The following is a 60,948-nucleotide window of genomic DNA, read 5'->3' on the forward strand; positions in this document are numbered from 1 at the left end:
GTGCATTATATGCAAAAATATAATTCAGCACAATTCAGTACAAATATAAGAAATTGGCTACTAATTTATGTTTCCATAGTAACACAGATAAACAAGAAAATCTATGATGGTGAGGACAGTCAATTATAAAAAATAGATAACAATGTAATAACAGATGAAGAAAGAACTCAATTTTATAAATGAATATTTTAAAATTAATGACCCATATTCAAAAAATCCATACTGCATACTAAATCTTCCTAGTGGAAAAACATTTACTTATTCCATGGGGGTTAGAAAAACTACTTTCAGTAAAATAATCTTGGATTATGAATACATCTTTATAATTATAGAAGAGATGGAACCAAAGTATTACGATAACCATTAACTGAACCATTTAATGACAGAACTTTTGATGATCATTTAGGAGAAAGAGATAAATAAAGCATGTTTGGGGTTTTTATAACAAAAGGGTTAGGATGACATATGAAAGTACAATATTAGAGGTATTTCTACTGATTGTTATCTTGTGTAATATTACTTAAAACATAAGATAATGTACAATTGTATATATAACTGTATGTATATAATATATAAGCTAAAATGAGGTACAAATGTTTCAAAGAAGTGATGTTAAAAGATTTTCTGTTATTCCTGAGACACATCAAATGAGGTACGGATATGCTATTACCTGATTTATATAGTTTATAACTTACAGAGGAGGTGGAGGGTTTTATTCAATATGTTATGTTTATCCATGATCTATTCTAAGTTAGATGTATATTGTAAGGGGGTGTATGGAATACTCCAATGATCTATTCTGTGTAGGGAATACTACAATGATCTATTCTGAGTTACATGTATAGTGTAAGGGGGTGTAGGGAGCACTCCATTAGACAATGATCTATTCTGAGTTACATGTATATTGTAAGGGGGTGTAGGGAATACTCCAATGAGACAGCAACCCAAACAAAACAAAATTACAACTACTCATTTACCAAGCTGTAAAGATGATCTTTGTAGTCCAACACTTGGTCACTTTTTAGTCAGAAGAAATAAATATAGATATCTTTCACAATTTAACTGCAGTGATCAATGGTGATAGTTTTTAAGAGCGTAAAAATGTCATTTCCCCCTTTTTTCCATTTTAATGTTATATGTATATCTACATATCTATTTGTCAGTGATTACAAAAATTAGTGTTTATTGTTTAAAAATAAACAAAATATGACTAGGTTTTTTATGAATATGAAAAAATTCTAGATAGAAAATGTCCATGAAGCTATAGACGCACTTGATTTCACAAAATGTGGGGAAATGAAAATTCCTACGAAGGTAAATTAAAATTTATAATAAATGCAAACAATTGACTTCCAAACATAATATTTGAAAGCATAAGAGGTACTTATTCTATAATGTACATTTTATAACAACAAACAATTTGACTGTTCTCAAAAGCATAGATTTTCTTTTTTTATCGCTTTCAGCGAGCCCAACACAAATGTTTTGAACAACCATTAAGGTCTCACAGACCTATATGTGTATAACAAACTATGAACTCATAGTTTGGAACAAAAATAACATCAAAAATTTGTAACTGTGTTACTATATTGCCTTTCTTGTATGGTGTTGTGCATTAGGACATTCTTTGCTAGGCAAAAATCTATGAAAATGATATGCTGCCTGAGAAATTAACGTAATATGGATTTACAGAAATAAACAACCGGTAAATAACATAACTTCTTTAAAGTCTACAAGTAACAAAAAAAATTGCCTTTTAAAAATTGTCTTTCACATCTTTGTAATGATAATATAAAATATTTCAAACTATTATAGTTCTATAATTTTAAAAATCTAGTTAATTATTTTTAGATAAGGAATTAATATAACTTCTTTCATAAAATATTTCCAAACAAATTAAAACTAAATGTGTTAACATGGTAAAATCAATCTTATTATCATTACAGACCAGACTGAAAAACAATTTTCAAAAGGCTTAAAAGTAATATAAACAACTTAAGCTAATATATATATATACATCATAGCATATGAGGTAATCAGGTTTTAAAACCAGCTTTTAAGCATATTTGCCTATTAAGCCTACAATAATAATACAATACCCGTTTTATCCAACGTCAGAGACAAAAAATAAACAGTTAATAATATACATATCATACAAACAAAAGACAAAATCACAAAGTAGCACACATAATTTCTTTTAAAGATTCATTTGTCTTAATAATAATCAACAAGTGATATTTTTTTAGAATTACTGAGTTGGTGAGTTGATTTGTACAAATTATGTAGTGTAGTTTTCTTCAGACAGATCAACAAATATTTCAAAAAAATCATAAAGTCCCATTTGTTTTCATTACACAATTTTTCTGAATTTCTTTGTCCTCAAATATAAAAGTAATAAAAAGTAGTATGAATATTGCATTAAAAAATTACTTAAATCTAGTATTGCCATTGTACATTTCATGAATATCTCTAACAATTTTGACGCATGTTTTTTAACCACACTTACCAAATATTTTTTGTTTGAGTAAATGCAACATGTACATGTACTGTTATCAATTTTAAATATTCTGAATCTAAAAGGTCAAATATATTCATGATATTTGAAATGATTTGCTAGTATTTAGGAGGATAAAATATTATTGATTTAAAACAAATCTTTTCAAAAATGTCTATCAAAACCATGTAAAGGAGAAAATTAACAAAAAAAATCTTTTTTAAAAAATTGCATGCATTTGATATACTGTCCATAATTTGTATTTTGTCCATGTTAATTAAAAATCTGCCAACATTTATAAATAAATGTACAGATAAAATTAATGCCACCTTTAAAGGCTGTTATTTGGAAATTGAAAGAAGAGTTTTTGGAAAACTCTTGTACATACAAATGAGTAACAAACAATGAAAGGAGAAGGATATCATATACCCTAACAATAAATGTAAAGATATACTATCTTTCTCATCATCACAAACAATGCTTTTCAAGAACATGCAAAAATAGTCAAATACAAGCACATATTTTTTTAACAAGCACCGGAAATGCAATATCAATTAAAAAAAACCAAACAAACACATATTCCATTCTAAAAGCTAGATTATTATATATATATACTACACTAATATTTATAACAAAAATCTTAAACATTTTCCAGTGAATAAAATACTTCAAACCAATCAAACAGTTCTCATCAATCATTCATCAAATTTTCTCACTTATAAAAGTGATAAAAGCATGTTTATAAAATAACCCCTTCACCATACAGTACATGTATATTTGTTTTCAAATTAAAAAAAACTCAAATCTCTTCAAATGTATCTTTTTAAGTGACTTTAAATAAAATTTCATGATTTAAATTGTGTTTCAATTATATGAACCCCAAAAAATTGAAGAAACATTTCTATTTATCAAAACTACAAAGTCAAAATCTAATGTGGCCAAACATTGTAAACAACTCTCTGACCCAGATGATCTCATTTAGTGACCAGGTCATGTGAGTGTTTTTATGACTATTAAATACCAAGAGAAGGCCCAAAATGACCTATCACATGGGAATGTCCAGCTTAATATGCATGTCCAATTCAAGCTGGAGGGCAAAGGAAAATGTTATGTCAAAAATCTGGCAAAGATAACAGTAAACAACAGGATATCCACATTACCATGGGAAATTAATTAATTCCAAGCCTAAAAATTAACAATAAGCCATTGAGGTTACTAAAGGTGAAACAAATACATTGCTCTATTTAAATAAGTAATAATAGATTATATAATTATATTTTTATCAGTGTATTGTATTTTGTTAATTAATTTAAGATAGAAATCAAATATAAGAAATGTAAAGAATGTATTTAAAGAACAATATTTTAATATTCCTAATCTGCAATGGCTGCTTAAGCTGGCACTCCCAAAGATATACATGTACAAGACATTTAACCCCCTTTCATTATTACAAAATTTGTACCAAAAAATCTTTATGTCGTAGGTCCTTTACTGACTAAACATCTGATGGTCATATGAGGAAAAAAAACACTAACGTTATACTAACTAGGAAATATTCAGCTTTCTTTTTTTCTACAATTTGTAGGATAGACTGCACTAACAAATGTTATATATGTATTTCTAGAATACAAGTTCAATTCCCCATTTAACTTAAAACAATCTCACTACACACTGATAAATCTTTTAAAAAAATATTGCTGAACTAAAATCAATACCATTTAGTCTACAAAATATTCAACATTTCGAAATACAATTTCACTAAAAACTATATGCCAAAGGATCGATCAATCATATACATTTATGCAAGAAAGAAATACCAATTAATAATAAGTTCATGTCTAAAAAAAATAGCAAACTCTTTCTCATACAACCTACATATAACACATTCTCAAAACTTGCATCCTTACCATGCAGATTTTTTATTGAAAAAAGGCTCAAGAAAACTACCAGCAAGTTTTTGTAATACCCCAGTGATAACAAGTAAAAATCTAATACATAAAGTAAAATTCCTGAATGGTACATATTAACAAATTTTCAATAAGTTTTAAATTATGGGCAAGATTGTATATCAATATATTATATCATTTTTATTTACTGACCAAATTCCCTGCTTGGATTAACATGAAATGTTTGATCAGCATAGATATATAGTCATGGTCATGTTTCCCTTAGCAACTAATATAAACAATAATTTTAAGGAATATCATGCACAATGCTTTACAGAGGTAGCTTTTTCTGGCCTTTATTTTTTCCTAAAATTACCCACTTGTTTTGTCTTAGTCTTTTCATGATACATATTGTTTTAAAAACGTTTTATATCTTGGTTACCTAATGGAAAATATATATGTTTTGTTAATTCAATTTGTTATCCATATAGAATTTATAATTTTATTTTAGAAGTTTTTAAGTTACATGTTAAAACGGTTGTATTTTTTAATAGGGATTTTTTTTACTGTTACGTACATGTACAACATTTGTTGTACAAAGTAAAATGAAACAAAATTTGTATGAAAGGTTTTTTTGAAGACTATTTATTAAAGAAATTTAAAATACATACATGATCTATAATGCAGATTGATTCGTGTATTTTTAAGAAAACAAAAACATTTTAAATTTGTTGCAGTACATACTTGTTAGTATCACTTATGTGACCTATTGAAGAAAACTGAAAAAGTATGTATATCTTAATCTCCTACTTTTAACTTTTTCTTTAAATAAAAATTGAATGATTTTTTCTAATCATTAAAATCTGACAATACATTGTAGGTGTCATATTCCAACAATTGCATGTAGTAAATTTTTTGGTACTGGTTTTTCATGGTCTTTCATACACCCAAGACACTAGACACTGATATCTAGAATATCTGTATATAAGCCTTAATCTCTCAAAAATAACATGCATGAATGCTGAAAACACAACTAATTCCCTGAGCTTTGTGCCTTTGGCATGTGAAAATAAACCTGAGTCTATCACTTTTAGCGACAATAATAATGACAATAAAGAAAAAAAAAGACAAAGCTTTACTCTGAGTATAAAACAATCAAGTTCAGACTTCAAGCTAACTCAGTTAACATAAGCAAAACAATCTGACTTATACAAGTGCTGCAAAATGCTTTTAGCATTCACATTCATGCAAATTTAACAACGAGCCAGTCATCATATTCCTATTACCAAGCATTTTTATATCAAGCGCGAGTATGGTAGAGTGTACAAGAGTCAAAGTATGCAGTTTCTGAAACTGTTTTCTTTTCCTGAACCATGAACTTGATTGCTAAAATTCTCTTATTCAATAACATTGAATGGTGCCTACCCTTATAGGGAAAAAGCAAGCAAGAAATAACAATATTCAAAATAACTGTACACGATTGTTTCCAAAATCAACAACAACAAGAAGCCCCTCTGGGGTTAAACAAATACCTGAAGGCCTATCCATTTGACCTGGACCTGTACCGGGTGTTCCAAACTTGCACATAAAGTTGCCATTTGGCTGAAATACTTGAATGCGATGATTCCTGGAATCTGTGACTATAATGTTACCCTCTTGATCTACAATTACTCCCTGAGGACGCAAGAACTGTCCATTACCAGAACCTTCTGTTCCAAGAAATCTTGCTGTTTGAAAGTCAGGGTGTATCACAAGTAAACGATGGTTGTTAAAATCAGTAACAACCATGTGTCCTTCATTATTAAAGCATACACCTCTTGGAGAATCAAAGTGTTTCCATAAGGATCCTTCAAATCCATATTTGTTTAAGAATTGTCCTTCGGCACTAAATAATTGTACACGATGGTTTCGTGTATCTGAAACTAATATTTTTCCTTCAGAATTTAGTGCAACATCCCATGGATAGTTGAATTGGCCATTTTTGTTTCCTTTTTCACCAAATTTTATAAGAAAATTGCCATCAATAGTGAATTTTTGGATCCTATGGTTGTCCTTATCTGCAACCACAACATTTCCCTGTGAATCACAAGCAACACCTGCTGGTCGATCAAATTGCCCAGGCCTTGTTCCTGCAGATCCAAACCGATGATGAAAGGTGCCGTCGGGGTTAAACACCTGAACTCTATTGTTGCTTCGGTCTGCAACAATTATGTAATTATCCTTATGACAACATACTCCCCATGGACGACAAAACTTGCCCTCCTCTTCTCCTTCTCCTCCAAACTGAAGAAAAAGCTGTCCAACTGTCATATAGTTTCGACCACTTCTTACTTGCACAACAAAGGGACTATCTGCAATATGCTTGCCACGAATTGTTATAGAAATGATATGTTTTCCTTCCATTTGTGGACGATACGATATGGTATATGTTCCATTCTGACGATCAAGAACTTCAGTCCTATACAAAGCACCTTCAGGACTTTGTATTATACATTCAACAGGATCTCCACCTATCATTCTTGGCTCTCCATGGTGGTCTTTGGCATGAATCATGCACATTGCAACCTTCCCTTTTAATGCTTTTTTCAAGCCATCACCTGTTGCTATGCAGTTCGGTGCATATGCACTGCTGCTTATTATTCCCATTTTGCTGATAGCGTTGTATAAAGCAGCATCAGGAGGTGTAAACACAATGTTATCATCCTCATGAGGTTGTAAATGACCTCGGAGTTTGCGCACATTTTGCATTTCATTCACAATTATCTCCCTTGCATTGATTGAGTCCATATCAGTACCCGTATTCAGCATGTTTTCAACATGATCAACAGTTTGCATAAGAGATGAAAGACCTTGCTTTAAATCGTCAATTTGAAGATGCAATGATTTTCCCTTAACCTGTCTAACCTTTTCTACATGTCTGAGTAAATCACGTTCTCTTTCCTCCAATGCAATCATATGGCGTCGAGTTGTTGCACGGACTTCATTTGCTACTGCCTGGGATCTTACTTCAGTATGTTCAGCCATATTTTGCGAATTTTCAATACCTTCTTCCAATGCTTTAATACTCAGTTTTGCATCAGTAAGAAGTCGCACGGTGATGGCTTTTGAATTTTCAACAGCATCATGGAGGTAGATACGATTATGTCCAATATGATCAACCATGGTGCATTCACGACATATTGCAACTGAACAGGTATCACAGAAAAAACAAAGAATTTCATGTTCATGTCTTGGGCAACTGTTTGATAAAGAATCTGGAAGCTGTATGTTATGTGGGAGTGAAGGTGAACTTAAGGGAGCAGCAAGTGAACTATAATGTGGTCTACTACGGTTCATTAACAGACGTTCAATATAATGATCTTTAGTCAATCGCACACGTTGATGTGCCATCACACAGTTATCACACAAATATTCATTACAATTTTTACACACAGCTGTTGCTTTACTGCCTTCCTCACACGAACTACACCATCTTGTCCCCGTGATAGGCCTCTCTCCATTAGTTTCGTAGTCTTCGTTTTGTACCATTGCCTCAAATAAATTCGAAACAAACAAATTTGAAGGAAGATTATCAATACCTTCAGGTCCCAGTGATACACTTTGTTGACATGTTGGGCACTGAAGTACACCTTGATCTTGTCCTTGATCCCTATTGATAGCCTGTTCCAAACATCGCCTGCAAAATGAGTGAAGGCAGGGCAAGATTCGTGGATCGTCAATTCTATTGAGGCAAACAGGGCACGCCAACTGCTCCCCGACTGACTCCGAATATGCGGCCATTGGGCGAGGTAGTTCATGAGCCTGATGAGGTAGATTGGTTTGGAAAACCGAGGTGTTTGTGATCCTACATGGCGATTTGTCTTGCTCACAAAACGAGGTCGACTATTATGGACACTTGGTAACCTTCCAAATATGTGTTTTAGTCATTCATTCTCACACGGATCCCATTACATGTAAAAGTTTATAGTAATAAATGTTGTTATGTTATAATTGCGATAAGGTAAACTTACAATCGACTCAGTTTTGAAATATACGCAATAACTTCATATCTTGTAAAAGTTCCGTTCGCCCTGTGCAAGACGCCATTTTCTCCCTCATCAATAGGGGGCGTGTTTAAACAAATTTTTCTGCGGTCAATGTGCCACATTCAACCAATCAAAATCAATACATAAATACGGAACTATTTCATTCATATATTTTTACAAACAAGCATACGATGACCTTTGGTAACCAGGTCAACCTGACATATTATTCCAGATGCCATCGAAATGATTGATAGGTTAAAAAAAATTTAAAACAAATTAATCAATACAGAATGTTCTTCCGTAAAAGACATTTTCTTATCGAATGCAAACAAAACTTAATGATCATGAATTGAGGAATGGCCGTAATTCGGTATTTACAGAGACATATAATAAATGTATTATATGTCTCTGGTATTTATAACCATAGAGGCACAAGTGGTCAGATGTATCTTTTAGTTTCCAGATTACATGTATATCGGATACAAATTGAGGGCGATAGTCCAAATGGATGTATCTTCGCCAAGATATTATTGTCAATGCAGAATGCTGGAAGGGGGTCTTTCTGCGATTTTATCACGTCATTGAAAAGCATTATAAATGCAGGGTATCCAATTTCATTTTGAGTGACGACATGCTCTTTTTCTAATATGCGAGAAATATTTGCACTGGGAATTACACAACAACCAAGCAATCAATAAATTTTTTAATTTTGTTATTTTATGTGTAAGCTTACAGTTGAATAATTTGTGAATCATTATCCTTATGAGAGTTTGGATTGGGTCCCCAATTCCTAAATTCTTTAAATTTGGAGCAAGTTTCTCTACTTTTTAAAAATAATGCTGTAAAATTCTCACGAAACTGATTTTTACTACATAAATAATTCAAGTGTCTAAACATATATCTTATGAGGAATATTGTAATATTAAGAAAGATTGAGATGTAATTTTCATTCTATCATATGTCAATTTATTCTGTAACACATTAAAATGCAATAGATCTTAACCATTCAGTTTTTATGATTTTGAGCCAATAAATATTTGTCTTTTGTCTCTTGTTTCAGTTTGTAAATGTTTTATTTCTTAATTCTGTGCATCGTAAATTTCTGCTGTGATGATTGTCAATATTATGTCCCTGATTTCTGACTATTATATTACCTAATTCTTTTATTTCCCACAGTTATTCTTTATATCGTGGCTTTGCACCCTATTATTGCTTAAATTTATTTAAGAATTTTTTTTATTCATTATTATTTGAGGCATTTAATCTCTGTTATAAACCAAATCCTTCAAACTTTAGATCACTGTTCATGCATATATAGCTGGTTTGATGTTTGAAAAATATCTTTAAAAAAAAAATCGAAGATCGAAGATTTTTTTTTCAATAACCGCCAGCATATCCGTCGAATACTGAATTATATACTATGACGAAATAAAGATATTAATTCTTTGTCATATTATACTAAAAAGCAATACAATGGACACTCGTGTAAAACAAAAATGAATTTCTTCTTATAATAACCAAATTTAATCGAGAGCATATATATATTACTTATACCGGTCAAGTAATGTAATGTGCAATTTAAGTCAATCAGTTTTTTATTATCAAATTGCTTGGACTTCGTCTGTCTGTATGGTAGTAAAACAGGGGCTATGCTAAAGAGGGATGTATAAATATATGCAGCCATGTCCTGTAAAAATGGGGACGTAAATTCAATACTTCATGAAGGGAGGGTATCAGGATACAATTTCTGTACGGAAAACAATACTTGAAACAACTCTTACAGAGATATGTAAGCGGTCCTGATCTAATCTATTGGAAATACATGTAAATTTACTCTGCTCATACATTTGACGAGTATGCAAGTAAAGCCGATAGATTGGAATATAATAATCAGATTGATAGCGCACCCTACACTTATGGTTGGAAATTTTTTACTAGGAGTTGCTTGATATAAGTAAACCAAGTTTTAACCAACTACCTTTATTTATTTTTGTCATTGGAATTGTCTGTTTAGCATTCCTATGTGAGTAATAATTTTTGACCTCCGATTCCTTCGATTTGATGAGTTAAGACTTTTCGACTGATTTTTATAGTGTATTCCTATGTTATGCTGTTACACCACTATCCCAGGAAGGATTGGGCGCTCACTTACATGTTTAATCCCGCCACATTCTTCATATGTACCTGTCCCAAGTCAGGAGCTTTTAGTTCAAAGGTTGTTCGTTGTTGGTCCACGTCTCTCATATTTGTTTTTCGTAGATTATGGCCGTTAGTATTCTCTATTGAATTATTTTATATTCGGAGCCTTTTATATATATATTTATATAACCAACTATACCGTCCCTGTGGGTTTTTTCTCATTGTTGAAGTCCGTACGATTGCCTATAATTGCTTACATCTACTTTTTTGAACTTTGATATATAATTGTCTTATCGGCAATCATACCATATCTCTTTATTTTTATATATGAAAACGAAGTATTTTTAAGACTTAAACACGTGAAGAGGTATTATGAAAAAGAAAAAAAAGTAAAATTAAGCTAAGGTCAAACGCCTTCACATGAGGGATTTGGAACCTTAGCTTCATTATAATTTTAATGTTATCAACAATTTTTTTTAAAACATTTCTTATCGAATCTCTGTCAACTGCGTTGATGATACCCATCTACTGAGATGATGATACCTGTCTACTGAGGTGATGATACATGCCCACTGAGTTGATGATACCTGTCTACTGCGTTAATGATATCTGCCTACTGAGTTGATGATACATGCCTACTGAGTTGATGATACCTGTCTACTGCGTTAATGATACCTGCCTACTGAGTTGATGATACTTGTCTACTGCGTTGATGATACATGCCTACTTAGTTGATGATACTGGTATACTGCGTTGATGATACCTGTCTACTGAGTCGATGATACTTGTTTATTGAGTTGATGGCACCTGCCTACTGAGTTGATAATACCTGCCTACTGAGTTGATGATACCTGCCTACTGAGTTGATGATACTTGTATACTGCGTTGATAGTACCTGCCTACTGAGTTGATGATACCTGCCTACTGAGTTGATGGTACCTGCCTACAAAGTTGATGATACATGCCTACTGAGTTGATGGTACCTGTCTACTGAGTTGATGGTACCTGTCTACTGAGTTGATGATACTTGTCTACTCTGTTGATAATACTTATCTTCAGAGTTGAAGATACCTGTCTACTGAGTTGACGATACATGCCTACTGAGTTAATGAATTGATGATACCTGTCTACTGAATTAATGAAACCTGCCTACTGAGTTGATGATACTTGTCTACTGTGTTGATGGTACCTGTCTACTGCGTTTATGAATTGATGATACCTGTCTACTGAGTTGATGTTACATGTCTATTGAGTTCATGATAGCTGCCTACTGAGTTGATGTTACCTGTCTACTGAGTTGATGATACCTGCCTACTTAGTTGATAATATCTGTCTACTGAGTTGATGACGCATGCCTTCTGAGTTGGTGATACCTGCCTTCTTAGTTGATGATACATGTACCTGCCTACTGAGTTGATGATACCTGTCTACTGAGTTGGTAATACCTGTCTGATGTCATCATACCTGTCTACGGAGTACATGATATCCGTCTACTGAGTTAATGACACCCATCTGCTGAGTTGATGATACCCGTCTACCGAGTTAATGATACCTGCCTACTGAGTTGATGATACCTGTGTACTGAGTTGATGATACCCGTCTACTGAGATGATGATACCTGTCTACTGAGGTGATGATACATGCCCACTTAATTGTTGATACCTGTCTACTGCGTTAATGATACCTGCCTACTGAGTTGATGATACCTGCTTACTGAGTTGATGGTACCTGCCTACATAGTTGAAGATACATGCCTACTGAGTTGATGATACATGTCTACTGAGTTGATGATACTTGTCTACTGAGTTGATGATACCTGTCTACTGAGTTGATGATACCTGCCTACTACTGAGTTGATGATACATGCCTACTGAGTTGATGATACCTGTCTACTGCGTTAATGATACCTGCCTACTGAGTTGATGGTACCTGCCTACAGAATTGATGATACATGCCTACTGAGTTGATGATACCTGTCTTCTGCGTTAATGATACCCGTCTACTGAGTTGATGATACTTGTCTACTGCGTTGATGATACTGGTATACTGCGTTGATGATACCTGTCTACTGAATTGATGATACTTGTCTATTGAGTTGATGGTACCTGCCTATTGAGTTGATGGTACCTGCCTACTGAGTTGATGATACCTGCCTACAGAGTTAATGATACATGCCTACTGAGTTGAAAATATTTACCAACTGAGTTAATGATGCCTGCTTACTTAGTTGGTGATACCTGCCTACTGAGTTGATAATACTTGCTACCGAGTTAATGATGCCTGCTTACTTAGTTGGTGATACCTGCCTACTGAGTTGATAATACTTGCTACCGAGTTAATGATACCTGCCTACTGAGTTGATGAAACCTGTAATAGCTATCTGCTGAGTTAATTGTTTATTATTTTATGTTTTAATACACATCCGCATTCATTTTCTATATAGGGATTACTATAACATTATACTTATTTATTAAATTAAACTCCAGGTGGTGAACCAACGCCTGTATAACTCTGTATTGCTACTTTCACTTTTCATTGTTTCTCTCACCATGACGACGTCAAATTTCACCACTTTGAGTACTTCAGGGATTAGTTTCTGTATAAAAATTGTCCTGATGAAGAAACATGTAGACCATAGCAAATAAAATTGCAGACCATTCGAAGTGTTGTTGTCAATTTTGGGTATTATTTATTAAATGGTTAACTCCAAACTATACTACTATGTGTCAATACTTTTATTTTGGCATCATGCCTTTTTTGCCTGTCCATGACTTTAAAACACTAAATCCCTTGGATGTGTTTTAGTTGATTTGAGTCTCTGATGCATGATAATGCATGTACTCTCAAATCGTAATTTCGTGGTTTTTTTTACCTGCTCATACTGTTTGTAATGCATTTGTGTTATTTACTGTTTAATTATTTATATGTCTTCTCAATATTTTCTATTCTTTGATAAGTTTTTTGTATGACGATAAATTTTCACTTCTGTTATCTTACTATGAACATCAAAAATTATGTATTTTTGTACTCCATTGTATTACATGTACTACACAATTATTTTTTTATTTACCAGTGCAAGTTATTTTCTTTGGAGACATTTTGTCCAAAGTTATGGTTGTGTTTCTTATATGGATTAACATCTACCCCCTTGTTTTATTAATGTTGTATTTACATTGCGTCAAAAATCAAACTTATTTGTTCAGTGTATGTTCACTTTTTGTTGTTAATGTCGTTTGAATGAGTAAAGCCATTCAAATTGATATTTTATAGTGTGTCTTTCTATTTTGTGAAGTTTCACTTTTGTTTCAGGTTGGGTGGAGGTTTTAACCTGCAGCATTTGTTTGCATCTGTCCTAGGTTCAGTGGTTGTTGTTTATTGATGTGGTTCATAAGTGCTTCTCTTTTCTACATTTTTTTCTTTCTCTCCATCTGTTCTTTATAAAAATATTCAAAATTTTGTTTTACATTTCTTATTTTTGTTCATCAACATGTCAACTGTTTGCAAAGAACCTTCATATGTACGTATATAGCAATTCTAGTTTCAATTGGATTAATTCTTATTAAATATTGGAAAATTTGACTATCTGCCCCCTGATCTAATGGACTTTTCAGTGGGACAAAAATAACAACACAAGTACCTTTTAACGCTGCTTTTTTCATATTTTTTCACAATACATGTAGTTCATCTTTTTATAAAGAGACAAACTACCAGCAATTGAAGTTCCAACAGTGTTTTAATGTCAAATTTTACCTCCCCAGGCAGCCGTTTTGCACTCACTTAGCATTCTGAGGTGTTGTTTAAATTGATTCAGCTGTATTTCACAAATATCTCAATCCTCTTCATCATAATGGGCTACTTAAAAATTTAAATACCAAATTATAAGAATGAAAGTTTTCCCCATCTTCTTTATTTCAGTAGGACCTAGGTCAGGGGTCATGATTTAAAAAGATTTTGTTCAAAGCAATGCAATAAGACTTCATATCAAAGGCAGAAAGGCAGTCATTATTCTATTTATTACTATAATCATCAATAAAGAGTAACTGTCCAGGCTCTGTAGGATACGAGTTTCTGATGAAAATGAGTCTTGCAACAAATAAACAATGAAGGTCATTACTTCACTAAGACAAATTGCACCATTTATTCCTTCTGGAACTTGTATAATTGTTTTTCTATGATTTAATTATCCTAGTTAATTTCATGGAACACTTGTATCTGGTCTAGGTGTACCAGATTTATACGTCATTTTGTTTTCACGATTTGGGGTCACATGTCCAAAATGGTCTTTAATCACAATTTGTGCCAACTTTCTTCTTCCTGTAAAAGAAAACAATTCATAGTATGTATTAATTGATATGTTAAAGGGCATAAAAAAAATCAAATGCATGTACTGAAGATTTATCATTATTCATAGAAACCTCATGTTTATAGGTTTTGTGGGTAGAGGTTAGCCATAAATTTCAATATTCAACAGAATGCATCACTACTTAAGGCAAATATAGAAAATCTTATAAAACACATATCTAGCAATTCATACATTACATAAGTAACTGAAAGCGACAAAAGTTAGTCCCTACAAATATTTTTTTCTTCTGAAAAATAAAAAAAGTTATATATTGTAATAACAGTTGTATTTAGAGTTATCTTCCCATGTACCCTCAAAACCAAAAGCATGACATAGGCTAAATTCTCAGGAGTTACTGTGAATTTCAAATTATGTACAGGTATTCACACTTGACAAAACTGCAATTGTTTGCTGCTTTGATGGAATTCAACCCCCCTGCTAACAGGTGTCCTTTTAAAAGTGATGTAGTATTATTAACCCAACACTATATTGATATAACTTCATTACAGTCTTTTTATTTGTAGATGGAATCATGATAGCCTTGGACAAAATTACATCATTACATGTACTATGAAAAACAAATTATTAACTGATATTTTTGTGAACAACTATAGAGGTTGTAAACCAACAACAATTCAGGAATGTATAACAAAGTTTGAACATTCTTTTACATGATCTAATGGTGGCAGGTTTCTTGGTAATAATCACATTCTTTATTACATACAACCCTTTATAAACACAAATCTGTGAAGATGTGGTATTTTTCAGGTGGAAATGAAAAATTCATATCACAGCTATGTGTTTATTTTTATGTAGACTCACTTTCGATCAGATCTTAATATCATTTTTATATGTAGACTCACCTTCAATCAGATCTAAATATAATTTTAAGAAATACATCTGTGCTGGCAGTGGTGTCCCCATGTAGTTTGAACTCTGTAAAAAAACATATCGGAGAACTTTTAATTAGGCAAAGAATTTAAAAAGGTATATTTATAAAAAGTGCAAGTAAAGATCAAATAGAACTGTAAACTAAAGTTCCTATCTCCTTGTTCTGCATTGGAGACACCCTTAAAGATTATTTCAAATGTGACTACCAGTAATATTCACACAAGTACATATTTTAATGAATGTAAATACAAGAGGCTGTCACAACGACAGCAAACCGGATTTATTAACATTTATTTGTATCCTGCCAATATCACAAGAACCATAACTGATGAACGGTGAAAGTGAAAATTGTCAATATCAAATTTGACCTCCATTTTGTCATCAGTATCAACATATTAAAATTTGAAAAGCTTCTGTTGAATGGTTCATGAGTAAATGCACGGACACAACTGGAAAAGCTATTTTTCAATCTTTCAAGAACCATAACTCCTGAACGGTAAAAGTCAAAATCGTCATTATTGAACTTGACCTCCATTTTGTCATCAGTAACAACATATTAAAATTTGAAAAGCTTTGGTTGAACAGTTCATGAGTAAATGCACGCACACGACTGGAAAAGCCATTTTTCAATCTTTCAAGAACCATAACTCCTGAACGGTAAAAGTCAAAATCGTCATTATTGAACTTGACCTCCATTTTGTCATCAGTAACAACATATTAAAATTTGGGAAGCTTTGGTTGAACAGTTCATGCGTAAATGCACGGACACGACTGGAAATGCCATTTTTCAATCTTTCAAGAACCATAACTCCTGAACGGTAAAAGTCAAAATCGTCATTATTGAACTTGACCTTCATTTCGTTGTCTGTAACAACATATTAAAATTTGAAAAGCTTTGGTTGAACGGTTCATGAGTAAATGCACGGACAACATTTGGTTGCCGGCCGCCCGACTGGCCGCCCGCCATACATCCCCAAATCAATAACCGACATTTTTGTCACAAAAATCCGGTTAAAAATTGAGAATGGAAATAGGGAATGTGCCAAAGAGACAACAACCCGATCATAGAAAAAAACAACAGCAGGAGGTCACCAACAGGTCTTCAATGTAGCGAGAAATTCCCGCACCCTGAGGCGTCCTTCAGCTGGCCCCTAAACAAATATATACTAGTTCAGTGATAATGAACGCCATACTAATTTCCAAATTGTACACTAGAAACTAAAATTAAAATAATACAAGACTAACAAAGGCTAGAGGCTCCTGACTTGGGACAGGCGCCAAAATGCGGCGGGGTTAAACATGTTTGTGAGATCTCAACCCTCCCCTTATACCTCTAGCCAATGTAGAAAAGTAAACGCATAACAATACGCACATTAAAATTCAGTTCAAGTGAAGTCCGAGTCTGATGTCAGAAGATGTAACCAAAGAAAATAAACAAAATGACAAAACATCTTTTGCATTTAAATAATTCATGTCTGTCATGTTCTTGCCCCTATGAGGAACTAATTTGATCACTTTTAGTTGCACTTAATTAATTGAACCAAAATTTCTAAAATAAAACTAATAAATAATACAATCATAACAGAAAAGAGTTGTTAAAAAAGTATAATAACAAAAATACCAGACAGTCTTTTATCAAAAGCTCAAACATATCAAAAGAATGGAAAACAACTGTTGTATTCCTGACTTGGTGCAGACATTTTCTTAAATAGAAATTGGTGGATTAAATCTGGTTCAATATCAAAATAAACCTTTAACTTGTATGAGTCGCATAAAATTCAATTATATTGACAACAAATCTCCCCTCAGCTGCTAATAAGGGGTAGTCTTTTGGTCATATACATGTTCTAGCACTTGCAAATTTACATTCTTTATCTGTATTAAATCATTTATTAGTTAATTATATCAGAGATAAAGCAGTTGCTAAATAAAACCCTGGCTTTAGGTTTGTTTGATAATATTTGTATTCATGAATCATCTTAGTTTTGAAGTCAAAATCTGGAATTCCATAGACAAGATCCTTAATGTGAGAGAAACATTTGTCATTGTGCTATTATGTGGCTGTGGTTTTTTATCTGTTGCTGACAGGTGTTCATGCTCATTATTTGTACTTGTATTAACAATGTCATTTTCATTTTTTTTTAAATTGAAATATCTTTTTTTCATTTTTAAAACAAATAAAAGAGATGAATATCATACCTCTACAAGATTGGCCATGGCTTTATCATACTCTCCTCTGATAGCATGGGCTGTGGCAAGGTTATACTGCATTATAGCCTTAGCTCTAGTCAAGTCACGAGGTGACCAGGGATAAAATGAACCTGAAAAAACAAAGCAAATATACTACCAGTAAGTTATGTTACCATTTGCAGCCCAGAAGATTTTATGATATGATCAAGCTACACTAAGTTATCTTTTTTTAATCTCATGTGGAGACTCGCATGGAGAAGTGGTAAGATTTTTAATGGGAATTCTGTTTTTCTCACAATGCCTGAAACAAAACAGCACTATGATGTGCAAAACAACAATAAGGATATGACCGTCTGCATTTAAAAGAATCTCCATACATTAACGTCTTCGTCGGATTTTTTATTTATAATCGAAATTCAATCTCTTGCTGGTCCAAGGACACAGTTATCATCCTTTGGTTTTCGTTGTCTACGAATATAGTCCCTAGTGTAAACAGTGTATAACTTGCGCATGTTTTATTTGATACACTTTCCCAATTTATTTCTTGATATTAAATGCATGAAATATTAAGTAGGGGAATGTAATTACATGTTAAAAAAATTTGGGTGCCGAATCTTAATGTTGAGTAGTGATTTGGTCCAGTTCAAAAAGGTCAAATTTTATCACGTCTGAAGCTGTCAAACTGAATTTTACACCCCTTAACACAGAATTGTCAATATTTTGAGTTAGAGCTGGATGAAGTTTCTATAATTTTGATATTATTTGTCTCGCTGGTAGTACACTACACTGTAAAGATCTTTTTGAGAAAGAGCAGGTGAAATTTTTTTAATTTGAATTTATTGTCTAAAAGAAATGCACTGCAAAATAACTGTGATCTCGGGCCTGCTTAAGAGTAATTATGCTTCTAAAAGAAATATGACATGTTTGTTAATGTAAATATCTGCTGCATTACAAAATAATTTTCAAGCTTATAATTTTAGATTATACCTTTGACCTCTGTTTCTTGATCTTTATCTCCTTTATCTTTCTCTGTTTTCTCATTCTTTTCATTTTTATCTAAAATTAAAGGAAAATATATATATTACTCCAAGGGTTTTAAAATAATCAAATCATTAATGGTAAGTGGTCTACATTTGTGTTAAAACTATTGGTTACAAACAAATCAACGTGCATGTGAGCACTGAGGGGTAAAGATTGCTTTCATTTGGAAATTAAATGTGAAAATAATATTTTACTAGGCAGATAATGAATTTGAGTTGGAGTTATCTTCCTTTGTTCATGTAATTTTTGATAAAAAAGTTTTCTAAAAAAAAAATATGGTAAATCAAATACACATCATATTGTAACTTCAATATGCATGACATTCACTGGATATGATCTAAAGACTGCTCACATCACAGCACTATTGTGTTTGAACTATCAAAAGTAGCGATAAACCCTAGAAGAAGAAAATAACAAGTCAGTCCCATAAAGGTTTTGATTACATTTCATGCAATCTTTACCCCAAAAATCTTATATGGACAAATGAGGCAATATAAGCATGATAAGATGACTGCTTCTATTTAATTCTATGTTTCAAAGGAAAGAACATTTACGTAGAAAGCTCACATACCCCACTTGCCCATACATTAATATAGAATGATAAATCACTGCGAAATGGTTCCCAATTTCAGATTTTTCTCGTTAGATTGAAAACCTTCATGTTTTGATTGATACAAAAACAAATGGTATAAACAAGCATTGAAATGTGTAATATTTGTAACAAATTATGATCAAATATGTTGGAAATATATAGGATACAATGTAAAAGTATTCATCATTTAAGTTTCCCCCGATTAGACCTGTTTCTCTGATATAAAAGTATTAGAAATGTTTGTAAGGAAAGTGTTAATGTTTATTTTCTGGCCCTCTCTACAAACAAAAGTTATTAATCTCTTACCTTGATCAGATTTAGGTTCAGGTGGTAATGTATTGATATCGGTTACAAGTTCAGGATTTAAATGTTGTATACCATCGGCTATTTTGTCTAATGCTACAAGTGCTTCTGCCATATATAAATGACCTAGATATCTGGAGAGAATAAGAATGATAGCATACATAATGATTTAAAAAAATGATTCTTGTATTGCAAAGGTATCAATTTATAGCAGTCTTTTACTGTGTGTTTGTTTTTTCTACATTGGCTAGAGGTATAAGGGAGGGTTGTGATCTCAAAATACATGTTTAACCCCGCCGCATGTTTGTGTCTGTCCCAATAAGCCTCTGGCCTTTGTTAGTCTGGTATGATTTTTAATTTTAGTTTCTTTTATATATTTCAGAGTTTAGTATGATGTTCATTATCACTGATATAGTATATATTTTGTTAAGGGGTCAGCTGAAGCACAATTCTGGATGTTGGATTTTTTGCTACTGTGGCTTCATTTATTTTCCCCATACTTAATCCTATTGATTTTTTAAAATCACTAGTAAACCAAACTATGACACGGTAATTAACAACTTGCAGTTTCCATGAACAGTTTTTATCAATTTTAAAAAGTAAAGTATCACTGATATTCGATATATATATTATTGATTTAATTAAAATACTTGTATCTTCCTTCAATAAAAAACGTGTGTTATGTTACAATGTTTATCGCTAGTCAACACTATACTAAAACTGCATAACGTAACCGGAAATAAACATCCGACTCCATACACATTTCTCTGGATTCTTCGTTGAATTCTTAAATTCGTGGTTTGCTGTGACCCACGAAACCCATGGAAAATTGGTATACCACGAATTACAAGAGGTTCTCAAGAGCCTGAATCGCTCACCTTAAATTTTTTGCTTAAATCTTCCATCAATGATTATTTTGGGTTTTCAATTTATATAAATGGTTTTTCGATTCTGTCATATCTTCTTCAAAAGCAAAAACAAGATTGGACACACTGAAATGTCTCGTTTGTCTCGTGTTCATAATATAATTTATGATGAAAGTATAAAAAAACATTGTATACCCCAAGCATTACATTATTGCTGTTTACAGTTTATTTACATCTATAATAATATTCAAGATAATAACCAAAAACAGCAAAATTTCCCTAAAATTACCAATTCAGGGGCGGCAACCCAACAACGGGTTGTCCGATTCATCTGAAAATTTCAGGGCAGATAGAACTTGACCTGATAAACAATTTTACCCCAGTCAGATTTGCTCTAAATGCTTTGGTTTTTGAGTTATAAGCTAAAAACTGCATTTTACCCCTATGTTCTATTTATAGCCATGGCGGCCATCTTGGTTGGTTAGCCGGGTCACCAGACACAATTTTTAAACTAAATACCCTAGTAATGATTTTGGCCATGTTTGGTTAAATTTGGCCCAGCAGTTTCAGAGGAGAAGATTTTTGTAAAAGATAACTAAGATTTACGGAAAATGGTTAAAAATTGACTATAAAGGGCCATAACTCCTAAAGGGGTCAACTGACCATTTCGGTCATGTTGACTTATTTGTAAATCTTCCTTTGCTGAACATTTTTGCTGTTTACAGTTTATCTCTATCTATAATAATATTCATAATAATAACCAAAAACAAGAAAAATTTCCTTAAAATTACGAATTCAGGGGCAGCAACCTAACAACGGGTTGTCAGCTTCATCTGAAAATTTCAGGGCAGATAGATCTTGACCTGATAAACAATTTTACCCATGTCAGATTTGCTCTAAATGCTTTGGTTTTTGAGTTATAAGCTAAAAACTGCATTTTACCCCTATGTTCTATTTTTAGCCATGGCGGCCATGTTTTTTGATAAAATGGGAATTAAAACACAAACTTTATTCTAGATACCCTAGGAATCAATCAGATGAAGTTTGGTTTGAATTGGTTCAGTAGTTTCAGAAGAGAAGATCTTTGAAATAGTTTACGACGGACAGACGACGACAACGGACGGACGACGACGGACGCCAAGTGATGGCAAAAGCTCACATTTCCTTTTGGAAAGTTGAGAAAAAAATGAATCCACAGTATATTGAAGACCCATTGTTGGCCTTCAACTGTTTTCTGCTCTTTGGTCGGGTTGTTATCTCTTTGATACATTCCCTATTTTCATTCTCAATTTTAGTTTAAAAAGTTTGTTATATGAAACAGTGTAGGGAACATCCTTATATGAAATTTAAAGAAAAATTGTATAAACCTAATGTTTGCCAATTCAACTGATTATCCTGCTATCTTGTAATATAAGTACCTCTGTGCTCCTGACAGTCTTGGTTGCTTGAGTAGATTTTCTGCATGTTGTAATGCCATGGTGAAATCATTCAAACATATTCCTACATATGCAGCAGCTGCTAACACTGAACACCTGTTTTATGTAAAATGTACATATATATATTAATGTGCACAAGATTTGATAAAATTTTACCTAACCACTACTTAATGTTCAACAGTATCTTTTTCTCAAAAATCTATTTTTTTTCTTATAATTATGTATATATTTGACCCACATGACCCAGCTTTAATCAGTTTAAGAATTTTCTAAGAAACCAAATGTCTATAAATTATGACCTGCGTAATAAATCTTCCTGACTGTCTACAATCCAGGAAACAAAATATATCAAGCTGAACAAAATTAATGCTCTGGTTCTGGGAACATCTTCTCTTATTCTATATAAACAATGTAATTATATGTTCTGTTTATAAATGATTTTCAATAAATTTTTGCAATATCAAGAAATTATATTGTTTCCAATCAAAACATATATGCTGTCTTAAACATCCCCTCTTAAATCGGCCTCTGCATAACATATAACTTCTTACAAGATAACTAGCATCCATAAAGAATAACTCACCACTAGATGAATTATAAATAGATAACAATCTGAGACTTCGACCAAGAAATTATCAATAATTACAGTTATCACATATTTGTTGCGAATACGTTGGGTTTTGCATATGTAATAACCTCAAAATTGCCCAGGGCAAAAGAGGTTATTGGTTATTGTGCCCTGATTCCAAATGATGGGACGTCATTGCATCCTTGACGCGAATTGATAACACTTTTGTCATAAAATGTTTAAGATTTTACCTGTTATGTTTCATTTAAATATTAGTATTGAACTTTTTTTCTCTTTTTTTAAAAAAAATATATGATAAATAGATTATAACATGTCTTTTTCATATTAGCCCTGGTATCATCCCTCGACCCATATAGGCCCTCAGTTAAAGCCTTGGGATGATACATTGATACAATGATATATTGAAAAGGGCATGTTATAATCTATACATACCTTTCATATATAGATATATTCAGAACAGATATCAAGAAACATTATAAATGGAGCAAGAAACTTAAAACCACATCATATTTAAATAAGTTCCAGGGCGGATCTCAACAGGTTAGACATTATCATCAGGCACTTTAACCATTGTGCAACAGCATTACCTTTCCTATGTTATCATTTAGATCTTAAGTTTAGCAATTACCTGAGGTTAGCAACTTCAATACTTTTCATAGGGTTACCAGGAGGAGCAGGAACCAGTAATGACTCAGGGTTTGGTTTTCTGAAATAGCAATATACTGTTATATTATCCTGCATTGTGGTATACATTTCAAGCTAAGAATGTGGAGCAATGCTAATGACATTCTGTTCTATGATAAAAAAAAAAAACAACACTATTTTATGTATTGGTACTTTTTAACACTTGTTACAGATGTAGTTCAAATAGTTTAAATGACAAAACATGAAAACAATCATCATTGGGTACCACATTTCATCATATAAGGAAATCTGTAACTCAGAAACTACATTTAGTATCAGCTTCTTTCAATTTCTACAATATTTTCTGATTAAACTGGTTAAGAAATTTTGCTTGTGTTCGAAGTATTGCACTCAATAGAATCTTCTATTTTTCCCCTGTAAATACATACATGGTATCCTGATCATCTGAATTTGTTACGTCACTTTTCTGTGTTTCTTCAGGTAGTAACATCAGGGCATTACGTAAACACAAAGCTGCAAACTCATATGTGGATGCTGGAATAGCTGGTGTTCCGGGACTGAAATAAAAGTAAAAAGAATATTAAGATTTCATATGAAAAAGTTTATCATATTTCAGCATCTAATTTACAAGATACTAATTTTTATATACTGTTTCCCATCTATGTTCCTCTCTGTTGGCTAGTTAACAAAGTTGGTTCTTTAACTGTGACTTGTGTGGTTATTATTACATTCATACACCATGTATGATGATATTATACACTGGTGTGGTTATTATTACATTCATACACCATGTATGATGATATTATACACTGGTGTGGTTATTATTACATTCATACACCATGTATGATGATATTATACACTGGTGTGGTTATTATTACATTCATACACCATGTATGATGATATTATACACTGGTGTGGTTATTATTACATTCATACACCATGTATGATGATATTATACACTGGTGTGGTTATTATTACATTCATACACCATGTATGATGATATTATACACTGGTGTGGTTGTTATTACATTCATATACCATGTATGATGATATTATACACTTGTGTGGTTATTATTACATTCATACACCATGTATAATATTATACACTTGTGTGGTTATTATTACATTCATACACCATGTATAATATTATACACTTGTGTGGTTATTATTACATTCATACACCATGTATAATATTATACACTTGTGTGGTTATTATTACATTCATACACCATGTATAATATTATACACTTGTGTGGTTATTATTACATTCATACACCATGTATAATGATATTATACACTTGTGTGGTTATTATTACATTCATACACCATGTATGATATTATACACTGGTGTGGTTATTATTACATTCATACACCATGTATGATGATATTATACACTGGTGTGGTTATTATTACATTCATACACCATGTATGATGATATTATACACTGGTGTGGTTATTATTACATTCATACACCATGTATGATGATATTATACACTGGTGTGGTTATTATTACATTCATACACCATGTATGATGATATTATACACTTGTGTGGTTGTTATTACATTCATACACCATGTATGATATTATACACTGGTGTGGTTATTATTACATTCATACACCATGTATGATGATATTATACACTGGTGTGGTTATTATTACATTCATACACCATGTATGATGATATTATACACTTGTGTGGTTGTTATTACATTCATACACCATGTATGATGATATTATACACTGGTGTGGTTATTATTACATTCATACACCATGTATGATGATATTATACACTGGTGTGGTTATTATTACATTCATACACCATGTATGATGATATTATACACTGGTGTGGTTATTATTACATTCATACACCATGTATGATGATATTATACACTGGTGTGGTTGTTATTACATTCATACACCATGTATGATGATATTATACACTTGTGTGGTTGTTATTACATTCATACACCATGCATGATGATATTATACACTGGTGTGGTTATTATTACATTCATACACCATGTATGATGATATTATACACTGGTGTGGTTATTATTACATTCATACACCATGTATGATGATATTATACACTTGTGTGGTTATTATTACATTCATACACCATGTATGATGATATTATACACGTGTGTGGTTGTTATTACATTCATACACCATGTATGATGATATTATACACTGGTGTGGTTATTATTACATTCATACACCATGTATGATGATATTATACACTGGTGTGGTTATTATTACATTCATACACCATGTATGATGATATTATACACTGGTGTGGTTATTATTACATTCATACACCATGTATGATGATATTATACACTTGTGTGGTTGTTATTACATTCATACACCATGTATGATGATATTATACACTTGTGTGGTTATTATTACATTCATACACCATGTATGATGATATTATACACTGGTGTGGTTGTTATTACATTCATACACCATGTATGATGATATTATACACTTGTGTGGTTGTTATTACATTCATACACCATGTATGATGATATTATACACTTGTGTGGTTGTTATTACATTCATACACCATGTATGATGATATTATACACTTGTGTGGTTGTTATTACATTCATACACCATGTATGATGATATTATACACTGGTGTGGTTATTATTACATTCATACACCATGTATGATGATATTATACACTGGTGTGGTTATTATTACATTCATACACCATGTATGATGATATTATACACTGGTGTGGTTATTATTACATTCATACACCATGTATGATGATATTATACACTGGTGTGGTTGTTATTACATTCATACACCATGTATGATGATATTATACACTGGTGTGGTTATTATTACATTCATACACCATGTATGATGATATTATACACTGGTGTGGTTATTATTACATTCATACACCATGTATGATGATATTATACACTTGTGTGGTTGTTATTACATTCATACACCATGTATGATGATATTATACACTGGTGTGGTTGTTATTACATTCATACACCATGTATGATGATATTATACACTTGTGTGGTTATTATTACATTCATACACCATGTATGATGATATTATACACTGGTGTGGTTGTTATTACATTCATACACCATGTATGATGATATTATACACTTGTGTGGTTATTATTACATTCATACACCATGTATGATGATATTATCTATTGTTTCACACTGGTAAATAAAATGGAAAAAAACTGTAATTGTCAATTCATAAATTAAAGAATACAAATTCTGCTTTTACTACCCAACACTATTTTAATCTTCATTTTCACTGATTTTTAGGTATAGAATTTCCACTAAATCCACTCAATTTTTTTTCTAGTAAAAATAAGGAAATGGTTTAATAAATTATCACAAATAAAATCAAGAATATGCATAGATTTAAGAATAACACTACGAAATCCTGTTTAAAACAGAAAACCTGCTGGCTTCAAAAAAGTCTACATACCAACATTTATTTCAATGATCTAGCACATCCCATTTCAACAGTGGCTAATTCTTAAAGTATCTCCAGTTTCATTGTAATACAAATCAACATGATCAAGTAAAACTGGGACATATTTTTGACATTTTCCAATTCATTTTAAGTCCTTGTTTGGTTGTCTGCTTCTTCTATATTTTATTTGTATGTATTTGGTTTGATGAATACATGCCTTCAATCTTTGTGCTGTGTCTGTATTGTCTTAAGTACATACCTCACTCTATCAGTTCTCAAACCAGGTCCTAATCTTAATTTACGATGAATTCCTGATCCATCTGACCCCTGTATAACTTCCAATCTTTTTTCTAGTTTTCTGTCATCATCATTATTCTGCAATAAACCACAACAGTTTCCTTCTTTAAAAAACACTTATCTGGCAGATTTAAATATTCACAAACACTAATTAGTGAGTTCTATTCTCAATTTCACTAAATTACAACCTGCAGATCAAAATTTTAATATTTAACAGTTTTGTTGTATAAATAATAAACAAAGAACAGTACATTCTATGAACAAACATATAGTGTAGCTACTGTAAATGCTGAAATTACGGCCGCATTTTTATTATTATATTACGAAAAATGTGACATTATCATGTTCGCAATACATTATTGTAAGAAGAGGTTTATAATGAACTTTGATATGACTTACTTCTCTGTTTGTCATTATACAACACTCAGCTAATCTCAACCACAGTCTTGGATTTGTTCTGAAAACTTGAACAGCTTCAACTAGACAATCAAATGCTGCAACAGGCTTCCCACAATGCAACATTTGTATTCCCATATTATATAAAAGTTCATAGTGACGACTCATGCCAATACTGTGTAAAGGTTTTCCTGATAAATTTTTATCTAAAATAAAAATGTTTAAGATGAGTAAACGCTGAACTTGAAAGAAATATTTGCCAATAATATGGGCATTAATAAGTATGAAAGATTAAAACATATTCTACAAGGCTACATCATATATGATATGGTTACCACAAAATTGTCAGAGTTAAAAAACTCAAATCACAATACATGAAATTTTAAACATCCAGGAAATAATAACCTACTGAATAAAAAATCTGGACTTATTTTTCAATTGAACTCAATTATTGATACATATCATTCTTCTCACAAAAATTAAAATCTAACACAGATTTCATACTTAACCAACCAACCCCCAACCTTTGATACACAAGAAATGTATGCAAAGAAAACCCCAATTTAAATGACCATAGCACTAATGACTTCAACTCACTCAAAGTCCACTAATTCAAGTAATTCAATCATCAATCATAACATTCATTTTTTTTAAAGTTTCCAGTCTATATGTACAATTTGCAGGTGGTCAGGGTCAACAAATACCTTATATATTTTGTAGGTAAGTTTATCAAAATCATTAGATAAAAGAAAGATCCTACAACTGTAACTCAAAATACAACATGTATCATGCAAATTAAAATTCAATGAGCTGTTGTCAATGTCTTTTTACCTCTGTGTAATAATTCCTTCTCACTTGACAAGTATTTAAGTTAGTTCTGCCCCTCTAGTTATATCTCTAAGAGCATTCTTATTTTCCTGTATAGCCTTTCTGAAGTAGAATGCCCCCAGATGATGTTTCCTGATATAGAAGTGGATACATCCCATGTTATTATGGTACATAACTGGTAGACATTAATATTACTTACTATGTTCAGCCCCCCTTGTTATATCTCTAAGAGCATTTTCATTTTCCTGTATAGCCTTTCTGAAGTAGAATGCCCCAAGATGATGTTTCCTCAGATAGAAGTGAATACATCCCATGTTATTATGGTACATGACAGGTAGACATTACTTACTATGTTCAGCCCCCCTTGTTATATCTCTAAGAGCATTCTCATTTTCCTGTATAGCCTTTCTGAAGTAGAATGCCCCCAGATGATGTTTCCTCAGATAGAAGTGAATACATCCCATGTTATTATGGTACATGACAGGTAGACATTCTCCTGCTTCTGTAAATAAGGTGGACGAGGAAGGTGCTATACCCATCATCTTCATAGCTTTCCTGTGGTTACTTCTCATGTACTCGAAATTACTCTTTAGATACAGCACCGATAAATTCTGAAGAAAAAAAATTGAGAATGGAAATGGGGAATGTCAAAAAGACAACTCGACTACAGAGCAGATAACAGCCAAAGACCACCAATGGGTCTTCAACAAAATGTGAAAATCCTGCATTGTAGGTCGGCCTTAGATGGCCCCTAAATAAAAATGAACTAGTTCAGTGAAAATGTATGCAGAGTATCAGAATTGAACTTTTTTCCCATACCTTTCAAGGTGAATTTACAGGTCTAATTTGAACTTTTTGTTTCAATAAGGTATGTTAACAGCAACAGTTATATTATTTAGCTTTTGTCTAGTTTTCAGTCTATCTTCTTGGTCATTCTATTTAATTCTGCAATAAGTACACATTACTCAATAATTATTGTTAAGTTTATAAATGATTCAAGTTCTTCAGGTTGTACAACTTTTTTTCTTTATTTTTTTGTTAACTGTGTTATATGTTTCTGTTGTTGAATTGTTTTGTGATTATATAGATAAGAATTAAGATGTGGTATGAGTGCCAATGAGACAACTCTCAATCCAAGTCATAATGTGTAAAAAGTAAAGAATTATAGGTCAAAGTAGGACCTTTAACACAGAGCCTTAGCTCACACTGACCAGCAAGCTATAATGGGCCTGAAAATGACTAGTGTCTAACAATTTAAGAAGGAAATCAATGGTAAACCCATTTACTGGTCTATTTTGTATATTACCGGTATATGGTCTTTCCCGTCATTAAAATGTTAAAACTAAATACAATAACAAAATATTGTGAAACTACTATTAAGTTAGGGATTAACAAAACTGTTCCCTTCAGTTATAATGAGTAAATAAATAGAAGTAGCCATGTTGATAAAAAAAAAATATAGAATAAGTCTCATTACCATAGGATGTGCTGTAATTAATGCTTTAATTTCTCTTTTACTAGACTTCATTGATTTCATCATTAATAAACATCTTGTTTTGTACTGAAATAAAAATAAAAAACACAAATTACATTCATGATATATAAACATGAAATTATATATAAGAGATGGTGTTTAAACTGTATGTAAAACATTCATGTAGAGATATTCTGGTTCATGTGAAAATATGAAATAGCATTCAATTTGGTTCATGTGAAAATATGGAATAGCATTGGTTCATGTGAAAATATCGAAAGACATGTTCATGCTAACTATTAAATGTAAATATTAATGACACAGTGGACGAAATTACTAAAGAATATACAACTTCCAAACTTCAGTGATTGACTTTTGTGGATATTAGAAATATATCAAGATAACCTATACATTATCTTTGATGTCCTCCCTTTAATCTAGTGTGGTATTGAGGGATAAAGTATGGCATTTAAAAAAAAACAAGAATGTGTCAATAGTACATGGATGCCCCACTCACACTATAATTTTATATGTTCAGTGGACTGTGAAATTTGGATTAAAAACTCTAATTTGGCATTGAAATTAAAAAGATCATATCATAGGAAATGTATACTAAGTTTCAAGTTTATTGGACTTCAGCTTCATCAGAAACTACATTGACCAAAAACTTTAAAATGAAGCGGGACAGACGGACAAACAAACATATGAACGAATAGAAAACATTATGCCCCTCTACTTCATAGGTGGGGCATAAAATTCAAATTAAATAAAAAATAGATATTTAAATTACAAACATAACCTATCTCACCAGACTAAGTTTTGTTTTTGTTGGGTCATCAGCCATGTTGTCGTCTTTATCCTTCCCTTCTTTATCTCCCCCTGATTTCCCAGTATTAAATACATTCTTCTCTGCATAACTTAACATTCCCATCGCTTTCTCTGGCTGTAAGAAGAAAAATAAATAAAGATAATATGTATTTTTGTTAGATGTAGTTCCATTTGTTTTATTAATCTATTCATCTGATCAGTTAAGCCTTTTTCAACTGATTTTTATAGTTCGTTCTTATGTTGTACTGTTATACCACTATCCCAAGTTAAGGGAGGGTTGGGATCCCGCTTAAATGTTAAACCCCGCCACATTCTGTATGAGTGTGCCTGTCCCAAGTCAGGAGCCTGTAATTCTGTGGTTGTCTTTTGTTGATGTGTCACATATTTGTTTTTCCTTCATTGTATGTACATAAATTAGGCTGCTAGTTTTCTCATTTGAATTGTTTACATTAGTCCTTTCAGGGCCTTTTATAGCTGACTATGCGGTATGGTCTTTGCTCATTGTTGAAGGCCATACGGTGACCCGATGTTGTTAATTTCTGTTTCATTTGGTCCCTTGTGGAGATTTGTCTCATTGGCAATCATACCACATCTTCTTATTTTACATTCACAGACTGGACAAATAAAGCCAAAAATTTTCCTGAATTGAGCTCATTTGAAGATCAATGCATAAACTGTCTAATGAATCAATGTGATATAGTGACTTACTTGAAAAGTACACAGATATAGTTCAACAAGTAACATTATTGCTTTCTTTGCCAAATTTTCTTCTGAAAATAAACAAATAGACAGTTAGTTTTTGTAACAATAAGCGTTTGACCATTAAAAACATAAGTAATCTACTATAACACAGTTCAACTTGTCCTCAAGCATGATAACTGTAAAAATAAAAACTTATCAAAATGGAATTAATATATATTAAAAATAGGATAGATATGTTTAGGAGGTATTGGAAAATTTACTTGGGTGTTAAATTCAGTATGAATCAATAAATCTAAAGATATAACATCAAATAGTGGTCACACTGAATAACCCCTGTAGTGTTGTTTTTTTAAAGTGTGCACCACATTTATGTTATTTCGAAGACAAAAAAAATATTACAGTCATTTCTTATAAGTTAATTCTAATTTCCATATCAAACCGGAGTAAATCATGGAAAAACGTGATGATGTCATGGTCACATGACAAAATTATGTCTATGAGCTGATAAACATAACAACGTCTGCCAATCAGAAGATGTGTTTACATCCAAAAATAAGTTATACCAAAATCAACTCAAACATTGTCAAATAATAACCTTAATAAAAGCAATTTGACTGATAGTAGAGGAACAATGATGAAAATCAACTTTTAATGTTAAAATCAGTGATTAATTTACATTACACATATGGTCATGGATAAAGTACAATACACTATGGTGTACATAATACCTATAGGTTCGATAAACTGAAAGAGTTTGTCAAGGACTTTTGTGGCTGCTTTATACTGTCTGAGATGGTAAAATATAACGGCTTGGTTAAAATACAATACACTATGATCCACATCTTCTAAACTGTCACTGTTATCCATGCTGATGTTAGCCTGAGAAAATAAAAATTCAAGTATATTACTACAAAGTTATAATATAGCAATATATCATCATCAAGACACCCATAACTATGTTCCTGGGTGATTTCTACAAAATGCTTTAGAAATAACTTCCTATGTGATTACTAAAAAGACCAGGATGGAGAATGACCGCCAATGTAACATTTCCTTTAGGAGGCATCGGACAAAGTAATCAGCAAACTTAATTATCAGCCAATAATTAATATATTTCATTAGTATGATATCCTGAAGTCCACACACACATTTATTTACAATAATTTTCATTGTAGAAGAGACAAGCTGGCAGATGTTATTACTTGATTCAGTATACAGTACCAGCCACATTTACAGTTTAAAAAAAAACAAACAATCCTTTTTAACAGTTTAAAAACAGGGAAATATTTGCCAAATATATTCTCTTGATATCCTTATTATAAGAGACTACAGCTATAGCATGTATAGCCTATAATATTTCTCTGAACAATAATTAGAGATTTATGATTATCTCTGTTCACAATAAATAGATAAATAAATACAACACTGCATGCACTTTTAAATCTTTAAACCCAATTTTTAATGAGCTAGTTCAGCAGTTCATATATATTATTATGAATCTTGAGCCAAGCAGTAATGTTTGCTAACCATGAAATGCTGCATGCTTAGTGGAAAAGCAAATACCAAGTTAAAGTCTCTGGATTGACCTGGCCAGAAGTTGAAAACTACAACCTCTAGTACTCAAGGGAAGCATAATTGCTCAAAACCACTGCAACGGTTCCCAATAACATAACACTTTTAATTTACATATTTGAAATTAAATCATACCATCTGGCAAACTTTATCGAGGCTCTGTCTAAATTCATCTGTAGTCAAGAATCCACTTTGATAAAATTCAGCTACTGCTTTGTTGTGGACCACTTTAGGATCCATTGAACGTTCAACAAAAAGTTTGTGTGTAAGATTACAACAGGCACCATAGTTCTTCTTTTCAAATTCCTGTAGAGCTTGGCTGGCTATCTGTTTCTGAGGTTCTGTGACTGAAGGTATAGGTGGTGGAATATCTACAGTCTCTTGGGGAGAATCATCTTTGTTTTCTTGTGATGCCATTACTTACTTGTAAATGAACCTGATATAAAAAATAAAGATAACTTATTTTTTATCACTTACAAATATATCAATATCAAAATCTGACAAACCAATATATAAATGAAACTTCTAGAATTCAATTTAAATTTCAAAAACTTTTACATATTTGGACGCCGCCTCCAATAAATCTGGGGCCGTTCACGCCCATTGCTGTGAGCCTCCTTTCACTTTTGCACCCTAGACCTTAGCAACCAATTTTTATTAGTTTTGTGTTTAAATTATTTTGTAAACGAGTTTTGGTAAGTGCATTGCTATAAATATATTTTTTTAATGGTTCCTAAATAAAGTGAGATTCTGACATCTGTCAGTCTTTGTTTTGTGTTGAACATAAATCTTAATCATGTTTTGGTTAGTGCATTGCTATGAAAAAAATCATGGTTTCTAAATGAAGAGAGATTATGACCATGATGACAATGCTTTATTTTTGTGTTTGTTTACATCTCAAATCAGTTAACAGGTAAAGATGCAGGGCATTTATTTTCATTTTAAAAGAAGCTTGAAGGTACACTATCTATAACGGGACAAACATGTGTGGTGTGAAGGTGAAGAGTGTCAAAATGTATTGGGTGCGAACGGACCTGATACCGCCTGTCAACATTAATGACCACAGAAATTATGTCATGAATGTGTGCCAGTCTCTTTTGCAACTAAATTCACAGGCTCGACAATAAAGTTTAAATATTCAACATATTTAACGTGGGTGTCGAAATCAGTACAACTATTGCCGTCGGTGCCGATTTGACTATACCGGGTGCGATTTAACCAGAAATAAATTATTTACTGAGCCTGAGGTCACGACGGAAATAATTTGATCATTTGAATTATGTCATTTCAACATGTTACATGGATTTACTCTTGAACCAGTCATACATATTATTTATGTTAATAATTTCAAATTTATTTCAGAGGATACAAAATTTATGTTACCCTGCTGTTTGTTGTTTTCAAATTCCGACCTGGGCCTGGACTCAGCAGGCATCCATCTTGTCTGAGGGAAAAGTGTAATTTCATGATTTTATATCTGACTCCACTTTAATCATAGATTGAAGAAATAATACTCAATACTTTTCTTAACTACATTAGAGGTAAAGATGAAATCCAAAAGTATTTTTAATAATACAAGCAATACAATATTAACTATAGATGTATTTTGTCTTCAAAATTAATATAATAATATTTCATTAATTTAGGCTAATCTTGTTGGGAACTGGTTCCTGGATTATTAAATTTACTATTTTCCTTTAAATTATGAATTGATAACAGATTTACTGAAATTTGACATCTAAAAGTTAATACAGTGTATACCTATAAAACAATTTGACATCTAAAAGTTACAGTGTATACCTAAAAACAATATCTAAAGGGTATAACAGGTAGAACCTCAATTTTATATTATAATTGTCATTATGGATTTATTTCTTTAGCCTAAGTTTAGGTCAAATAATAACAGACATAACAGACAACAATGATATTATATAAACACAGCCATTTATAGTTCAGATAGGTAAACAAGAATATGACGCTAATCATAAATGTAATATGGGCTAACTCATTTCAAGCATTCTGTGACAAGACGAATAAAGAAGATTATACAGTGGCGGATCCAGGGGGGTTCCGGTGTTGGAACCCCCCTTTTTTGGCCGATCAATGCATTCGAATGGGAACATATAGGGGGGTTCCGATCTCGGATCCCGCTTACTGTTTTGTCAGATTCCTGTATCCCGCTTACACTATGTACGTAAGCAATTCTAATTTTTTTGTCATTTCCCGGGTCCCGCAAGACCTCATTTCCCGTTTTCACGACACAATAATTTGACTTTCACGCTTACGAAAAATCGGCAATCCCGCGTCACGCTTAGACCCCAATGAGACCCACCATATAGTTGGAACCCCCCCCTTTTGTCCAAAGTTAGGAACCCCCCATTTAAAATGGCCACTGAATTATGGTACAGATATGCTTCACACTTTTTGCCTTGATCTTCTGTTCTCCTCTTTGATCTTTACAATTTTGCAAATAGCATTCATTTACTTCATGGAAAGTTTGCGGTCCAGTAGTTCATAAAATTCTCAGTGATATTGTTGGCATTTTTCAAAACAACCTCTACCCTTTTTTATTGGGAAAATATGCATAATTTGGGGGGGGGGGGTTTCAGTCATGCTTCAGTGATTCCCAATATGATCAACCAAATTTTTCTCACAAAAGAGGAGGCTTGTGACTTGTTTTTCGGTTTCTATATTTGGAACAACAACCACACTACAACTTCACAATTTTAAATCATATTCAAAATCGTGTTAAAATATGTTAGAACAAATTTAGTAAAACTTACCTGTTTCAGCCATTTTTTTTTACTGTCAAAAATATGCATCACCAGAATAGTTGTTGAGAAAAACTCAGAATGGTTACATGAAGTACAGCTATGTTGGTTGTCTGTCAAACACTGCATCTTCAAGACATGCGACTGTCATGTATGTTTTCTGTAGTTTTTGTGACAAACCAGCTAGTTAAGATTAACTGGGTTCTTACATAAAATCGGATTGTTCAAACTCCATTCATTCAACATTCTATTGACAATTCTTTTTATACAACCTTAATATATAATGATAAAAACAGTCCTAGCTTTTTACATTTAATCACTAATTTTAAAACTTCAGAAATAAGGTCTTTTGTAGAAACCCAGTGCCAATCTGAAAAAAATCAAAATGTAAGAATTTCAGCGCATGAAACATCAACCAAAAACTATTTACTATTTAGTTTTAATACTGAAAAGAATTAAATAACTTTTTTATGAGTTAAGCAATCACCAGAACCACAACTTTATAAATTACTCATTTCTGGATTTGATAGTCATTTCCTGTTTGTGAACTGATTCCGTTTTTTCTTCATATGAAAACATATGACACTGTTTTTTGACATACGAAAATCGCAAAATAATCAGAATTAGTAAAAAGTCATAGTTAGCCTTGACAAATAAATCTAGATATCTACAAACATTCGATAGAACATGTTTTTAAAATTTTGAGTACACACCTGAATAAAAACTCCACTGAAAACCGTGAGAAGTGAAAATTGTTATTAGTCCAAAAACACATTACTCGATGATATGTATATACATTGTATATGTCAAAGTATAAAATCAGGGTGAAACTCTGTTTGTTAAAGCTACATTTGTATTAGTACCATTTGTTTAAACTTTTACATGTCATACCATTTGTTAGGTTCAAAATTATCAAGAGTATAAAAAACTTTGAACAAATTTAACTATAAAAAAAATCTGCCATCAACAGACAACACCAAGTCTCACAAATGACAAAAGATAACCATTGAAGAGTACTTCTTGGGTGAAGCACCATTATTTTAAAGTATATTTACACTTTATGACGTAGTGAGCATTTTTCAGAACCACTCCTCAATCACAATGGCCTAAATGATTTATCTAGAGAATACAAAGGTTTTATATTTGTAGAGTATCTTCACTATGCCACTAGAAGAAGGGAGGTTATGTAAGGCAACTTTTGCCCTGAGCTGATTCTGGTTCCCTGAGGCCCAGTTTGGATGTCTACCTGGTGTGGTCAGAACCAAAGTGGGATTCACAGGTGGAGCCACCAAGAATGCTACCTATCGTAACATGTAAGACATTATATTGATCTGATAAAGGATTAGTCTGTTATAAATTTTTATTATATTACCTTGATTACAGCTTAAAAGATATGTGAGTTATAATTTATTTGGTCAAATTTATTCTTATGATGCCTTATGCAGGCTTTATATGTTACTGTGACATTCATAACTCATATAGCACAAAAACGGTTAGCAGTTGCCTGCTGCACACTATGTTATGGAAAAGAATAACACTTGCTTTATTTTATCACTTGGTTTCAACAAATGAGTGTTAAATTTTGAATTTTATATGTTTTTGGTTTATTCTCTAAATGATATTTACCTTTGTATAGATAACAACAAATATATTCTAATCTGTTCATTAAAATTTCTTGAAACATGCTGTAAACCAACTTATGTTTGTGAATATTTTATTTCTCGTTCTGCCTATTCTAGCCAATTTCGCAGCGATTTAATTTCATTACGTAGTTAAGTAAACCAAAATCCAATTTTTCATATTCAAGACAATTTATATATTTGCAATAGTTTTATACTCTAAAATAAATTGCACACAAAAACTAGTTGGTTTACAATTTGTGGGAAAATAGGAATAACTTTTACTCTGAAAAACAGTTGCATGTTCTTATATTTTATCATTTAATTTTGCCAGAAATGAATAATATGTTTTAACTGTAGATTCATTTAATTTAGATTGGTAAGGTCATAAAGACATGTAAATGAATGAATGATACAATGTAGGTAAGATAGGGAGAATATTATGCTCAAAATGTTAAATTTTATATATACTACATTCAAATTGTAATGAACTGATTTCAACTGTAAACTATTTTGTAGTGGAGATCATACAGAGAGTATCAGCTTAGAGTATGATCCCAGTAAAATAAGCTATGGTGACCTGCTGAATAAATTCTGGTCATTCCACAATCCTACTTCATCTCACGGAACCCAGTACATGTCAGCCATCTTTTATCATAACACTAAACAGAAAATAGAAGCAGAAGAATCAAAGAAAGAACAGCAGAAGGAAATGGTACGACCAATAGTAACTCAGATAAAGAAAGCTGATACATTTTATGATGCAGAAGAGTAAGATATACTAAAGACATATACAAATACTGTGGATTCATTTATTTTCGTGGGCACCAAATTTTGTGGATTGAGCAAAACTTGCATTTTTGTGGATATTTGATTTCTTGGTTTGGCCAATGTCTGCATACAACCTTTTAGAAAATGTGTAATTCAGTGATCATTTCAATCCATGGTTTATCTGTACCCACTAAATCAATGAAAATTGTTACCCCACAAAAAATAATGAATCCGCAGTAATTCATATTGTGAAATTTGGACCCTTGGTACAAGTTTAGGTGGATTGAGAAATAATTGTATAATTGGGAAATAATTGTATAATTGAGAAATAATTGTATAATTGGGAAATAATTGTATAATTGAGAAATAATTGTATAATTGGGAAAATCAATTTTATGTTTTTGTCAAAGTCAGCATACAAGCCATAAGAAAATTAGTTCTTTAATATTTAAATTCCTAAAACTCCTTTACACATGAAATCCACAAAAAATGGTGATCCACGAACAATAATGAATCCACAGTACCTTTGAGACAACAACAATCTTTATAGAGGCTCAACTTTACAAACATGCACCACACATGTGGAAAGTTAATGCACATTAAATGTCATCAAATGTAGGAAGTTAAAGCTTATAAACATCTCATATAAGTAGTGAAAGCTTACAAACAAAAACAATTCATATAAGAGATTAAAGGTTACAAATATAAATAACTCAAATAAGAGGTCAAAGCATAAACAACTCATATATGTATACATATGTACCAGTGCCTATGCTGCTTTTCCTGTTGCACTACTGTTGTGTTGATCTCTTAGTGAGCTATAAAAAACAGTTAATTTGGTACCTACCCCACCCATCCTGAAATTGTATCATTAAATCCATTTATGCCTTACAGAAAAGAAGTTTGCACAGCTGATTGATTGATTTATTGTTGGTGTTTAACACCACTACCATCTCAATTGGCTTAATCTGTAGTCAGTTTTTAGTAGTGGAGGAAGCCCAGAGAAAACCACAACAATTGACAGGAAAACTTACACTCCAAGTCAATTAAGATTTGTACAGGATTGGAACTCACTACCTCAGCGTTAGAAAAACATTGTACAGTAGTTGAACTATTTTATTTTCAAATTAACTTCATTTTTGCTTTTATTCTTTTAGTTACCATCAAAAGTACCAATTGAGAAAGTATCATGAGATATTAGATAGCCTCAATCTTACTAATGAAGAGCTAATTACCTCCCCTGTTGCTTCCCGTTTAAATGGTTACCTAGGAGGATATGGATCAGCTAAAGCTTTTGAAGAGGTGAGTCAACTTTTTAATTCATTTTGATAGCTAGTATCAATTTACACTTTCTTAATTTTAACTCTTGGGTATTTTTCATGAGATACAAATTGGTAACACTAATGCCTTAAATTATGTCCTGACAATGTTCCGAGGATTGACCAGACCGGAGTGAGAAGGTTAAATATTTTTATGCCCCACCTACGATAGTAGAGGGGCATTATGTTTTCTGGTCTGTGCGTCCGTTCATTTTTTTGTCGGTCTGTCCCCCTTCAGGTTAAAGTTTTTGGTGAAGGTAGTTTTTGATGAAGCTGAAGTCCAATCAACTTGAAACTTAGTACACATGTTCCCTATGATATGATCTTTCAAATTTTAATACCAAATTAAGAGTTTTTACCCCTCCTTCATGGTCCACTGAATATAGAAAATGATAGTGCGAGTGGGACATTCCTGTACTTGGGACACATTCTTGATTTTATGCCCCACCTACGATAGTAGAGGGGCATTATGTTTTCTGGTCTGTGCGTCTGTTCATCCGTGCGTCCGTTCGTCTGTCGTAGCGTCCGTCCGTCTGTCCCGCTCCAGGTTAAAGTTTTTGGTCAAGGTAGGTTTTGATGAAGTTGAATTCCAATCGACTTCAAACTTTGTACACATGTTCCCTATAATATGATCTTTCTAATTTTAATGCCAAATTAGAGTTTTTACCCAAATTTCACGGTCCACTGAACATGGAAAATGATAGTGCGAGTGGGGCATTTGTGTACTGAGGACACATTCTTGTTATTATTGAAAGGCTTTAGAACCAAGCAAGATGACAATATTTCATTAATAAATACAAGAGTAAAAATTTGAAAAACACATTTGTAAAAGTCAGAAAACTTGACCTGACCAACTTCAACTTTGTACTGACTAATGTCCTGACGGATATGAAACTGGGACTGAGAAAATTGAACGAGGTCACTATCTTTGTATATGTATTTTCTAGTAAAGTGTATATGCATGGTTAACTGTTTATTTCAGACTAATTGTAATTTGGATATGTGTTTAAGTATGTTATAAATCAAATATGAGAGTTTGAGTCAAATCAATGAATATGATTTTGACAGCTAGTGGCCCTTTAATTTCACTTTTTGTATTAAACTATAAAAATTACATACAGATTTTTTTTTTTTATGTCAGCAGTTTATTAAACATTTTTTTCTTGCAATGTGAGTGAGTGCTGTAGAGAGGGTAACTTTATATATGCATTATAGCTTACTGTGGTCAGTAAATAGTTTGATATGTATTTTCTTTTTGTCATGTTAATCAACTGTCTGTATATTCCAGGAATGTGAAGATTTAGGACTTCCACAGAAAGTCAGATCTCTTGTGTCCAGCAAACTGCAAAATAAGCTTTAAACAGATGGAAAGAGACTTTTTCAATAGCATTGTACATTAATTTATAGTCACTCTTTTGTGTCACACAAATTGTAATTGTAGATTTAATATAATCATTTTTTTTCCATTCATATTTTTTTCTATTTGATAAATATTAAATAAATAACAATGAAATTTACTGCAATGTAAGAAACTAATGCAATTATTTTGTTAAAGTTTTAATAATTTAAAAAAATACCAAAAATGGACATGATTAACATCATAATGAAATGAAAATTTGCAGTTTCAGTTAAACTAATTATTGTCTAGAACATGGCATTCGACTGATTTAAGAAGTGACATTAATTTATATTGTTTTATTGTTGGTTTTGAATGATTTGCTGTGAAAATTGTGTGTTTTCATTAAAGTCTGAACTAACCGATTTCAAGAAACCCATTGTTGGGTGTTAGAAAATATGCACAATCATTATTCTTTGACTTTATACAACTTGAAAATTAACATCATAAATGTTTGAAAAACAGAACTGAACAATAACTGATGTTCTTTTTATCCTTTTATATATATTTAATCAAACTGAGTAAATTCATATACTGTTGTTATAACATGATCTTAAACATTTATATTTTGGTCATTTATGAAGATCATAAAGCAAATTTATTTTATGGTTGGATGTTAAGACTGATCTATAATTTTGTTTTTTTAGTACCATTGTGATAATATGCGTATCTGTGATTTCAATTAAATTATACTACACAATGAGGTTTTTGTTTTGTGGGCTTATTCCTGCATGTAGTGTTTTAAACTTCAATTGTACAGACCTTTTTAGAGTTGTCATTTTATATTATGGAACTTAAAGTTGAATTGATATCTTATGTTGTTTTTTGTTTACTTTGGGTATTTTTTAGCCATGGCGTTGTCAGTGAATTTTCCACTTATGAATTTGAATGTCCCTTTGGTATCTTTCACCATTCTTTTCCCTTGCTTTCCTTGCTGCTTCTCTGCTAAGCATTATCATTGAGGAGTAACAAGAAAGACTAGGCAGCTCAGAATCAGAATAAGGTCATGTCTTCTTGTATACTGTGACTTTGTGAACTAGCATCCAACTCAACATGTAGTTCTTGTACCTTGTTATAACACATTATTCTCATTGTGCTATCTACCACAAACTATTGTAATACAATGTTTGACCGAAAATTTGCACTTTTGTGATAAACTTTTTTCAGACATAGTCAAATTGAAATAACATGAAAAACACTCTTTGAACAAATATGTTCTGAAGTAGGAAGTTAAAAGAGAAATTTATTTTATGGTAACATATACAAAAATAAAAAGATGTGGTATGATTGCCATTAGACAAGTCCCATTAGGGAGTAACTATAGGTCACCGTATGGCTTCAACTATGTGCTTGTTTTTTTCAGTTCCTTGTGGTCTTTTACATAGCAATATAGCAGTATTGTCTACTATACCTAATTTGTGCATTTAAAAAAATACACAAACAATTAATTTTCATCTACTACATGCATCATTTATGGGCATTATGTGTTCTGGTCTGTCTGTCTGTCTTCCCCACTTCAGGTTAAAGTTTTTGGTAAAGGTAGTTATTGATGAAGTTGAATTCCAATCAACTTGATACTTAGTACATATGTTCCTTATGATATGATATTTCTAATTTTAATGCCAAATATGAGGATTTTTTTACCCCAATTTCACGGTCCACTGAACAGAAAATGTTCATGTATTTCAAAATTTTTAAAATGCGGGTATCCACGAAGTATGGACACATACTTCTTTCAAAATTTCAAATGAGTTGGGTAGGAGATATATTTGCCTCCATAAAAAGAGTCAGGGCATCTATACTATTAAACAAGAAGACCTCATTTTGTGTGTCGCTTCTCTTCCTTCCACAATGAATTAATTATCATGCCTCTGTGTTCTATAGGTACCATGTATTGTCGCATTTGTCATCCATTCTTATGATTATTCAGTTTGGGTTATTTTGGTATTCTTGGTTCTAGTATTAATTAACTCTTGTCAGTCAGTTCATCATTCTTTGTATCTGCCCCTAGTTATGTATGCAACACATGGAAACTCACTTAAAATTATAAAAAGTCCAAATTCTTAACTGAGATTTTTATTTTCAATAAAACAGAATATCTATATAAAAGATAATAATATGTAAATAAGTCAATAATAAGTAGAGAAATCACAAAATAAATATACAAATGAATAGAACAATTTGGAATGATGGCTTATTCCAAAAAATAAAAAATACAAAAATAACCAACGAAGAATACAATATACACTTACAACATATTTGGAATATCAAATTTCTAACAAGATAAAACAATGTCACTAAACATAACCAGGTTAACTGTCATAATTCTCATTGATTAATTTTTACAAAACAACCTTACATACCTGCCAACCCTCCTGTTTTGAGCAGAGGAAGGAAAAGTTGGCTTACAGACAATAATTAAATTGTGAAAAATGAATACTGTGAAATTCATAGGATTAGTAGTATACACTTCATACAACACCTTAACTAGTATATTTTAAGCTGCCATGCATTAGTAAAACATATTTTTTATGCCCCACCTACAATAGTAGAGGAGCAGTATGTTCTCTGGTCTGTGGATCTGTTCGTCTGTCCGTCCGTCCGTTCGTCCATCCCACTTCAGGCTAAAGTTTTTGGTCAAGGTAGTTTTTGTTGAAATTGAAGTCCAATCAACTTGAAATTTAGTACACATGTTCCCCATGATATGATCTTTCTAATTTTAATTCCAAATTAAAGTTTTCACCCCAATTTCACGGTCCACTGAACATAGAAATTGAAAGTGCGAGTGGGGCATCCGTGTACTATGGACACATTCTTGTTTAAATATATAAATCTAGTATTGCCATGATATATATGATAAGCAACAGAAAATAAAACTATAAATTTCTTTGGTCCCATATTAACTTCAATGTAATTTACTAAAATCAAAGTGATATTCTTGTCTGTTGTCAGTAAAAAAATAATCATTTGAACTTTGAATGTTAGTAGTTTACAGGTTTCGTAATTACATTGTTTGTTCCTGTGGTTTTTTTTTAATAAAGTTATTCAAATAATTGAAAAACTTATTTGAGATCAAATGAATAAAGTGAATAAATGGTTTTCTGAACAATATGACAAAAACTGCATAAAATTTTAAGACCAAGCAAATTTAGAAATTAATGTGAGAAATTCAACGAGAAGGACATTATAATTGTAGATTATCTTTAATCATCTCAATGTGATTGATTTTCTCGCTTGAGCCATTTGTGAGAGTTGAGATGACCAATGATTATCTGTTTATCACTATTTGACCTTTGTTAATTTCTTGTGCACCCTTAGTTTCTAGTGATAGTTTTTCATATCACTCTACTGTGCTGAGAAAGGAAATTATAAGTCAGTAAGATCAAAGAATTTTTTTTGTTAAATAGCGATAAAAGATAAACTCTCACATCCAAATGTTTGATAGTGACATGAATTATTATAATAATCATGCATCACTGTTGGTAGTCAAATTCTAATATAAACTGTTTTTTATAAGTAATGAAATTATGAATTCTGTGTAATATTTTTCACAATTATTTTTGCATATAATAATTATAAACTTTTAAATAAACAATGTCCTGCACAATGTATAAACAAGCAATAGCTTAAAGTTTTTTAGAATACACCAATCCATTAGATTCTAAAACAAAAATTATAAATTCATGTTTTAAAGTATTCAGTAACAAACTTATCGCATTAACAAAAGATGGAATCTACAATTAACTACATAATAATTACGGTATGTAAAGGAATAAAAAACGCCCTAAAAATATTAATTTTCCCACATTTGCAACATAAGTTGACTTTTTGGTCTGGAAGACAATTCTATTATCCAAAAGACCATTTTTATACTACCTACTTTTGACTAAAACATTTATATATTTTTTTCGACAAGTTACCTACTATTCGGTAGGACATCCTGGTACCAAGTCAAGTAATAGCAATGTAAAGACGTAAAGAAGTAAAATCAAACTTTCAAACAGTAAATTTATTTGGGAAAATTAACTAATTTACATTTTCTTTACATGACAAAATCATCAGAAAACAGTTAACTTTCCTCTAAAATTACACCAATAATATGTTTGAATTTACTTATTTTGGTTGCTCTTACTTATCTGAGTACCAGGATGTCATACCACAGAAAAGGAACCTGTCAAAAATTATATTCTCCGGGGTCAAAAGTCAGTAATATGAAAATAGTCCATTACACTTCTTCGTAATAATTCTATAGCCCACTGAGGACTATTATCCATCACACCAGAATCAGGATTAATGAGGCCAGCTACATTTATATGGCGCAGGTGATGGTCCTTGTAGACATTTAAATTTCTCACAGCCAGGTGGAGACCAGTTCTGAAAAATACCATTTTCTATTTTTAACAGCAGTTTATATAGTGATAAAATATAGTTTTAAAGTTTGTAAATCTATAGCATACAGAAAAAGCTATATAGGCCATGGGCCGATTTTCTTATGCCTAAGCTTACTTAACATTTAACTTTGGACGTATTGTTATGCATAAAATACATTTGTATTTAAATTTTTGAACTTAATATCATAAAAAAGTTTTAATTAAGTTCAGTTTTCGTAAGTCTTGAAAGGAAATATTTCTCAGCCTTTTTGAGTACAACTTCTGTTTATTTTTATTGTTTTATTTCTGTTTATCAATCATCCAAATGCTGATGATTCTAGAGCCAGAATAGTTAAACTGTCTGATTTATTCTTCCCAGCTACTTAATATTTGCTAGATAAAATGAATTGTGATAGCTTAAGATTAATTACTTGGATGAGAAGTTGGAAATTACATCTGACAATGTTGACAAAAAATCCATCGACATCGTGAAAGCCAAAAGACAAGTTCCGAATTCAATTTCTATATCTTCTTCATGGTAAGTTTCATAGTTCAAATGCAGATTTAAATCATTTAATAAAAGTGTTATGAACTGGCTTTTTCTGTATCAGCCCTGTAATAGATTCTCGATCAACTGTATCGGCCCTGGACTCTCTGAGTCTCATATCCAATACAGCTTACCTCGAATCTATAACAGGGCTGATACAGAAACCGCAAATTAATAACACTATTATAGTATAAACTAGATATTAAAGGAAAAAGTGTTTCTCCTGCCATCTCCAAGTAATGATCAAGTCAATATTTAAGTATGGTTATCCCTAAAATCACACAGATCAAAAATTGTAATATCTAGGGCCTAATTCAGAACATTTAGCCCACCAAATATGGTGGGATAGAATATTCAAAGTATAGCCTTAGTGTACATGGTGTAGAAAAAATATGTTTGTTAAACTCTGTACAAAAAGATAAAATTAATCACGCAGCATTTCGCATCCTTATATTATTAATTAATTGTGAAAGTGTTATGTAATTTTTAAACATTGTTCCTAATGCTGTATTTTTTTTTGTCAAGTTCAATTTCTTTATTCACTTTGTTGTTGAATCAATTTTGTTAGTGTTTTAGTACATTGTTTTTGAAATTTTTGATCAATTTTTGTTTTATTTAAGTTGGTTGTTGGATATATTGTTGGCTTTTGGTTATCTTTACAGTTTGATACAAAGAAACAGTACTAACTGACATCAATTAAGACAGCCTCATGAAAATGTGGGAAGGTCATTTGAAAGTCATTTTTTTATAAAGTTATTTCACAAATAATCTGAATTTGATAATGAAATATTATGGAAACAAGTTATTGCTGCTATTTCTAGTGTAAAAACATTCAGTATTTATTAAGTATTTTATTTAAGTTTTTTTGTTTTAGTGTGAATTGTTTTACATTAGTCATTTTGGTTCTTTTATAGCTAGCTATGTGGTATAGACTTTGCTCTTTGTTGAAGGCCATACAGTGACCAAGCAGTGACCTAAACTTATTAGTTTCTGTGTCATTTGATTTCTTGCGGAGAGTGGTCTCATTGGCAATCATACAACATCTCCTTATTTTTATATTATTGAATACCGGTAATATAGTAGGATAAAACAGTTTCATTTGTATATATATAGATTCTACCACTGAATCCAGTGTGATATGATATTTATCCACTCAAGACAGTTAAATTTTCAAAATTTAAAATGTGAGGATCGCCGAGCGTTTTAAATATTTAAAAATTAACTGTCGAGAGTGGATAAATATCATATTGCACAAGATTTGGTGGTGGAATCTGTTCTCTAATTATTTTTAAACAAAATGCAGACATATCCAATCCTGCCATTCGATTGATCTGTAAAAAGATGTGTTCTTTTTACAACAATGTTTTGTTTGATATCATCAGGCATGGTCGCCTGTTTTCATGACGTCACAATGGGAATTTCAGAGGAGAGCAAGGAAATTTGATGTCATAATCGAATTTTGACCAATGAATGACTGATATCAAACAAACCACACATTGATTAAATAAAAATAATCAACAGGTCAGGAAAACTATAAATCGAGTAAGAATTAGAGAAATATGTGTATATACCAACCATAACAGATCTGTCACACATGTTGAGCTGAGGTTTTCCTGGTACTAGGTTCTTTTTATGTTGATTTACCTGCTCCATTAATACAGACATAACTTTTTTGTATTCTTCCAAACTTGGTCTGAAATTTAAAACAAATGCATTTCAACAACACAATATTTTTTACCATGAATGTATTTGAAAAATAATTCAGGTCTGAAAACAAATGCTATGTTGACCTGTTCTGTTCTGTTCTGTTCTGTTCTATTTTTAGTTTTCTTTTTAATCTAACTAACTATTATTGAGTATTGTAAAGAAAATTCAGTTTATGGTAACATTTCGATTTGTAAATGTAGCTATCTTATAATATGTATCATAGTAAATGTGCAGACCTTATCATATACTTTTCACCAGGATCTCTGCCTATATGAAACAACAATGGCTGGTTTGTGTTGTTCATCTGCTCATGAGTGGTGACACCTTCAATTTCTTCTCCTGGACAAAAATCTATTCCCTACAACAAAAACCACAAAAATGTATTTATAAATATTTCCACATGTTTTCATACAGGGTAGTATAAACTTATATCAAAATAAAATATACCCTATGCAATTAAAAGAACCAGTATCCCAAAGGAAACAAAATAATTATGTCCACAGAACTTCTTGACAAATGTGTATACTTAAAAATCAGAAATTATTGTGAGGTTTTTATAATGTGAATAGTGCAACTGGTTGAGTATCATAATAATAAGAACTTGCATTCTGATAACAGAGATATATAGATAACAGAGATATATAGATAACAGAGATATAGAGACATATGCAGTTATTCTTGAAATTACAATAATTAATCTCACATTTTTTACCATTCATAAAAAATTGCAGTACTTTCTGAATTTACAGTTTCTTACAACCATTTTGTAAAATGTCATATCCTATAAACCTTCATTTAGAGCATTTGAAGTGAAAACACCTGGTTTAACTAACCACTTTTCCTTTCCTAGTTCAGATCCTTAATAGTCAGCTAAGTTAAAGCCATTATCCTAATGCCTTATAAACATTAGAAGGGTATTATTCAGATGATTTATATAAAAAAAATAGATGTGTCAAAGCGACACGACTTGAATGGCCCCGTCCCAAAAAGTTGAAAAATCTGCAATTTCAATATAAACACATGTGGACACAAACATGACGGTAGTCTCAGGGCTTCCAAAACGGTCATATATTCCGGACATTTGATTAATGTCCGGTAGTCTCACATATCAAAAATCATCTCAAAATCTGGAGGCGTATAGAAAAAAATCTGTATAACTCACTGTGATTTTCAATAATTTACCAAAGTCTTTCAGCAAAAATTAGCGGAGGGGAACGAAACTTAAACTTGACCTCTATCTCATCATGGTTAACTCACTTACCAAAAATCAGCCCAATATCAGAAGGCGTTTAGAAAAAAGTCTGTATAACTGTGATTTTCAACAATTTCTCAAAGTCCTAAGCCCGTAATTTCAGCAAAAATTAGTGGAGTGGAATGAAACTTAAACTTGATCTGTAACACATCATGGTTAACTCACATACCAAAAATCAGCCCAATATCTGAAGTTGTTTAGAAAAAAGTCCGTATAACTGTGATTTTCAACAATTTCTCAAAGTCCAAAGCCCGTAATTTTGGCAAAAATTAGTGGAGCGGAACGAAACTTAAAATAAAATTGATCTGTATCTCATCTTGGTTAACTCACATGCCAAAAATCAGCCCAATATCTGAAGTTGTTTAGAAAAAAAGTCTGTATAACTGTGATTTTCAACAATTTCTCAAAGTCCAAAGCCCTTAATTTCGGCAAAAATTAGTGGAGTGGAACGAAACTTACACTTGATCTGTAACTAATGATTGTTAACTCACAATATCTGAAGGCGTTTAGAAAAAAACTTTGTATAATGGTTTGTTGCGGAATGACGGAATGACGGAATTACGGAATATCAGAATTACGGAATTTCGGAAATCAGTCCAATATCTGAAGGCCCTATAAAAAAAACTCTGTTTATTGGTTTGTTGAGGAATGACTGAATGAGGGAATTACGAAATATCAGAATTACGGAATTTTGGAATTACGGAATTTCGGACAAGGGTAAAACTATATGGCACCGACAACTTCGTTGCAGGGCCATAAAAATATATATTCAAATTCATGGGGCCAAAATAAATGACCTTATCATGAATATACCTTTTATAAATAAAGAGTTTGAAAAGTTACCTACTCATATCTTTTCTTGTACGAAAAATAGTTTTAGACTAAGCCATCTGACAGACAAATATCAGTTTATTACTTTCACATATTTATCAAAGGGCAAACTTGGAAAAAAATCATCAAAACTAGAAAAAAAAATGTTATGTTGTCAGTTGATAAAAAACATAGTTCTTATTAAAGAAAAGCAGGGATACACTGCAGAAACATAAAGAAACATATATACTATACTCACTGCATTAAATTCTTTTATCGAGTTAGTCCATGTCCATAGATGTGCTTTATACAAGCCAACTCTTACTGCCATTAGTTCATTCCCTCGATAATAAAACAATGGCCTGTAAAATAAATTGCCACTGTCAAACAATTCTATAATCTGAGAGAAAAAATAGCTTTATGAGGTGCTTCTTTTCATGGATTCCACTGTTAATTAAACCATTAAATTTGGTTCCCAGTAAAATGCACATTGTCTAAGATTTATCATTAGGAAAGCTGCCTTTAAAATTTATTAAAATACAAAAAAATGATATTTCTTTACAAATGAAATTAGAACAATTAATAAAAACATTTTCCTTATAATAAAAAAACAATTTCCTTATAATAAAAATTGTCTGCTGATTAACAAACCTATCTGTGACTGTATTGTTAAGTAAGGCATCCTTCAGACTTATTCCATCCACTTCTCTGTCTGTTGGTATATTTCCTCCTGCTAACTCAATGAAAGTTGTGTACAAATCCATCAGAGAACCAACTTGATGAGATACCTGTAACAGAATCATGCTCATATAATAAAATACCAATTCAGTGCTCATGGCACTTTTCCTGGATTCATCAGATATGCTTAGGATCAAATGTTATGAACAGCAAATTCATCAAACAGCTTGTCCTACAGATGGAGTTCAAGAAAACCATTTTATCTAGGATTCTCATTCTAGCCAGAAGATATGTTCAAAGGCATTTCTATATAGATCTATACATATAAAAACCAGCGTAAATATAAACTGGTATTTTACAAGAGACAGACAGTAAGAATATATGGAGGCATACTTTGCACTAAAATGTCTTCAGTGCTAAAAAAGGACATTATTAACATTGAACAACCTAGCATACTGCAATTTATTAATTCATTAAACCATGAAGTATCCGGTGTGCTTACAAAGCTATATGTGTCACTGCATTTTAGTAAGTTTCTTTCTATCATTTAATATTATTGTAGTTAGATGAACGAATACCAAGTCATGCCACCAACCTTTCCTGGTTGAACAACTCCAGGCCACCAGGCAATGGTTGGCTCTCTCATGCCACCTTCAAATGTTGTTTGTTTCCCACACAAGAAAGGACCATTGCTGCCACCTTAACAAAATATTGGTACATCATTTGATTTTGTAAAAAGTCATAAAACATCAACTTTAGGGACTGCTGCTGAAAATTTATTGATCTACAATCAAGTCTTTAATAACATTTAAATATGATGGAAAGGGTAATTCCATTTCCTCCTTTGAAATAATGTACTGATTTTGATTGCAAAGTTGTAATTTGATAGATGTAAATAAAAGTTCATGAACAAATTCCAATCTTGACATTGAAAACTTTCTCTTAATATATGTGTCAGTAAATTATGAAGTTGTATAGGATATATAACTAGTTTATAAGTCAAACAACTAAAAGTGCATACTTACTCTTACAAAAAAGGATTCAAAGGGTGGTACTAAAACATTTAGATCAACAAATTTTCAGCAGCAGTCCCTATAAAAGTTTTGATGTAATAAGACCTTCTATATTATATGTTCTTCATCTTAACGATCCTGTATACCAGAGGTCTTCACTTCCAGGACTCTACCGTAATACAAATTCACCAGACATTGGTTCACTTTCATTTGTAAATCATAAGATTTTTTTACTAGTTGCCTTGCATGTTATAAAGTAGTATTTTTTTCACTGTAATTATTTAACAGTTTGTTTTTAGAGCATTATAATATGGTATTCTTTTTAAAACAGTTAAATTATGGTTTTCACTGTGATTAAGCAGCCATATGGTATTCAAAAAGAGCATAGAGTCTTTTTAAAAGTCTAAATCTAAAAGTATATTAACCTGTATCAAGTATATACCTACCACCTGTTTTGGCATAAGTAGCAGCTCCATTGTCAGAAGAAAAGAATACTACAGTATTTTTATCTACACCATTATCTTTCAATGACTGTAAAATTTGACCTACAGAATAATCAAGTTCCTTTACCGCATCCCCATATCTATAACATACAATATACAATGTATTATTCAAGATAGACTGACTTACTAGTCAATTGAAAGGATATTATCATTAGTTTCTCAATCTCAACAAATGAAATATATTTTGCTTACATTTTATAGCCTTACAAAATAAAGTAACATCTTTAACATCTTCCTAAAAATAAAGCCTGTTAATTAATTGTAATGACATACCTGCATCCGATATTGTTCTTGAATTTTTGCATTAAGTCTCAAAATTTCATACATTTATTAAAGTAAAAACTGTAAAAACTGACAAAAAGATCTTATTCTGAAACTATCCATTTATATTTAAATATGAGCAACACGCCTTTCCAAAAAAATACATTTTACCAGAAAATTATTTAATAAAGATATTATGTGACCAAAATATAAATGGGGCTATTACTAATATTAAAATTTACCCCAAATAGTGCTCTTTTAGGTAAAATATGTAAATGTCTATGATGTTACACTATCAAGAGTGGCAAATAATCACTCAAAACATCATATTATAATACAGACAGGCATGACTAAATCATCATCCAAAACATCATATTATAATACAGACAGGCATGACTAAATCATCATCCAAAACATCATATTATAATACAGACAGGCATGACTAAATCATCATCCAAAACATCATATTATAATACAGACAGGCATGACTAAATCATCATCCAAAACATCATATTATAATACAGACAGGCATGACTAAATCATCATCCAAAACATCATATTATAATACAGACAGGCATGACTAAATCATCATCCAAAACATCATATTATAATACAGACAGGCATGACTAAATCATCATCCAAAACATCATATTATAATACAGACAGGCATGACTAAATCATCATCCAAAACATCATATTATAATACAGACAGGCATGACTAAATCATCATCCAAAACATCATATTATAATACAGACAGGCATGACTAAATCATCATCTTTTTATATTACAGACCAACATGACTAAATCATCATCCAAAACATCATATTATAATACAGACAGGCATGACTAAATCATCATCTTTTTATATTACAGACCGACATGATTAAAAATAAATTGGGAATGTGTTTATGGAACACAGATGATGCCCCCGCTTGCATATCATATAAAGTTATGAAGGGACACAACTAAAGAAAGGTTAAAGTGACGATACCCAAATTTGTACTTGGTCCAAGTGTTTTGGTAATAAGTATTGTGTATAAGTTTCATTACATTTTGGTTGAAGCAAACTAAAGTTAGAGAACGGAAACGGAAAAAATCATCATTTTTTCCATTTGTAAAGGGATCTAACTTTAGAACAGTTAATGTGAACTTCCACAATTCTAACTTCATCTGTATTGTGTGGTAACAAGCATTGTGTATAAGTTTCATTTTATTTGAGTGAGGCTTACTAAAGTTAGAGAATGAAACGAAAAATTCAGAAATTTTTCAGTTTTTAAAGGGGCATAACTCTAGAACGATTTATGTGACACCACCAGAATTCAAAGTGATCTGTGTATTATGGTAATAAGTATTTTGTATAAGTTTCATAACATTTGGTTGAGGCAAACTAAAGTTAGAGAACAGAAACCAACTTTGGGACTTACGTGAGTACGGACAAGGGTAAAACTTAATGTTCCCTCTACTATGGCGGGGGCATAAATATAAGTATACTTGCAGTCCTCTATTACTCGTCCCTAGGAAATTTGATGAGGCATATAAAGGATCATGTGTTGCATCAGCAGCCCAGTATAAAAAGAATGGTTCCTTCTTGCCTACTTGTTTCTTTATAAACTGCTGAGCTTCCTTAAAAAAATTGTAAATATGGTAATGCTTGAATAGTAGGGGTTCCATTTTTGAAGGATCCCATTTTCTGGACTCTCACTGTGATTAATAATTCCATTTATGCATAGTATGACCAACTTAATCATTTTATAAAAGGATTAAATGCTACAGTAAAGTTTTTTTTTTATATTTCTTCACTACACACTGATATACTTACATTTAAATACATCTTGGTCAAATTTGATTCCCCTGTTTTCTTATCAATTGCAAATTCTTCATAGTATCTAAATGTTAAAATAAAAAGTGATATGAATAAAATGAAAATAATTCAACTGTTAAATTCTTGATATGTATTCCACTTCTATGGAAAAAAAATCAATAACATAAAAATTTAGTCTTGAATTATCTCCCTTTGACTATAGAATTCTTTAATAACTACAGAACTCTATAAATGGTTAAACTGTGAGATAATTTACAAAAACTATATTCTAGAGGAAACAAATACCAATTTTATTTTCTCTCATATTGAAACAAGAAACAAAACCTAAATAATTGATGATAATACAATTTATTATACTTCACATTAAAATGGCTAATACGAGGGTGTTAATTTACTCTATCACATGGCTGAGCGGGTAACAATTCTTTTGAATATAACCCACTTGTCCAGACCAATGAAAAATCGATAATTTAAAGGACAATAAAAATTGAATTTACATCAAGTAATTAAATACAATGCTTAAGTTCTACGTTTTGGCTCAGATTTTATGATTTGACTGTCAAAATAAAAAAATAAAACATCTTGCTTAGCTTTTGTTGTTTTTTCTAATACCCGTAATGTTGTTGTGTACGTGACGTCATAGAAAATACTTTTAAAATAAAATTTATATGTAAAAGACGATAATGATAGGACAATATAATAAATTTAATAACACATAGTTGAGAGGGTGATGGAGCAGATTGGTACCACTCGAAAAAGTTGTAAAAGATGGAGGATTTATTAATGTTTTTTGTTTTAAATTAAAAATAAAGACAGGAACTCAAAGGTAAAATGTTATAAAAAATAACTAAAATTGGCAACAAAACGTAAATTACTTATCTAATAAATTGGCCCAAATGTCAAATGTATTTCAAACTGTTTCTTATTTGCAGAATCAAATTTTAAATCAATGTCCTTTACCTAAAAATTACAGTATTGTGGCTATCCTTAATGACCTACCTGCCAGCCATTTCAGCATCTTTATAAACTGGTATATTTGGTGTATCAATGTCATCATAGGGTCCAAAATGACAGTTGGGAGCACCAAACCATTCATCAAATCCGTGCTTCAATGGGTGATATTTTGGTCTGTGGCCTAAATGCCTGTCATTACAAAATAAAGTTTTTCTTAAATTCAATGAAATTGTCGTCTGTGACTTAAACATTTGTATTTTAAGGAAAAGAGCTTTTTTAGCTTCAGTGATATTGGGGTATGTGACCTTGATGCCTATCAGTCAAGCAAAACATATTTTTTTCCTCTTATGTAATATATTGTAGTTTGTGACCTATAGCTAAACGCCTGTTGGTATAATAGCATATTACTTTTACTACATGGAACATTGAAATATGCCACAATAAAAACCCAAGTTTTTCTACCTTTTGAAATTTAAAACTTACATTTAGTTAAATTGATGCTGCCCCTGGATTAGCACCCCTTCTTGCATTATGTGAGGTTTTTTTTAAGGCAAGCCAAAAAGCTTGTAGTGTTGTAGACCCTAGTTACAGTTATTCAAAATTACTTTAAACATTCTCACAAAATACAATAGGCAGAAACACTAGTTTTAAGCTTAAAGTTACTAGAGCTTTAAGTGAAATGTTTTATAAGAGACAATATCAACAGTAAGAGTGCATGATAAATTCATCACTATATACATCCTTAACTATTGATAGATTACACAATTCAACCTCTAGATCTATTGCACCTTTACAGCTATTTGTTAATAACATTACATGTAGTACCATATTAAGAAATCAAAAAGGTATTGAGATTTCCAAGTTTCCATACCATTTTCCAATGAGTTTGTTTCTATATCCCATCTTCTTGAGAACTTCTGGCAATAAAATCTCAGAATCAGGTATACCACCCATTATTATCTGGGGGGTATAAGCTGAAAACAGAATATAACATTGTTTTTATTTTATTTAAAATCTTTTAAAAAATGTGTGATTATTTCTTATACACATGAGTTAACCACATTTTTTAATATTTACAAAATGATGTAAACATCCTACTAATAAAACTGTAAATAATTGTAAGATATCAAATTCATTCTTGGAGTGTTGATTTCAAAACATCATATTTTTTTGGTTCTGTTTCCTTTATCAAGATACAATAGACATATAAGTAGTATTAATAATTAGAGACCTTTCAGAATATATTATAGAAAACAGATAGTGTTAAAAATGTAAACATATTTTAAAATAATATCACTTAATAACTTTCTTCAAAACCATGGTGCTATTTGTTTTCTTTTGTTTTGATATAACTCATGAGAGGAACAATAAAATTGAGAATGGAAATGGGGAATGTGTCAAAGAGACAACAACCCGACCATAGAACAGACAACAGCATAAGCTCACCAATAGATCTTCAATGCAGTGAGAAACTCCAGCATCTGGAGGCGGCTTTCAGCTGGCCCCTAAATAAATATTATACTAGTTCAGTGATAATGGACATCATACTAAACTCCGAATTATACACAAGAAACTAAAATCAAAATCATACAAGACTAACAAAGGCCAGAGGCTCCTGACTTGGGACAGGCGCAAAAATGCGGTGGGGTTAAACATGTTTTTTGAGATATCCCCCTCCCCCTATACCTCTAGCCAATGTAGAAAAGTAAATGCATAATAATACGCACATTAAAATTCAGTTCAAGAGAAGTCTGAGTCCGATGTCAAAAGGGGTAACAAAAGAAAATAAACAAAATGACAATAATACATAAATAACAACAGACTAGCACTAGCAGTTACTGACATGCCAGCTCCAGACCTCAATTAAACTGATTGAAAGATTGTGTCTTCATCATATGAATATCAGGCACAATCCCTCCTGTTAGGGGTTTAGTATTATACATTGTACCATCATAAAATATATGAGAAGAACATAACCTGTGCCATGCCAACAACTGGTTTAAAATAAATGTGTTTAATTCCAATGTTACTTTAGAACAGCCTTACCATTTCTAGCGTGTGCATTAGTGGTGTAGAAGCCATTCCTTATAGGTAACCGTCCGGACAGTAATGCTGCCCTGGCTAAATATAAAAAAATATATAATATCATTCATTCATTTTATATCAGAAGCTGTCAATTTTCCAAACCTCAAAAAAAGCTCCCTTAATGACAATTGTTTCTTTAAGGAAGATTTGTCATAAAACTGTAGGAGGTGGAATACTTGCTTTAAAAAAAGTATAATTAATACTGAAATTCAAATGTTTCAAACCATCAATGGATTGAATACCTTAATAATATGTCATACTGCTTTAGCAAAGTGTATATAAGTAAACCATGTGTTATTTGTATTAAAAATATCATAACAACACATTTCAGTCAAAAAGATTAATATGTTCAACTGACCTGTCTAATGTTTATTCTTGTGTTTGAACAAAAGAATTCTTAAACTTTTCTGTAGACTACAATCCTAACTCTTCATTTTTTAAATTACTTATATTCTAGTTTACTGTTTTTTTTCTTGTACGACTTACAAGGTGAACACAAAGGATTAGCTGAATAAAAGTCGGGAAAGATCATTCCTTCAGCAGCCATTTTGTCAAGATATGGTGTTTCCTTGTTGGGTTCTCCAAATACCCCAAGATCACCCCATCCCATCTGCAAAAATATAAGCTAAATTAAGAATACTGTTGTAACAAAAACAAAAAAATCAATAAATGACTTTTAAAGCATAAACAGATTATGTGAACCGTTAATATTTTCATATCATTAAAATGGAAATGTAAATTAGTCATGTTAGTCAAATATTTTGAGGTGTCTATGGGGGTCTGCAGAGTCAAAAAGTAGGGTGTTATAGACTCTTCCTTTCTGTTTTCTGTATATATTTGGACTCTTAATCTTCGCAATTGTTGAATTAATAACTTTATCATCGTGTCATATGTTTTCATATCATCCATATTTCATCAGTTTCGATTTCACACCCGTATATTGTGGCGGGTTTTTCAGTTTCTATATTTGGAACAACAACAACACTACAACCTGACATCTTTCAAACATATTCAAAATCGTTTTAAAAGATGCTAGAACACATTTAATAAAACTGACCAGATCAGTCATTTTTATTTAATGCCAAAAATATGCCTCACTAGAATAGTTGTTGAGCAATATTCTGAGGGGTTAAATGAAGTAAAGCTATATCGTCTGCCTGCCCGACATCGGATCTTCAAGACATGTGACTGTCATGTGTTTTTTTTTGTCATTTTTATTACAAACGAGCGTTTTAAGATTATCATGGTTCTTACATAAAATGGCTGTTCAAAATCCATTTATTCAATATTTTATTAACAATTCTTTTTATACATCCTTGATACACGAAGATGAAAACAGTCTTATCTTTTTACATTTAAACCCTAAATTTAAAAAAATGCATTTTGTTTTCCAAAACAATAATGTCCTTTGTAGAAACCAAGTGTCAATTGGAAATAAATGAAAATGTAACAATTTCAGCACATGATACACCAACCTAAAACTATTTACTATTTATTTCAAGTACTGAAAAGTCTTGAATAACCTTTATTATGATTCAAGTGATCACCAGAACCACAACTATAGAAAATACTAATTTCCGGATTATATAGTCATTTCCTGTCCGTGAACTGATCCAATTTTTAATGCATAGGAAATCATATGAGGCTGGTTTTTTTAACATACGAAAATCGCGAAGTAATTGGAAATGGTTAAAAATCGTAGAAAGCTTTGACAAAAAAACTAGATACCTAAAATCATTCGATAGGACATGCTTTTCAAATTTGAGTAAACACCTGAACAAAAACTCAACAGTGAAAACCGTAAGCAGTGAAAATTGTTATTAGTACGAAAACAAATCACATGATGATAATATTATATTTCAGTCACATTTATAACGATTAAAGACAAAATAATAAACTTTAGGGGTGTCAGTGGTGTTCGGCGGTGTGTGGTGATGTTCGGTGGTGAAAAGACCTACCGCAAAAATGTTGGCTAGTCATTAAGTTATATGGTACAAAAATCAATAAAAAAAAAAAAAAAAAAAAAAAATCGGGGAAAAGTTCCCGAAATTTTTCATTTTACTAATGAACATAAAATCGTAAACTTTTTTTTCAGATCTACTTCCGTTTCCGGTCTTGTTTGCATCGTTTGCATGAGACTTTCAATAAAATGTATATATATCAACATATCAACAAATATAGGAAGGAATTCAACACCCAATCATTTTGAATAATTGTTTGATATGAAAACAATTCCTGGATAACAGCTTTTCTTTGTTTACATTGAATATGACGTCATAACTTGAATAACGTCACAACTAAATCCCTAACAACATAACCAATATCGGAAACGTTACGGTATTTCCGTTTTTTTTATCAACATGTTTGAAATAAAAAAATAATAATACAGACTTCGTCCCCATTCACAGGTAATGCCTGCCTCATATTATGACCTTCACTGTCACATTTATAGTAAAAACAACAAATAAGAAAATTCAAATGACAAATATAGAATAGCAAATAATGAAATAGCAAAACATTTTTTTTTTAAATCAGAAAAAAATCTATAGAAAATGAAAATACCCCCCCCCCCCCCCCCCCTTTTTATAGAGTACATTTGTTCAGTATAGGACTAATCTAGTATGCTGCAATTAAAGCTGATTGATATAGATTTATTTTTTTGGTAGAACATATCTTTTTTATCGTGTATCTTATTGTATCTTGGACTAATACATATATATTGGTTCCAGATTGTATTGATCATTCAGGATGCCGATGGCTATTATCTTTTCAGCAGACAAAAAAAAGAATACATATACCATAGAACTTACATCATCCATAAGCAATATGACAAAATTTGGTTTTCCATCTACGACACCAGCAATCATAAAACAGGTACAATAATATAAAGTTATGAAAAGTTTCAAGCAAGCCGCCATCCTGCTGTCATGTGACAAATCGATATCACATGATTTTAACCAAAAAAAGAAATAGGGTTGAAGTTATTTCCCTTTTACCATAAATCATTTGATTTCGAATTCGAAACAATCAAAATATTTTCAAAGTGAAACTGCGACTATGTAATAACACATGTGTATAAGAAGTCTAAACTTTACACATTGCTTCATCTTTTCCTGTCTTTTGAAAACTTCCTATTTTCCTATTTTCTTATATTCTGAAAGCTTCTTATTTATCTGTCTTTTGAAAGCTACACATTTTCTTGTTTTTTGAAAGCTACTTATGTTCTTGTTGTTTGAAAGCTACATATGTTATTGTCTTTTGAAAGCTCAATATGTTTTAGTGTTTTGAAAGCTAAAAATTTTCTTGTCTTTTAAAAGCTTCATATTTTCCTGCCTTTGAAAGCTACATATTTTCTTGTCTTTTGAAAGCTTCCTATTTTCCTGTCTTTTGAAATCTTCATATGTTACTGTCTTTTGAAAGCTTCTTATGTTCCTGTCTTTTGAAAGCTATATGTTCTTGTCTTTTGAAAGCTTCCTATTTTCGTGTCTTTTGGAACCTTCGATTTTCGTGTCTTTTGAAGCTAATTATTTTCGTGTCCTTTGAACGTTACATATTTTCTTGTCTTTTGGAAGCTTCCTTTTTGTGTGTCTTTTGGTAGCTACATATTGACTTGTCTTGTCTTTTGAAAACTTCCCATTTCCCTCTGTTTTGAAAGTCTCTATTTTCCTGTCTTTTTAAGATTCCTTGTTTCCTGTTTTTCGATAGCTTCCTATTTTCCTGTCTTTTTAAAGCTTCCTATTTTCCTGGCTTTTGAAACTTGATATTTTCCTGTTTTTGAACTGATCAACCTTATTTCTGTATCGGTATTAAACAATTATTTCTAAAAATTAGGGCTAAGTTAACTAATATCATTAAAAAATAACTAGTGTAAACGTCACAGGTCTGATTTCATTTTTTTTTCAGTTCAAGAATATGTTACCTTATAAAGTGTTAATTACTTTCAACAAAAACTGGTAAGTCCCTCCTTTGGTGTACTTAGCTTATATAGACAGAATATTTAAAGCTTTATATAAGACTGCTAGTAACTTAAAATAGGACCTCAAAGAGTTCATGAATTATTGCTTAAA

The 60,948-nt window shown here is 31.6% G+C and overlaps 4 protein-coding genes across 4 annotated transcripts; 1 reads left to right on the top strand and 3 right to left on the bottom strand.

Annotated features, from left to right (window-relative positions):
• Positions 1-4,055: 4,055 nt before the first annotated feature.
• On the bottom strand, positions 4,056-8,493 carry LOC139523051 (E3 ubiquitin-protein ligase TRIM71-like). Its single transcript, XM_071316807.1, has one exon. The coding sequence runs from the start codon at positions 8,158-8,160 to the stop codon at positions 5,842-5,844; it is 2,319 nt and encodes a 772-aa protein (XP_071172908.1). The 5' UTR covers positions 8,161-8,493; the 3' UTR covers positions 4,056-5,841.
• Positions 8,494-14,538: 6,045 nt separating this feature from the next.
• LOC139523052 (CCR4-NOT transcription complex subunit 10-like) lies at positions 14,539-34,469 on the bottom strand. The gene is made up of 17 exons (XM_071316809.1): positions 34,386-34,469; positions 33,138-33,438; positions 32,159-32,309; positions 31,437-31,498; positions 30,709-30,843; positions 29,904-29,987; positions 28,776-29,037; positions 27,602-27,804; positions 27,165-27,280; positions 23,868-23,996; positions 23,423-23,500; positions 22,188-22,301; positions 19,907-20,037; positions 18,955-19,023; positions 17,977-18,098; positions 15,750-15,822; positions 14,539-14,858 (listed from the first exon to the last, which is right to left on the bottom strand). The coding sequence occupies exons 2-17, from the start codon at positions 33,417-33,419 to the stop codon at positions 14,740-14,742; spliced, it is 2,130 nt and encodes a 709-aa protein (XP_071172910.1). The 5' UTR covers positions 33,420-33,438; positions 34,386-34,469; the 3' UTR covers positions 14,539-14,739.
• A 184-nt stretch (positions 34,470-34,653) lies between these two features.
• Positions 34,654-41,578, top strand: LOC139523058 (peptide methionine sulfoxide reductase-like). Its single transcript, XM_071316815.1, has 5 exons — positions 34,654-34,831; positions 36,923-37,086; positions 37,912-38,163; positions 39,321-39,465; positions 40,771-41,578. The coding sequence occupies exons 3-5, from the start codon at positions 38,030-38,032 to the stop codon at positions 40,840-40,842; spliced, it is 351 nt and encodes a 116-aa protein (XP_071172916.1). The 5' UTR covers positions 34,654-34,831; positions 36,923-37,086; positions 37,912-38,029; the 3' UTR covers positions 40,843-41,578.
• Positions 41,579-42,938: 1,360 nt separating this feature from the next.
• LOC139523054 (N-acetylgalactosamine-6-sulfatase-like) lies at positions 42,939-59,822 on the bottom strand. The gene is made up of 14 exons (XM_071316811.1): positions 59,692-59,822; positions 57,368-57,491; positions 56,843-56,917; positions 55,668-55,770; positions 54,842-54,985; positions 53,840-53,906; positions 53,516-53,643; positions 51,702-51,838; positions 50,838-50,941; positions 50,216-50,352; positions 49,824-49,926; positions 47,739-47,860; positions 47,371-47,488; positions 42,939-45,252 (listed from the first exon to the last, which is right to left on the bottom strand). Exons 1-14 carry the CDS (start codon positions 59,797-59,799, stop codon positions 45,169-45,171), a joined length of 1,554 nt encoding a protein of 517 aa, XP_071172912.1. The 5' UTR covers positions 59,800-59,822; the 3' UTR covers positions 42,939-45,168.
• Between the last annotated feature and the right edge of the window lie 1,126 nt (positions 59,823-60,948).

This window comes from Mytilus edulis, chromosome 5 (assembly GCF_963676685.1).
Source record: "Mytilus edulis chromosome 5, xbMytEdul2.2, whole genome shotgun sequence".
NCBI lineage: Eukaryota > Metazoa > Mollusca > Bivalvia > Mytilida > Mytilidae > Mytilus > Mytilus edulis.

Bases quoted from the DNA above. Each gene is read 5' to 3' on its own strand.
- LOC139523051 (XM_071316807.1), bottom strand. From the start codon at position 8,160: ATGGCCGCATATTCGGAGTCAGTCGGGGAGCAGTTGGCGTGCCCTGTT.
- LOC139523052 (XM_071316809.1), bottom strand. From the start codon at position 33,419: ATGGCATCACAAGAAAACAAAGATGATTCTCCCCAAGAGACTGTAGAT. The intron at 31,499-32,158 runs GTATTATGTACA...GTTTATTTTCAG, and splicing joins TCAGTTTATCGAACCTATAG to AAGAAAATTTGGCAAAGAAA. The intron at 19,024-19,906 runs GTAAGAGATTAA...CTTTAATTTTAG, and splicing joins TGAACCTAAATCTGATCAAG to ATAAAAATGAAAAGAATGAG.
- LOC139523058 (XM_071316815.1), top strand. From the start codon at position 38,030: ATGTCAGCCATCTTTTATCATAACACTAAACAGAAAATAGAAGCAGAA. The intron at 38,164-39,320 runs GTAAGATATACT...TTATTCTTTTAG, and splicing joins ACATTTTATGATGCAGAAGA to TTACCATCAAAAGTACCAAT. The intron at 39,466-40,770 runs GTGAGTCAACTT...TGTATATTCCAG, and splicing joins CAGCTAAAGCTTTTGAAGAG to GAATGTGAAGATTTAGGACT.
- LOC139523054 (XM_071316811.1), bottom strand. From the start codon at position 59,799: ATGGCGGCTTGCTTGAAACTTTTCATAACTTTATATTATTGTACCTGT. The intron at 53,907-54,841 runs GTAGGTCATTAA...TTTAACATTTAG, and splicing joins GATGCTGAAATGGCTGGCAG to ATACTATGAAGAATTTGCAA. The intron at 45,253-47,370 runs GTTGGTATATAC...GGTATTTTTCAG, and splicing joins TGTGTGACAGATCTGTTATG to AACTGGTCTCCACCTGGCTG.